The following is a 72089-nucleotide window of genomic DNA, read 5'->3' as shown; positions in this document are numbered from 1 at the left end:
TGTATATTGTTTCGTTTGAAATTGGAACAAAATGAAGACATACAACAGTGATCAAGGATTTTTAAGGAAGTGCTTTGTCACACAAAAATTACTTTTTTTGCACTTCTAGATGCAGTCAATTTCCCCTCATGTTCATCCAAAAATTTGTATTTGCATTTCAAAATGTCATTTCCTAATACGGCCTAAACTGACCTGATTTATCCCCCGTTATCAAATAATTGGAAAATAACACAATGTAATGTAAATGTAACATACGTTTGCTTTTATATTTCTGCTATCCCATTGTCAAGAACCAGAAGGACATTAGTAATACACTGTGATACAATGTACAATTTGTGCGCAAAACTTAATGCCCTTCTAAATATCAGCAGATGTTCTGTCGATGAGAAAGGTAGTGTCACAGACTTGGAAATTTTCTCTACGGCCTTTATTCTGCTAAAAGTCAAACCCGACCCTAGTCTAAAGGATTATTTTTGCTCAAATCGGGTTAACAAAAGAAGTTTGAGCTCTATTTTTTCTAATGCAATTCTTCTGTTTGAATGGGCAATGAACCGGTTTACCAACATTACAATTTACGCATACTTTTTAAGCAAAGGCTTTTCTTGAAAACATGGAATCTTGCTTGAATTTTGAATAATTGAAATTAACAGCAGAAAAACATCAAATCACTTTAAAAGAAGGCATTAAAATATCACCAAAAAGATTAGAAGAGAAAAAAAAATATAAGGAAATTGGTAGAAAGTAGAGAAGGAAAGAGAGAATGAAAGAAAGAGAAGGAGAGGGAAAGGGAGAAAGAGAAGGAGAGAGAGAGAGAGATAGAGAGAAATAAGCCATGTCAAGAGCAGTATATGAATCGGCATTGTATCACACAGGTTTAAACAAATTGTCCTTGTACATACGTTTAAAGACATCGATATATTTAGCATTTTGAAAAGCAAAAGGTAAACTATTCCAGATTTTTACCACCAGTGTATCTAAAACAATTCTAAAAACACTCAAGATTAGGCTTGGGTAAAACAACATTTAACCTATTGGCAAGTCTAGTGTTAAAACCATGTCTGTGAAAAGCCATTTCCACTTCATTGCACAATCGTACTGAGGCTTTTCCGTGAATACAGTTGCATATTATACATGCATAAAATAGTCCCGTCTAGTATCAATGAATTGCCATTTGAATGAATTCATTATATTCAAGCTATTAACATCATAATCAAAATTTCCTACGACAGTAAGGTAGCAGTGCAAGAAAAACAAATCTTACAAAGAGAGAGAAAAAAATCCTGATGGGTTTTAAGCAAAATTTAATTTTAAAAAGTCCGAAAAGACTTTCAAAAAGGAACATAACTATATTTACTATATCAAATAGTGATGCGAGCGAGCTATGGAAGAAAATTTACTAAAAGTCGCTTTAAATTAGGGGTGCATGTTATGGAGAAAGGAAAAGGGGGCAATAATCAAAAGGGAAAAGGACACCTTTTAGAAAACAAAAAAGCACGTGTCAAAGTAAAAAGGGGACTTATTAGAGGTGAAAATTTAGTAATCCTCGCACGGTGAAAGTGGCACTCATCAGAGATGAAAATATGGCACAGTTTAATAAAGGAAAGGGGGCTTTTGTTGAAGAAAAATGGGCATCTATCAGATATTAATAGGAACATTATTAGAAGTGAAAAGGGGAATGTATGAGGGGAATAGGCTCTTTATAAAACAACATGAGGGCACTTATCACAAGAAAAAGGGGGAACATGTCAAATAAAAGAGGCGATTATCAGAGATGAAAAGGGGAACTCAATAGAAGCCGAAAGGGCAATTCGTAAAAGGAAAAGGGCCATTTGTCAAAGTTAAATGGGCACCTCTCGGATTTAAATAGCGGCAATTATAAGAGACGGAGTGGACACTTATCGGATGTGGAGAGGAGCAATTCTCTGAAATAGGGCACTTATGAAAGTGGAAAAGGGACACTTGTCATAGTAAAATTTGACACTTTTCCTATGTAAAAGGGGGCACTTTTGGGGTACTTAAAAAATTGGGAAGGCACCGTACCCCTGCCCCTCCCTCCCGGAGCGCCGCCTCTTGAATGGATTTCAGATGACTATTACAGGAATAATGAAAGATTATCGTATTATGACAGGTTTTGTTATACGTTGAGATTAAGTTTCAACAGGATCGCGCAGACTTTATTTCAACCAAAACTTGAGGTTGGAATTCAAATTAAATAAAAATAGAAAAATATAGTAGAAATAATATACATAAGGTCAATGAGCTGTCGATGAATAAATAGATGAATTAGAATTGGCTACATTGGAATCAAATTAAGAAATTTACAAACTGAGCCTAGGCTATGGAACATGATTTCGGGTCTGTTATACAAAGCAAGTGGAAGCTTTAGGAAATGTTTCGACATCCAGTGAGGAAAAGGAGTATATAATATGAATATCACTTTATGAAAGTTGTATAAGCATGATAAGATTGATTAAAAGACTTTAAGATTTCAGCCTAAAGCCGAACGAACACTACACGATCGTCCAGCGATCCAATTTACGAAGACTTAGCAATCGTACGAGATGGGAAAGCTTTACAAACCTCATCTTACTCATGTTAAGCTTCTAAATAATGTTTAAAATACTAAAAACCGAAATTTAGAGGAATTTTAGTGCATTGAACTCTTCTACCCAGTGTTTTATATGATTACAGAGATTACGCCATCTAGCGTCCACAGTCTTAGTAGCAGCATTAGCATTATTATCGTTATTATTATTTGTATATTATTATAGGTTTGTTTTCCACTCAAATGCGCACCGTGTAAAAACATATCAATTTATTTGCGATAGCATAACATGACTTATCCATCATATTATCTAATAATTTTTTTCATTGAGTGGCAAGACATTATATATTACATGTTTAATCAAGCACAATTGTTTCAATGGACAGATTATTAAAGCAACCTTTACAATGTATATAATTATTTTTAATAACCCCATTTTCTAAGCAAATCACACGTTCATGTTTTATTGCGTCGACTTTAGTGTGTAATATATTTAACTTTCAAATGAATATTAAATAGGTACATTACATCAGACTCACACTTAAAATTATTTCATTTGAAAGGTCTATTTCAGATAATATATATTCGGTTAAAATATTAAAATCATGATCTTTTTAATTCTTTCTCAAATGATAAGCCAATGACATTTGTAGTAAAACAAAAACAAAATGCGTGTGGCATTCACCTTTATACTATTCTTTGGTATTTTCGCAAGAGTTTTAGTATTGATTGCCATGCATTACCACCAAAATGCCGTATACAATGTTTTGTTTTAATGGCTGGTCTACAGTAATAGGCCTATTAAAAATCCTTAAATGCGCATAGTCATAGAGCCGTATAGGCGCTATTATATTTGAGAACGGCATATGATTTTTCAACACTCAGGTGGGGGGGGGGGGGTCACATCAAGAGATTGTTGACAAATGTTACATCGAGAAGGTACATGTCAAACTTCTCCTAGACAGTGTGTATTTTCTAAACCATGTAATATGTAAATCTCTGAAACACCGTGGACAGCAGCTTCTCTCATATTACTAAACCACAACAGCACGGCCTAATCCTTGGTCAGTTCGTATTTAGCACGGGTATAAATATTCCATTCATTCCATATTCACATTTGAATAAAAAGAACAATCACAATGGCAATAAATGTACGTCTACACTAGAAGAGGAAATAGCCAGTATTATAGCACAAACAAATTCAAACATGGTGGGATTTCCAAAGGCCACATGACTATCAATAGTCAGGTCAATATACGGTAGAAAACAACCCGAACCCAAAAAATTGCAACAAAAGGTTTTTCAACGGTTTCTAGTAGTATTCGACCTCAGGAATAACATACTAAAAGTATACCAAAATAGAAGTTTCAGAAAGCTATTATTTTCAAAATGGCGTCCAAGATGGCCACCGATACCTAGAAATGGCCACAAATCACTTATTATCCTTCCTAGAGACATACTTTTGGTGTCTTTCCCATGGTTTCGGGGGTCAGAGAATCCATTGAAACAAGTAAGAATGTTTTGTGATGGTCTAGGAAACCCCCAAATCCAAGATGGCGTCCAAAATGGCCGCCATAACATGACAATGACCATAAGTCACTTATTATCCATCCGAGAGACATAATTGGGGGTGTCTATGCTATAGTTTTCGGGGTCATATAATCCATTAGGATAAGTTAGAACTTTAATCAGTGGTTCAGGAAACCACGAAATCAAATATGGCGTCCAAAGGGCCACAAAAACACTAATTTTTTTCAATTTATAACGCACTTTATAAACAGGAAATGAGCTTATGATGTTTTCTCTCTCACCCTTATGGTGTCACTGACCCCCCCCCCCCTAGAAAAAAGGGTACTTTCAACTATTGACAGGTCATTGTCAACACTGAGGGAGTGGCCGAGAGGGGGGGGGGGGGAGTGACAAAGACAAAAAGACAAAGTAACAACTTAATAATAATATTTAAACACACATTCATAATACCTACCATACAATTAAAAATGTTTTAAACCTCGTGTTGTTCATGTCATCTTATAGCGAATACACATGCAGATCTTCATTTTCCTTTATTTCGATGAAGAATGTATTTTAGTAAGGAAAAATCAAAAATCCGAAGGTGTATAACATTAAGCATTTGAAAGTGGACCTGGGTAAAGATCTATGCTCACAACTACTTTTTCGACATGCCTACACTGGTTGCGATTCGAATTCCAGGATATTCGGAATAGGAAAGAGAGCAGTCTTCCAGAAACTTGTGAAATGCAGCCCCACTTAAAAATCCAGTGCCAGTACTTTCCTTCTTTCAAGTCAGCCACAGGAACAATAGAGGAACTTGGTATCAAAGAAATGGCTTTCATATTTGGTTGCTGCTATAATGACTCAGTTGCATCATTACGATACAACTTGTTTGTCAAGAAAATTTCCAATGCGACTCCCTCCTACGCCAGCCTCCACCAAATTCCACTCCCTCAGAACATACTACCAAGTCATGGCATGGATGGAGAGTGAATTATATTAAAGACATGGACGTCACAGACTTGGGCTGGAAATTAGAGAACAATAATGTTGAATACGGCGGCTGTACCTAGTAATCTTCTCCAGTTAATTCATTGCAACTGCTGTACTGCTTATTGCATACCTTACTGTACCTGCAGATGTTACAGACTACCATGTAGCAGTGTGTGTTTGGACCTTACCAACTTGATGTATGCAACAATCCATATAACGAGTCACTTGATAGTGAAGCAGAAGATGATTTTTCCTTACTAAAGTACATTCCTCATCAAAATGAAGGAACATGAAGATCTGCATGTGTATTCGCTATAAGATGCTTGAACAACACGAGGTTTTAAAGCTTATCCGCCATAGTTTACAGGAGGGATTATACCTCCCTGCAAGGTCACTGGACAGGTGGTTATCCCATCAACTCAGCTCTCAGTTAACATAAGAAAAAGAGGATCATGGGGACCAATGGTCACCGATTAGGCATTGTTTGTTATATAGAGGGCGCAAGTAGGTACAAGTAATGCAGTGGGCCTGTAAACATTTTTAATTGTATGGTAGGTATTATGAATGTGTGTCTAGATATATTATTAAGTTGTTACTTTGTCTTTGTCACCCCTGCCCCCCCCCCCCCCCTCGGTCACTCCCTCAGTGTTGACAATGACCTGTCAAAAGTTGAATTTACCCTTTTTCCGGGGGGCGCATATTTTTTTTACACAACTGTTTAGCCATTTTCGCGAAAAAAATTCCAAGAAGTGCTCTGGTGAAAGAGTCTAAGTCGTCAGCGCACTTACAAGCACGTACACCCAGGGAAGGGAAGATGATAGAAAGGGGAAAACAAGGATATTGGATAGGATATGGAGAAGGGGAAAAAAGGAAATACATAAGGAAAGAGAAGAGGATAAGTCAAAGGAAGAACATAGAAATACATAATTAAAGAGCTAAGAGGATCATAGATCTAGACTATGGAAAAACAGGGAAATACATAAAGAAGGAGAAACTTAATCTATATCAGATTAAAACACAGAAATAGATGATCGACGAAGGAGAAGAGGATAGATTGAAGGAAAAACAAAGAAATACATAAAAAAAAAAGAGAAGAGGTTAGAATGAAGGCGAACAAAAGAAATACATAACGAAGGAGAACTGGGGGATAGATTGAAGGAAAAACAAATATAACGAAGGAGAAAAGGGATAGATTGAAGGAAAAAAAAGAAATACATGACAAAAGAGAAGAGGATAGATTGAAGGAGAACACAGAAATACATAATGAAAGAGAAGAGAGGATAGATTTAACCCGAAACAAAAAACGAGTAAAACTATGTAGACCCTATACACATGTACAGCTCCAGCAATTATCCAAAAAATTTCGAAGGGTAATGCTAGACCCTGTCTCTAGTCGTTTGCACAGTATATTTGACTGAAGTGGCTAAACAGTTGTGTAAACAAAATATGCGCTTCCGCGGGGGGGGGGGGGGGGGGGGGGGTCGGTGACACTATAAGGGTGAGAGAGAAACATCATAAGTTAATTTCCTGTTTATAAAGTGCGCCCTCTATTGAGAAATTTTAGTGGTTTTGTGGCCCTTTGGACGCCATATTGGATTTCGTGGTTTCCTGAACCACTGCTTAACGTTCTAACTTATCCTAATGGATTCGATGACCCCGAAAACCATAGCATAGACACCCAAATTATGTCTCTCGGATTAAGGCGGCCATTTTGGACGCCATCTTGGATTTGGGGGTTTCCTAGACCATCACAAACCATTCTTACTTTTTCGATGTATTCTCTGACCCCCTAAGCCATGAGATAGACACCAAAATTATGTCTCTAGGATGGATAATAAGTGATTTATGGCCACTTTTAGGTATCGGCGGCCATCTTGAACGCCATCTTGAAAATAACAGCTTTCTGATGCTTCGATTTTGGTATACTTTTAGTATGTTATTCCTGAGGTCGAATACTACTAGAAACCGTTGAAAAACCTTTTGTTGCAATTTTGTTGGGGTCAAACCATATCTTGACCTGACTACAATGGTAAACCCATTACAAGAAATATAAAGGCGTGAAGAAAATGGTCTAGGAGAAGAAACAAACAGAAATGACATTACAAATATGAATTAAGAGGCACAAGAAGTAGTTATCAAATGGGATTCAAACCGTATAAAGCAATATAAATCAGTTGAAAATGAAGTATTGATAAGGAACATTTCATATACTTTGTTTAAATGGCAGGTAAGTGACAAGATCCTATTTGTTATTGCTTGGGGAATTCCATAGAATGGGTCCATACAATAATCCCAAATATCCACAGTTCTTTTAAATACGGGAAATTCAAAATGTGAGCATTTTAGAATAGCCATTGCTAAAGTAATTGTAGTCGCTTTAATGGATGTTAATAGACCGGTTTACTAACATATTCAAATTGAAAGCATACTTTTAAACAAAGGTTGTTCTTGACGACCTGAATGATTGTTAGTGGCTTGCCCGATATAGCAACAAATAGTATATACGGACTAAATTATGGTAGTTAATTCATTGATAACATCTTAAAGGGACTTGTAGCATTGTTCAGATGAGAGAAAATGGTGCTAATGTCGTGACTTCAATGCTAGATGTACATTTAAAGATAATCTGAAAATTTGAGTGAAAATAGACCATTATTAATGATAACAAATGGAAACACTGATCTGATCGATTCCTTGATTCTCCCAACTATATCACTACACTTTGATTACATTTAAGATTAATGTAAATCGTCTCATAGCAATGAATTGGTTCTATATACCATTCCAGACATTTAAGTGTTGACAGATTTTTTAAAGCACGTCTTATGTCTTATTTTCATGAAAAAAAAACGGTTGGGAAAAATAGCTGGGAGAATTTACTGTTAGAGTGTGTCGCACAGTGACGCCTCCAAAGAAAACCATATATATCTTTGTTGTTTGAGAACTTTTCAGAATTTGCTGCATGTTAAAGAGGGTTAGTACAGTAGAAGGAATATAATAAGTAACATTTCATACAAAAATTACGCAGATTTTATCATCAACCTTCAACACTGTTACCGAGTCACTTTAATGGACAACTCGTCAATCGGTCCCCGAGAAAGATACATCCATACATTTGATGTTTAATAGTAAACCGGCCTGTTACCCAGCGTAGCCACATCAATGTTAATACTGATATTCCTGCATGTATCATTACCCCAGCAATTTCAGGTATCCATTTTACACCTGAGTCGAGAGAGACATGGGGACAAAACATCTTGTGCAATGATGTAAGCACCAAGCGGGGATCGGACCGGGGACCTCTCAAATGAGAGTCGAGAACCTTCACCAATATACATCTCGTTTACCTGCATAATATGGATAGAGTATTGCATAATAACTTGTAATTCTACACCGGGAGTCATCGATGAAAACAGCATTCATCTTGTTACTCGGGTATCTCAAACAGGTCATTTCTTTAAGCTGATCTATATACGTACGTTACTCTTTTGAATAATTCGTCCCTATTTTCACTAAGTGACGGTAGTGAATGAAAATCCCATACAATTTGCGTGCGGATTTTCCTCACTACCGTCACTTTGTGAAAACAGGAACGAATTGGTGGAGCTCTGTCTGAACAATCAACAACTTATGCATGCCATATATTGTTTAACAACCGAAACTGCTCACACAAATGTTCGAAATAGCTGTCCCAAAATAGAAAATCATTGATTTCAAGCTTTCTATTTGCAAATAAGAACATGAATAGCATACACTCCTTTTATTTCAATGAATACTGCGCATACTTCAATCGTTCCCACGTCCTTCGCGGACGGCAGATCGCTTGTTACAGTTCTGTCTCAGTAAACCTAATCATAACATGCCGTTCTCTGTCGAGAATGGCACCGATGGACCCCAATATTGTGACATTAACCGCGACAACAGAGATTATAGAAACTGAAAATTAACAAATTACCAACCTATCGGCCTCGCAACCCTGGTATCACGCTTTAAAAGGCCAGCGAGACCGTTATAGCGGGTCTCGTGTGCTATCCGTCTTGCAAAACCTGTGATAATACTTCAGAAGGCCCGTGAGACCGACATTCCGGGTCTCGTCTCAAGAACATTCACCAATATACCTCTCCTTCACCTGCATAACATGGATAGGGTGTTGCATAATGTGTGTAATTGGGTTTTTACAGACGTGTATCAATCAGATATGATTATTTACGTCTGGGGACTGCCTTTTAACATCACTATCCGAAAGACGTGAATCAGTTTCGAACCGAGGTCGCCTAAGCCGGTTTGAAGGCAAAGACAGAGAGCTGACCAAGTGACGTACCACTAGACCAAGTCACATAATGACTTTGAATTCTATACCGAGAGTTTCGATGCAAACAGCAGGGCCGTAGCCAGAGTTTAATGGGTTTTTTTTTTTTGGGGGGGGGGGGCACATACATGTAATCGATCGACGTCCTGGGGAGGGGTCTTAAAAAGTGCCTGGAAAACAGCACCCATCTTGTTACTAGGGCATGTCAAACAGATGATTTATTTGAGCTGATCTAAGTACGTCACTCTTTTGAATAATTGGTGGAGCTCTATCTGACCAAGCAACAACTTATGCATGCCAAATAATATTTGACAAAAGAAGGTGCTCATACAACTGTTATACGTGGCTGTCCCAAAATAGAACATCCTTTAATATAAGTTTTCTATTGGAAATAAGAACATGAATATCATACATTTATTTTATTTGCATTAATACTGCTCATATTTCAATCATCCCCACGTCCTTCGCGCACGGCAGAACGCTTGTATAGTTCTGCCTCAGTAGACCTAATCATAACATGCCTTTCTCTGTCGAGAACGGCTGCACTGATGGTGACGTAAATCGCGACAAAAGAGATTATATAAATTAAACAATTAACAAATTAAAAACCTATCGGTCTCATAACCCTGTGATTACACTTAAAGAGGCCAATGAGACCGTTACTGCCGGTCTCAAGGGCTATCGGTCTCGCAAAAAACTGCGATAATACTTCAGAAAGCCCGTGAAACCAACATTGCTGGTCCCATGGGCTGTCAGTATCGTGAACCCTCTTATAACTCGTCAGAAGGCAGATGAGACCGACTTTGCCGGTCTCATGAGCTATCAGTATCGTGAATCCTCTGATAAAATTACTCTTCAGAAGGCAGATGAGCAAACTTTGCCGGTCTCATGAGCTATCATTATCATGGACCCTGTCATGACTGTATGTAAATAAGCAAAATATTTTAAAGATGGTCCTGACCATATATTCTTTACACTTGCATATTATTTTGTAAAAGCATGCCGATAAATTCAGACAGTGGGGAAGTCTCGATCGTTGGCCTTTTTTCGAACTCTTTGATTATATCTCGTATTAAAAATTGTTCGTCGAGACGTTTGTTTTCATGGATTTCCTTTATGTTTTTTTCTTCTCACAAATGTAAACACGGCCCTTCAGGAAGTACTGATTGACTATTCACAAAAGATGGTGTAACCAAATAATTCAAAAGACCCAGTGGAACGAAGTAGCCCCGGGCTTAAAGAGAAGGTTGAGTTCTTGGCAGAGGTTAAACATAATTTGTGAGCGTTATCATTGATATTATGCAAGTGTGGAAGAGCATCGGAGAAAAAGTGCTCCCTGAAAAATATGGCTCTTCAAATGCCTTCATATTCTAAATATGACAAATTATTAACCGTCAGCCTAAAAATAAGGCCCGAATTTTATGTCGCATGTTTGTGTAGTCCCATATACATCTTTATGTGTAAAGTGCTTGTTACTTTACCAAGACTGGGCCAAATTTCTTATCATTTTCATGACTGCAGAACCTTGTAGTACACACCAATACTTATATGCTAGATGATCAACCTTTTCTGATCGATTCCACACCGTTCCTTTCACAATGCATTCGCATGACCAGAACTCAACTTTATCTTTAAGGTATAGAGCATGCGCACAACTTGTTACAAATATTTGTGTCAAAGTAGCAAGATATAAGAATGAGTCGCTAACACTACCGTTGAGACAACCGATTCAGATCCTTAAGAACACCGCACACCTCTAAGTCGGACAGAAGTTCTAAGCCTCAGGTCGAGTAACAGTTCAAGGTACTGTACACCCTCATTATATTTCATTTTTCATTTTTCTTTCGGGAATCGATATGATTTTGGGATGACCGCTACAAATAAAAACATAAAAAACCTCTGAAATATTGTGTGTTATGATAAAGAAATCTTTCGAATGAATAAGGTGTGCTTGGTTGGTGTGGTAGTGGCAGGCAGCTCAAAAACTAAGCACGATATTTGACTTTGGCCCTCCGCTTTTAAGTACAATTTAATATAGGATTTCCCGGCCAAATTCGCGAGTTTGTCATTCAAATTAATTTGTCTTGCTTTCAAATTCGACGGTTTTAGTGCAGTCAGGTATAACTCGGGTTAATATTCCCTTTTCTAGTTTTCAAATCTATGAAATTTTCGTTAGAATCTACGTATGTTTCATTCAAATTAATGAACAATGTGCTTCTTTCGCTATTTGATCATTCGATTTGGCGCAACACGATTTTCTGACAACACGACGATGTACTTTTAGCATTCTAATTCATTTGTTCATTAGCATTCAAATTAGCACTTTGTGCACTTAAATTGATGGTCAATATACATTTCTCGTTTATTACACACTTTTTATAGCTCATTTTTTTTTCTTTCAAGATTGTTTTTTTCATGTGTATTTTATCATATTTCATTTTCCTGCATTTATACACTTATACTAATTAGATTTATATTATATTCATCAGCATTTAAGTTTGATTGTAAAGAAGAAAAAACAACTTGCATCTACGGACCTAATGGTCTCAGTATATTTGTAAATGTTCATGTAAGAAGGTTTTTTGTCTTATGTTTCATCATAAATTTATCATAATTTCATCATAATTTCATTATGGAAGAATGGTACAATATTGTGACTGGGGTAGGGACAAAAGAGTCAACAATTTGAACATGATTAATTATTTAGCCATGTCTTTTGCCATCGATCTGCTTGCGGGCAAGTAGACTATGAAACTCTTTAAGAAAAACAGAAGGGTGTGCTGGGTATAAGAGACGATGTGAATTACTTTTGTAAAATTCCGAGTCTGTAGTAAAAAGGGGCGATTGAGGGTACCCCCACCTTTCCCGGGTATATGAACATGTCAAGGCAGAAATGCTATATCCCTTGATTTCGCCCCTTCTTTACTCTTTGTGTGAGTACACCCATCTGCATTGTCCTGAAAATAAATAAGTGGAATAACAGCTTAGACCCCAATGGCAAATCATGCATTTTAACTGCATTATTTAAAAACTGTAAAAGTTTGTTGCAATTTTCCCTAACTTTCCTAACTTGAATAAAAAAAAAATATCGAATACGAATGACAGGTGTTAATTTGAATGATAAAAATTACGCTTCGACAAGTGAATATTAATTTGAATGCTAGTTGAGCAGTTTCTAAATCGAATGACAGATCTATGAAACCCTTCGACCAAAATTTTAAATTAAACACAAAACTGGAAAATTGAAAGATAATTGGCATGGCAAAGCCGATCTGCGCTAACTTAAATGCAAAGTAAATGAATTCGAATGACAAACACGTGAATTTGGCCGGGAAATCCTATACTAAAAATGCGTATCCAGAAACCTACCCCCAGGACATCCACCCCGGATCACCACCCCTAGGATAACCACCCTCTTGGACAACTACCCCCTAGGAAAACTGCCACCTAGGGCAACCACCCTCTAGGACGACTACCCCCTAGGACAATTACCCCCGGACAAATACCCCCACACAACTTTCCTTTAGGATAGTTGTCCGGGAGAGTTGTCCTAGAAGATGGTGGTCGTAGGGGAAAGTTTTCTGGGGGTAGTTGTCCGGGGGTAGTTGTCCAGGGGAAAGTTGTCCTAGGGGTAGTTGTCAAGGGGGTAGTTGTCCGGGGGTGGTTGTCCTAGAGGGTTGTTGCCCAAGGGGTTAGTTGTCCGGGGGTAGTTGTCCTAGAGGGTGGTTATCCTAGGGGTGGTTATCGGGGTTGGGTGTTCAGGGGGTAGGTGTCCTAGAACCCTAAAAATCATGCCACCGACTAATTGTCAAATATTGGTGCCCACAGAGCCCAAAGGTTCAGGGGACCACCAAGGTTTTGGGGCATTTTCAGAACAAATACTTTGGCTTAGAACGTTTGGTTGGTGAAGAACCTAAAATGAACAATACAATGAAATATGATCTAGGTATAACGAGCAGACCATATGAGCCCTGACGTTGCCCCAAAAGGGCCCAAAGGATCAGCTACTCTAGACAGTCAAGATCAGAGGAATGATTTAACCATATCTGGTTTAATAGGATCACTGCAAATCTCTATTTCGGTATCAAAATGCGATGATACATATGGTTATGAAGCTTTGATAGCCAAATAATGTATATCAGGTACCCAAAATCAGATGTTAAGGGCATTAAAATAACATACGTAATTCAAGAGCATCAAACTATAGTTAGATGATGTACGTTATTTCTACATACAGTTGTTGTACTAAACGTGTTTGTTAATTCAACCAATGTCACATGATTTTAGATACACCAGGAGCCAAGAGGCTATTCATCACGACACAATAGGAAATGCGTAAACATCATGTATTTTACACACTAGAATATTAAAAAAATATGCTATATGTCGTGTTGAATACATTGATGAATAATAATCTATACATCACGGGCACCTACACCTTCCATCAGAGTGCTCAAGGTATATTTTTCTAGATTAAATTGTAAATATGGACAACCGGAGGGCTTATTGTCTCGTCTGAATAACGTAGTGATCATTGACAATATTGCACGTTTTTATTAATGTCATTATAACGACGTATATGATTATAAACTACACAATTTCGAAATTCCAGCTTTCTAGGAATAATTTTGGATGCTAACACCTATGTGATGAATGCGAAAGGCTTTATAAATCAGTTCCATGCGTAGCTTTTTGTGTACCCCCACACAGCCTTAAGATGAAAGAGGCAAGGAATTTGTGTTCAACGGAATTATTTTTCCCTCAACAATTAAATGTGCATGTTATACGTTTATTCCTAGGGTGGAATCCTTTCTAATGAGGAAATGGTTTGTGATGAAAAAAAAGGGCAGTTCGGATAGAGAGTAACATAACTTGATGTAACTTAGTACAGTGACATAACTTTCTTGTGTACTGGGCTGTACTGAGTAATATAACTTGATTTAACTCAGTACAGTGACATAACTTTCTTGTGCACTGTACTGGGCTGTGCTGTTCTCAATGTACAGTTAGCATTCAGACGTATAAAAGAAACAATTTATTGTATTTTAATGAATTATGTCGTAATGTATACGATAATATAGTAGGCTTTGGTTAAGCTTCACAACAAGCTCACAAGAGAATGTGTATACAAAGGCTCTTCTCATTCACCAGAGAGGTCTTCAAGTTAGAAGATTGTCCTCCACCCAAAAATTGTGAAATACGAAAATTTAGTGCACCCACAACAAAAAGTGAGTCATTTGACACATTTAAGCATAATTTTCGTGAGTCAGGTGTAAATTGACTCATTAGTAACAACCAATGAGTCTCTATTGACTCATTTATATTTCACCAGTGTGTCAATCATGAGCTGACGCATTTGCAAAATGCTTCGACTGACTCACATGCACTATGAACATGACAGACAATGAAAGCGGACAAAATATATAGTTCCTCGGGTAGACAAAGGAACATCAATTCACTGCTATTATGTAAAAATGTGTAGAACAGGTGAATATGCATGTGACACCTGTTCTACACATTTTTACATAATAGCAGTGAAGGGATGTCCCTTTGTCTACCTGAGGAACTGTATATTTTGTCCGCTTTCATTGTCTGTCATGTTCATAGTGATGGTCGTAAAAAATGAGTCAAGATCGACATAAGAGCATTTTAGAAGAAAAAAGTGAGTCAACTTGAAAGTGAGGCTGTATGCATGCGCGCGCATGCTTTCGTGACGTCATCCAAAATGCGCATTCTCGAGCCATATTTGAATTCCCGATCGACGACGCGACGTCGCCATCTTATATCTTGGATTCAGAAGAGTTTTGACTGCAGCTAGTGAAAAATTGGTACGCATAATTATTCATATGGTTTTAAACGATGATTTTTATGACTGGATTCGTGGGCTGAATCTTCTGATTATTATACAAATGATGCATGCGTTCATTTTACGATATCCGCACTCGAGTTGATGAGGCTGTGTGTAACTTAACTATATAGATTCTACTGTATCGCACGAAGCCGTGTCGAATGAAAACATGCATGATCTTGCATCATTGTTTTATACAACGAAACTCCTAGATCCTTGTTATTTGATGTAAAACGAATTAATTCAAGATTGTTTCGTGACAGTATGGGTGACAAATAAATCTTAAGTTAAGGCTTAATTTAGTGCGTACAAAGTAGATTTTTCAGATTCGGGTAGCGGGACCACCGATTACATCGCTAAAATGTGATATTTTAGGATATATTTTCCATTGCAAATGTGGACAGTGACTCTGGCATGGTATGGTATGTGTGTGATAGGCCTAGGGACTAGGGGGTCTATGTCATGATGCACCCACAACAAAAAGTGAGTCACCCTTACTCAAATTGATGAGTCACTGGTTTGTCCGTACAGCGAAACACTTGAAGGATCATGTGAGTCACTATGACTCGATACAAATGAGTCTCTTAGATAAATAAGACTCATTTGTATCCGCTGTACGGACAAACCAGTGACTCATCAATTTGAGTAAGGGTGACTCACTTTTTGTTGTGGGTGTGACATGAAAAGAAGACGTGAAATTACTCAATATGAAACGGTTTAACCGAGAAAAAAAGTGGACACAAATTTATGAAAGAAAACATGATGACACGGGATTAGGAGTACATCTCACCTTGTTCATATAGGATTTAAAGATAGTAGGAATGAGAAACAGGTCGATGCGACATGATAGTATTTTATAAAAAATACTGAAATTGCAACATGTGAGTCTCGTGACTTACAACACCAAAGAATACAGATACAGATTTATCAAATTTACAATTTTTTAACAGTGTGCTCATAGGCAATTGCTTCACGAAAAGGCACTAAAATTAACAGCTACGACCCATTTTCATTCCTTAAGGGCCTTTCTCACTGAGCGGCGAATGCTTGCGAACGTTGCGAATTTGGATTCGCCAACTTTTCTGACGAATGTTGGCGAAAATCAGCGACATTAAGTGACGTTTAGCGACAATTAGCAACATTTGAGCGAATGTCTCCGAAAGTGTTTGCGAAAGGCAGTTGGCGACTATTAGCGACTGTAAGCAAATGTTAGCGACAGTTTTTGCGAAGATTAGCAACTATTTGCCAATCCTTTGCCACTATTTGTGAACGTTTAAGACCTTTTGCTAACTACTGGTACTCAATGGGTCGATTTTATAAAGGAACCATATGGTAACGTGGTCGCTAGCTTTGGCGAAACACAGAGAACTGACGTAAACAAAGAGCAAAACCGTTTAACAACCGTTTGCAAAGGCTTGCAACTGTTTTGCAAACGCTTACAACTGTTTGCAAACGTTTGCGGAAAAATAAATTCGCAAAGAAATTTTGAACATGTTCAAAATTTCTTTGCGACAAGAAAAACTGTTTACAACAAAGAAAACTGTTTGCGATCTTTCTTGCAACCTTTTACAACATTTTACAAACTCTGGCGAAACCCCAAGTTCGCTACGTTCGCAAGCATTCGCCGCTCAGTGAGATAGGCCCTTAATTGAACGAAATCGAGAACGATAGTGCTTGAAATGTAAACAGGTGAGATATGCTAATTTAACCAATATTTTCCTTATAGCAGATGTAATAAGCTGATAAACCCTGCGCTCATACAAATACTATTTTCATCTTTCTAATTTGATTGCAGCCTTTTTGTAGGCGTATTTTCTAACAACAATGCAGAGAAAGCATCTGTTGCAACATTTGGTGATACAATATTTCTAAAAATAAACCCCATTATACCTGGCAAACGCGCAAACTTCTTATAGAAATATTTTGCAGCCAGATCCAATGCAGATTTCTGCTTATCGATTGCTTGCCTTCTCATGCATTGTAATCGTACACAAAGCGTTATAAACCTTTTCTTCTCTGAGAATTTGCTGGTGCTATAGGTAGAAAATTGAGGAAACGAAAATACCATTTCAGGATAGTATGTATTATGTATAGTAGGCTTTGGTTAAGCTTCACAACAAGCTCACAAGAGACTGTATATACAAAGGCTCTTCTCATTCACCAGAGAGGGTTTGAAGTTAGTATTTGAAATTTGTCCTCCACCCAAATATTGTGAAACATGGAAATTTACAGTGACATGAAAAGAAAACGTGAAATTACTCAATATGAAACGGTTTAACCGAGAAAAAAGTGGACACAAATTTATGAAAGAAAACAAATAAAGGGAAAATTAGGTGTCCACATGGTCCTACATATTTGCTGTGGCCTTATCAAGAAAAAACAATCAAGAAATACCTTTCACTAGGCCTAAGTGCCCACTGACTACATAATACCACTATAAGCCTTCATCATCAATGCAGTAAATCATAAACTTAAAGAGAAGGTTGAGTTCTGGGAAGAGGTGAAAAATAATCGATTCCACAACGTTTCTTTCACAATGCAATCGCATGACCAGAACTCAACTTTATCTTTAAAGAGATCATCCGATTGTATCCCTGGAAAACAGTAGCTAAAACAAGTATTAACTACATCATCCTTGCTTCCGCTTTCGTTTATACTTCTGCAAAGTATTATAAGTATCCACAACTGAGAAATTAAATCTTGAGAACTGTACTGTTTGACCCAAACAGTACAGTATGTTTTATTTTAAAGCCGGTCGGAACGCATGCACCTGGCAATCACACCATTATACTTTGATGTGTAATGGGTTTAACTATTTGGTATGACTTGTTATAGCGGAACCTCTCTCTCTCTCTCCTTATCTCTCTCTCTCTCTATCTATCTCTCCCCAGAGAGATATGGTAATAGGTTCACGTGGTGTGATTACGCATGATAACAAGAATAAATTGATATATATGATGACGGTATGTTAATTTAATGTGAGGTATTTTTATTTGAGAAAAGTTATATTCCAAATTATATTGTGTGAGTTTATGTTATTTTTCACAGCCTATCTGAACTCACCTGGCAATCACAACAATGCTTGGAGGTGTAATTATGTTAGCTTAAAGGTACTATGTCCCTTTTGCAGCCAACCTCACATTCTGTAGAACTTTGCAGGAATTATGAATATGTCATGTATGTCCTATATGTGAAATTTAAACGTTAGCAGTGTCCTAATATTCAAATTAAGCAAGGAAACCCGTTTACTTGCTAGACTTCACTGTCAGACACTATTGAGTGAGTGTCTGGCTTTTTTCTTCTTTGGTAATAACATACATCAAATGAGTTGCAAAGGGTCCATGAGCATTTGTCTACATCAATAACCCACTTCTTGTGATGGCCAAAATTAAACTGATTGAATCTTTGCGCAGCATAAAGCGTATGACCATTGTGTACAATATAGTCTGAAAATCAAGACTATTACTTATTGGCTGTATAGCTCCTAAGTCGATTTGACAACTAATAGTCGTTATTTTCCCACTTAAAGACATTTTCCAGCCCCCCTCTTTTTTAGGGAAGTTCTAAATTGGTATTATCTTTCAAATGCCGTTGGAATTTAACCTTTTCATTTTTTGGCCTGCAAATAGGACATAATACCTTTAACTGACATATTTAATGAGACACTGCATCCCTACATGGTAATGAGGTGTTTTGTCATAGCAACGCGTCATGTGACTATGTGACTTCGTTGTACGCGTTCATTATATCAATATGCAATCATTGCAATGACGAACCTTCGTCATTGCCTTGTTTTCGTTCACATTCTGCCCAATTAATATTCTCCTTTTCCTTTTCGTCCAGAAATCCCTTTCGTTTTGCACGTAGTGTTTGTTATTCCTAGTTAGGTGCTTTCCTCATGTCTTTTTCCTTTCAAATTTCATAGGCATAGTCTCTAACATCTCATCAAGGTCACTACATTCTTTGATTTTCGAAATCACTCATGCATATCCGTCCAGGCGCCATTTTGTCCGTTTCTGGTCCATTTTAAGGCCTTTCTTTCTTCCTTCCTATTTCCACTATCCTAGATCCTACGAATTTCTAACAAATTCCTCTAGATAGTCTGAGAGATGTTCTTTTATCTTCGACATATCACTTGACCTTCAAAATGCCATCTTCGTACTCAAAATTCAAATCTGAAACCGACTCCGTCAAAAATCTCTCAAATTCTTGGAAAATGGACCCCTAAAAATATAAAACTGCCATAGCTTTCTCATATGAATTCCGTTTTGTATTTAAATCTCACAGTATCCTTATCTCATAATTGCACATAGCCATGCCAAATTTCACGCTCCAATGGCTATGCAAAACATAAATAGCGCCCTCTAAAGTTATGGGACTTAGCTTTCTTTCTGTGGCCGTATCTCCATTATGGCTTGGCAAACCCGTACCCTTTTTTGGATTTAGATACTTGAACATATGCCCTTTCCAGCCATATACAAAATTATATACCCTAACACTGACCGACTTTGACATAAATGCCCTCCAAATTCGCCATTTTCAAGAAAATTCCAAAATAACTTTAACTTGCTCTAAATTGGCGATCGTTAAACCTACATCAATGAAACTTGGCACACATATGTATCCATATACGTGACAACTGTCAGCTAAGTTTGGTGAAATTCGAATATGTCAGCGCAAAGTTATCGCCAAAAATGATGAATTTACTATGCATTACGTAATAGCGCGTTTATGCGTGCAATACATTGCGCGCAGATAACACTGGTGTCAAACTGACTGCAATTAAGTGCCCTTTCGAATGAAACCAAGTATAGTATATGTTCAAAAAGAAAATTGTGAGTAAATCGCATTTGAACAAAGGTCACAACACGAATTCCGCCGAGTTTCTGCCCGAATCTAACACGTATCGGCTAAGACGTAGTTTTTCAGACTGCTTTTCGCCCCTTAAACGTCCTTTTTTTTTCCTTGAAAATTTGCAGTGACATGCCGAGTTCCAATACGCAGGGCACCTCATGGCCGGATTTTTGAAATTGGTCAAGGGGGCCATTTAAGACGCCATTTTGTCCTATAAATCTATTTTACATCACGTGTTTCGATAGGATTATAATAGAAAAAAAGAGAGTGGTTTACAATAACAACCATGAAAATTTCTTTCTAATGATACCAAATACGGCCCATAAAGAGACGTAAAGAGAGAGGGGAAAAACAATTTAACTCCGGTCATAATACAGATCCTGTACGTTTTCCGCCCATGCATTACACGCATTGTCTATTGGGCATATCGGGTTCACGCTTTTGGCCCCCAGAACGATCTTGATTGCAATGACGAACATGCACCTAATCCCCAAGGTTTTTGCACGCAGTGCTTGCGAGCCCTTTCTAGGTTCTTTCCCCTATCCCAATTTCTTTCAAACTTCGTAGGCATAGTCACTACCATCCCATCAAGGTCACTGTTGAGGCCTTTCTTTTACTCTATCTATCTCCAATATCACAGAAGTTACAGAATTCGTACAAAAATTGCTCTGGATAGTCCGAGAGAAGCTCTTTCGTTTGACACGTAGAAACATGGCGTCATTGCACGCACATCGTTGTGACACGATTGCATTTCTAGTTTGTTATTGTGGTTGTGCAAAGAAACAAAATCATTTGGAATTTTGATTGTATTAATTTATTTCTAAGTTTTTGAAGGGGATAATGTAAGCTAATTGCCCCGACCCAACAACTATTATGTTAATATATGCACATCTTGAATAAAGTTGAATAAACAAAGACATACTGTCTGGAATAAAATAAGTGACGTAGCTCCAAGGTAGGAGTGGGCAAAAGTGCACACACATTTCCCCGATCGTGTTGCGCGCGCGAGAGAGAGAGAGAGAGCATGGTCTGCGGTTTTACATTCAGTTTGCTTAAAATCATTAAACCTAGTAATAATGAATTTATCCGCTATTAAAATTGCCATGTGACGCTACAATGTTGTATATTGTTGAAAAGAATTTAGTTTGGCTTGCATCCAGTAAATTAAGATCGTGTGGTTAATCTTGTTATTGAAAGCAAGTCAAGCCTAACACATTAACAAAAAATGTTGTTTATTCAAATAGAATTTTAAAGACGATGAACAAATATGAATAAGTATACATTGTCGTTCATCGTGAGATTGTTTAATGCTTTCTTTTTCTGCTAATTGTATAACAAATTATAATGAGTCCCGAAAGAGTAAATTGCTACTCCATGTCATTGTTGTCTTAAAGAGCAGCAATGGCGACTTATTGTTGCTAAAGTTCAGCAACAATCATTGCTAAATTGCTTTTGGAACATAAGCTAGATACCACAATGAATGACAAAAGTGTAATTATTTTGACAAACATTCAGAAAACATTATAAAAAAGAATGAAGAATGCTTTTGGAACATAAGCTAGATACCACAATGAATGACAAAAGTGTAATTATTTTGACAAACATTCAGAAAACATTATAAAAAAGAATGAAGAATGCTTTTGGAACATAAAGCTAGATACCACAATGAATGACAAAAGTGTAATTATTTTTACAAACATTCAGAAAACATTATAAAAAAGAATGAAGATGACATAAATGTGATTATGGTAGCGGAGGATGACGAACTTGCTTTGAAGATGACGAAATTGGATGCGAAATGATGAAATTGATTGGACAAAGTAAAACAAAAAATGACCCAATACGAAGTTGACTATAAGATGTGCAAAATTAAGGAGTTTTGGGACGAAATTAAATGACGAAAGTGAGAAATTGACAAAAGTGTTAAAATGGACGGGAAACCTGAATATACACATTCGTTAATCGTGAGAATATTCACTTGTCTGTCCCTCTATGCTGAATCCTTTCATGAAGTAGTTTGGAGAGAATGTTCATAACTATAAGTTGAAAGCAATGTCAAAGAGTTATTTAAAAGCCATTGAATATCCAAATAACATTATAGAGCACTGTGGTATACTGGTGAGGACTCTTGACTCTCATACAAAAGATTTGTTCCTTGCTCAGTGCTACTGCTTACATCCTTGGGCAAGGTGTTTTGCCCACATATTTCCTCTCGACCCAGGACTACCTGGAAACGATGGTGGTAATAACAATTGCAAGGCCGGCGGGGGGAGAAGTAAATTAATGAAAATAAAATACTGTTATTTTAGATTATGACTCATCCAGTATTGTAGAAGTAATAATGCAAAGCTGGTTTAGTTTACTGATGGTTGTTCATGTCATTTACTTTCATTTCCAGTCCATTGTGTTAGTTTGATGGTAATGGCTTTGGTTACTGTGGGCCTTCTTCCACCGGTGGTGGCGTTGGTTACAATGGCATCACTTGCCATACCCATTTACGGTTCATGCGCGTCAGGGGACTCGTAAGTATTTAAAGGAATTATAATTGTGTATTTTGTAAATCCATCCCAGAACACATCTTGACAAAAAAGGGTTGTATTTGTAACTGTTTCTTTAACATTCTTTCTTTGAGATCGCAAAGGTATACCCGTAAATATCACAAGGAAAAAGCAATAAACAATTAATATCCACCTCACATCTTTTATAACTTAATAAGTTCCAGTTTAATTCAACAAAAGCGGGGGAGGGGGCATATAAATAAGAATATGATTATGATGTCGTGGTAGCTGAGCAAATTCTGTTGTTTGAGTAATATAGATTGAAGTTAGCTTTCATTTCTGGTATTGAATAATTATCATAAAATCACAGGAAGCATTTTGTAATAAAAGAAAAAAGATTAATAGTTGAGCTAAAGGCATATATATGAATATATATATTAAGCAAATAACTACCGTTGGTAAAGGTGATGGGACAAACTATCACTTCCGAGACGATCTCTGGATGTAGCTATCTTTCCTCAGCGAAGCTGAGGAAAGATAGCGTATACATTCAGATAGCCGAGGAAGTGATAGTTTGCCATCGCCTGAAACCAAAAGGTGATAATTTGCTTTATATTCCACATCGGAAACATTTAACTTCTTCCGTCATTTTAGATCAACAAGTCATCAATTAACAGCTAGCAAACGGTGTACGATACGTACAGTGCATGCAGTATGGTGGTGGTGTGACCATATAGTTCGCGCGTGGCCAAGGTTCGCGTATTAACATTAAAAGTGCTTAAAGAGGAGAGCAGTACGCAGCATATACAAATAAAGTGCGCCTTGAGGGCCTTGCAAGGTCGATACGTGCGCTATATAAGAATCATATATTTGTATTATTATTATTATAATTATTATCATGACAAATAGAGCACCTTTACATACATTGATTTAACCAAAAAAAAATCCCAATTAAGGGATTGTTTCCCATTTTCAATTATTCGATGCAGTTCCTATGAAACTACTGTGTCTTACAGTCAAGCCTACAATCAAAGATACGTAAGTCAGTGCGGCTGGTTTGACTGGGTTCCTTGTACGAAATACAGGCAAGTTACTTTCTATATTAACGTTTATTGATATTTACTTGTAGTTTTCTTGTTAATTCTCAAGAAAATCGCTGGTCCTGATATACTTCAAAAATATAAAATTTCCAATCAAAGAGTCATTTTATAGTAGGGATAGCGGTGGTGATGATGATGGTGGTAGTAGTAGCCTCTTTTCCACATTATTTTCATAGCTGTCCTTTATCTCTCGTAATTCAGCTCGTTTCAGTTTTCATTTCTTCAATCGCTTGGTCAAGTATATATATATATATATATATATATATATATATATTTACAAATGCACAGAAGACAATAGAGGAACGTGTCCGTTTAAGGTTTTACATCTTACTTTTTCTTACAGATATCTGTTCACTCTGCACAAGAATAATCTCCCCAGGCGGAAAACACACAGTTATACAATAGTTTTGTACTTCAATGAGGGGGTCTCAGTATATAACCAACCACTATCTCATTTGATTACTATTTCCATAATCCAGTCATCTTAATCTAGCATGGTTTCCGTACAAGCTTATCTCGAGGAATCCTAATCTTTTGTTGCAATTGTAAACATGATATTTCCTTCTTTTTTTGTTAGCCTGTTAGGTTTTGTACCCTACCACACAATACCACTATTTGACCTTCAAGAGAAAATGTTAAAAACATATAGCCATACGCATTCCAACTGAACGACCAGGACCCAATCATCTCCACCCCCCCCCCCCCACTTTTCTCTCTCTCTCTTCATCTCTCTCTCCCACTCTCTCTGCCACTCACCTACTCTCTCTCTCTCTCTCTCTCTCCTTTTCTCTATAATTACTACACTCTAACTCACTCATTTTCCATTACATCTCCTTTTCCCCCTTTTTCCCTACCCTCTCTCACTATCTTTATTGTTTTCAACACCGCATTTCATTGACTTTCTTATTTTTGTAGGGGGTGGATACAACATCCACCTAAACCCATCCCACATTTCTGACGTTTCGTATCACATTTTGTCCTCTTTCTTTGTCCGTCATGTTCATAGTGTGTTTTTCTTTCTATGACCCAATTACTGACTACATTAACTCTTATGTGGGGCATGTAATTTTCAATTCAAATGAAATGGTTTATTAAGAACAAAAAATTATCACGACCATGATCACGGTTTTCCACACAAAAATCACTTATCTTACCTACAAGTGAATACTAATTGTCAAGTTACTAATGTTCAATTAGTACGATTTTACGTAAAACATCATTGTTACCAGAAATGTATTTTTTCTTATATTCTTTATGTTATGCACTTTTATTTTTAAACAGTAAATAAGGAAAATTTACCTCAGACTTGAACTGTTCATATTTGATTATGGTTTTTACTTTATTAATTTGACTTTTATTCCATTACAATTAATATACACGTGTGTATTTATAATGTCCTTGAAAGAACGGTGGCATTATGTAAATGCTACTGAAATGGCCTATTTGCTATATTTCGACATATTTATGATAAATATGATCTAACGTTTGATTATTGCTATGGAAATAAACAAACAAACAAACAAACAAATCAAAATCGAATTCGAAACGAATCAAGGATGTTAAGGGGTATAGGAAGAGCTCGGTTCCAAAAGGTATTATCACATCCATAAATCCAAGTTCTGAGAGAAACACGATTATTTTAAAGTTTAAAATTATCATAGTTAGCAATGTCAGCTTGGAATGATATTTTGGCTGATTATGATACAAGTATAAAACCACGATTTAAAAAATCTAAGTCTGCACAAATAATTTTCATGAATTTTTTTAATTTTTATTTTAGTGGATGTAGTACCTTTTGGAACTGAAATTGGATGTAGTACTTTTTGGAACCGAAAATCTTGAATACTGTTTGCAAGTTACAGTGCATGATTTAAATGGATATAGTACCTTTTGGAACTGAACTAATTTTAAATGCCATGTTTACCCTTTTTTTTGGAAATTGGAAATTTAGCTTTTTGGAAGTGTCAGTGTATGAGGCTACTGGAATGTGTACATTAATGCAAAAATATCAATTTTAATAAAAATGGATGTTTTACCTTTTAGAACCGAGCTCTTCATACTGACACGATTCTTTGTACTGGTTTCTTGTAGAACACGTTACCGTGAGGCCTATAGGTCTCAGACTACATGTTGTCCGGGGTTCTCAGGTCCTTATTGTTTTGGTAAGTTATACATGAAGACTATTATAATGAAATATATCAGGTTGTATATCGAAAGGGAGGTGCATAAGATGAACTGGATGAACGGAGCCCTTTTATGAATTACTTTGAGTAGCACCTCCAGCCCTTTTAAATTAGTATTGGGCATTCTTCTTCCTCCTCTCCTCCTCCTTCTTCTTGTTCTTCCTTTATTCCTGTTCGTCTTCTTCTTCGTCTTCTTTTTCCTCTTCTTCCTCTTCTTTTTGTTCTTCTTGTTCTTTTGTATTCTTTTTTTCTTCTTCAGTTTTATCATTATGATTATGATTATTATTATTATCATTATTTACGTATAAAGTATTGCTCTTAACATGACATATCAACATCCCTTTTTTCATGCGGAAAATAAGATTATACAAATAACCGAACCTTATTGTGAAATGATAGTGAGAGTTTGCCAGCCGGTGAAGTCCTCCAATACAATATACAAATGCATTCCCTTTAATACTCATACATTATATTTATTATCCAAACCTACAGATACACTGTAATTCAGCATGAAAAATAATTATACATTTGGTAAATAGAGCTAACAAATAGCAAGAGCTGGTCAAGATTAGCCCATTACAATACCCCATTATGTATGACAATAAAATAATAATTGACATGAAAGCATCTTATATTCGCATCTAAAGGACCGGTCACACAGAGGGGACGCATGGGGAACGCACGGCCAGCGCATTGGAAATTTGCAATTTGGGCCAATGCGTTGTCGTTCGCTAGGCGTGCGTCATCATTCGTTACTCGTTCGTCGAGCGCGCTGGACCAACGCTGGACCAGCGCTATGCATTCGTCGTCATTCGCTGTGTGCGTCGGGTTTTTTTTTGAGCATGCTCAAAAGTGTGCGCGGAGCTTGACGCATGAATGAATGCGCTAGCTACACGCTGTGCATTTTTTGTCAGCTCGTTAGCTTTTCCAAAATCATGACAAAAGTAAAGGCCCGGTCACACAAAGGGGACGCATGGGGGACGCACGGCCGGCGCATGGAAAATTTGCAATTTTGGCCAGTGCGTTGTCGTTCGCTAGGCGTGCGTCATCACTCGTTACTCGTTCGTCGAGCGCGCTGGACCAACGCTGGACCAGCGCTATGCATTCGTCGTCATTCGCTGTATGCGTCGGGATTTTTTAAGCATGCTCAAAAGTGTGCGCGGAGCTCGACGCATGAATGTACACGCCAAAGGCACGCCAGACGTGCGTTGAGTGCGCTAGACCAGCGCCAGACATACGCGGAGCACACGCCCTGTATACGCACAGCGCGCTAGCCACACGCTGTGCATTTTGTGTCAGCTCGCTAGCTTTTCCAAAATCATGACAAAAGTTAGGCACACGGCCTTTTCCGATTTCCAATGCGGGGGCCGTGCGTCGTAGAACGCGGTGCATGCGTGGACCATTCGTCCAGCGCGCCAGCAACACGCTGTGCATTCGTGGAAGTTGTTATCATGTGCGCTCTGTGTACGGTCTGTATGCGCACTGTATGCGCCCTGTATGCGCTTAGCGCGCTAGCAACACGCTATGCATTTGATGTCAGCTCGCTGTAGCTTCGACAAAAGTTGGGCGCATGACAACGCACTAGCCAAAATTGCAAATTTCCCATGCGCTGGCCGTGCGTTCCCCATGCGTCCTCCCTGTGTGACCGGGCCTTTAAGGCCCGGTCACATAGAGGGGGTAAGAGGACATTTTTTTTTTGGTCTCGAAATTTGAAAATTTGATATTTTGCTCCGTTGGGGGGGGGGGGTGTAAGGTCAACTTGTTTAGGTCAGCCATTGGTATAATTTTTATTATTATTATTTTTCTTTTTCTTTTTATTTAAAAAAAAATACCAAAGGGGGGGGGGAGGGGTTAACCCCTCCCCCCCCCCCCCCCCTGCGTACGCGCCTGTTCAAATTGTATGCATTTTGCAACATTTTGTTTTTGACTCGTTCCGTGCAGTGCCCTCTTTACCCAAACTCAACTATCTCTCTCTAAATGAATTCAACACAGTACTAGTAGTTAATTTTCAAAGGACATTTAGGTTTACTTTATTTATTAAAAATATATCATTCAATCAGTCTCTGTATCCTTTAATATCCTTCCAAACTGCGGAGGTGGGGTGGTCTAGATCATCCTGTCTTGCCATGGAACTGAGCCGGCTTCGGAGTTGGCCCAATGTTTGATGAGGTTCCTCTGCTTTTTTCCTTCCTTGCTGGAGGTGTTGTTGCCAGAGACTACTTGGGTGTCCTGCATGTTAAAGCCAGATCTCCACGCTCCTGGGACGTAGTCGCGAACCAGGTTCTAGGCACGGTCAAGCTGCTGGTTTTGCATTCCTGGATACTGAGTCCTCAAAAGATTGTGGAGGATCATGCATGCTGTGACAATGAGCTTGACGGTCTCGGGCTGCTGCTGCATCGTGCTCAGGAGAACTTGGAATCGGTTGGCCAGGATGCCGAAGGCATTTTCGACGACCCTCCTGGCTCGGGAAAGCGGGTGGTTGTAAATGCGCTCCGGTCTCGTCAAACCCCGGAGGCTGTACGGCTTCATCATGGTGGGTCGTAGAGCGAAGGCATCATCGCCAACGAAAAAAGTAGGGCATATCCTGGTTATCGTTAGGAAGAGGATCGGGATCAGGGAAGCCTAGACTGCCACCTTCAACGCATGCCTTCAGCTCAGAGGCATTGTAGATCTGAGCGTCTGATGCTGATCCCATACCACCGATGTCCGCCCAGATGAAACGGTAATCAGCATCAACGAGAGCCATGAGGACAATGGAGTAAAACCCTTTATAGCTGTAGTATAGGGAACCACTGTTTGAAGGACACTTGCAGTTGACGTGCTTTCCATCAAGTGCACCACAGAAATGAGGGAAGTTCCACTTCTCCATGAACTTGTCAGATATGGCACGCCATTCCTCAGGAGTGGTGGGACACTTCATCATCTCATCCCTGTACTCTTTGATGATGGCTTGGCACACTTCTGGGATGAGAAGGGATATAGTGTTGTGAGGCACTCTCCTACCATAGGACATTGAACGATACTTGGTTCCAGAGGCAAGATGCCGAAGAGTGAGGGCAAGCTTCAGGCCCGGATCAAGGGCATCTCTGTAGTTTGTTTTCTGCTTGGTGATTCTCGGGCCCACTCTGGTTAGCAGTTCGTCGAACATCTCTTGGGGCACCCGCATGAAATTCTTGAAGGCTGCCTGGTCTTCGTTACGGAGTTCCACAAGAAGCTGATCATACAGGCCGAACTGTCGTCGCCTACCGATCCACGGTCGAACCCAGAATCTCCGTTGATTTCTTCTCTTTATCCTTCTCCTGATGACATGGACTTGGTGAATTGCCAGCTCCATGAGGTTCTGCTGATGTTGGAGAACCGCAATTTCGTATTGTAGGCGTAGCCTGTCGTGACCATCCATCTTCTGAGGTGTTTCTTCTAGACAAGATCAGCAATAACCTCTGTCATCACACATGAGGGTCTGTGGAGAAGTGATGACGAGGTTGTTGTTGTTGTTTATTTGGTATTATCGGCGTTTCATTCTTTTTTTAAGAATATTTACGTAATAGGTGGGGCGGAACCCGTTTAAATTCCCTTTGGATACTCGCTAAGTACACGCCAGGTATACGCTTAGAACACGCCAGGTATACGCTAGGAACACGCAGGAAGGAAGTCAGGTGCGCTAGAGACGCGTTCAGCACGCGTTCAGCACGCTAATGTTCGCTGAACATGCGTTTGAAACGCGCGAGGTATGCGCTAGGTGTGCGCTAGGCATTCGCTAGACGTCGGCCGGCGAACTCAGAACGTATACACAGCGTGTGCTCCGCGCATGTCTGGCGCTAGTCTAGCGCGCTCAACGCATGTCTGGCGTGCCTTTGGCGTGTATATTCATGCGTCGAGCTCGGCGCACGTTTTTGAGCATGCTCAAAAAATCTCGACGCACACAGCGAATGACGACGCATGCATAGCGCTGGTCCAGCGTTGGTCCAGCGCGCTCGACGAACGAGTAACGACTGATGACGCACGCCTAGCGAACGACAACGCACTGGCCCAAATTGCAAATTTTCTATGCGCTGGCCGTGCGATCTCCATGCGTCCTCCCTGTGTGACCGGGCCTTAAAGGACATCAATAACATATATAATATTAATATTACGATTTATATTTGCTATGATATACTTGGAACATATTTTTGTTTTGTATTTTGTATTTTTTTCTTTTGAGGGACAAACACAAATATTCTGGTAGCATCATTTTTTGTAATGATTTTATCTATATTCCCTTTTCCCAAGATATAGACGAATGCTCATCTTACCCGTGTATGAATGGAGGAGCATGCTCAAATCAACCGAATCGTTTCTCATGTTATTGCACTAGTGGGTGGTCGGGATCAAGGTGTCAGTATGGTAAGTAAACTAAATATTTTCCCGCCTAACAAATCATATTGGAGATAATGAATGATTAATAATATAGGTTTTCCCGGCCGAATTCGTCGTCACATCAGTCAATTTCATCAACGTTCATTAAAGCTCCCGCAATTGACCGCTTATTAGTTCCTGCCATGCTGCAAAGGGAATTGAGATCGATACGTACGATGACGTCCGAAATCAACATGATCATGGACTAACTAACAACCTCCTGTGAAGTCTTCCATTACTTATAACAATGCATTCCCTTTAATATTCATACATTATATTTATTACCCAAACCTTCGGATACACTGTAATTCAGCATAAAAAATAACTATACATTTGGTAAATAAAGCCGTAAAAAAAAGAGCTGGTCAAGATTAGCTCATTTCAATATCCCATTATGTATGACAATAAAATAATAATTGACATGAAAGCATCTTATATTCGCATCAAAAAGACATCAATAACATATATAATATTAATATTACGAAGTAATCGATTTATATTTGCTGTGATATACATGGAATGTAGTTTGATTTTGTTTGTTCTATTCTTTTGAGGGACAAACACAACCTTTCGGGTAGCATCAATTTTTTACTGATTTCATTTCTATTCCCTTTTTTCCAAGATATAAACGAATGCTCACCTAACCCATGTATGAATGGAGGAGCATGCTCAAATCAACAGAATCGTTTCTCATGTACTTGCGCTAGAGGGCTGACGGGAGATAGGTGTCAGTATGGTAAGTAAACTAAATACTTTCCCGCCTAACAAATCATATTGGAGATAATGAATGATTAATAATATAGGTTTTCCCGGCCGAATTTGTCGTCACATCAGTCAATTTCATCAACGTTCATTCAAGCTCCCGCAATTGACCGCTTATTTAATCCTGCCATGGTGTAAAACAAGGTGTAGCATGCAAACTTATTTTATTCACGTGGGAGGCAATCCATGGATTTCCCCGGTGTATATTTTAGACATGCTAACCCCCGCCCCCCCCCCTTTCCCTCCCCTGTAATCCTGGAGCTTGCCATCATCGGGTAAATATACTTAAGAGCACTCGAACACCGTACTTTCTCTGCTTGGTGATGAATCGTTTGCTGCTTCTGAACCTAGCTTGTAGAACAGTATTCCTCAGTATTCCTCTGGAACTTGTGACCGGCTATCTACTAACGATATGACTAGTCCACATTGCTTGCAACTGGCCACTACCCCCAGTCTTTCTCAGGTGAATTATGGAAGGTTTATTCAGTATTTTTTTCCAACTCATCAGTGCCTTTGATTAGGTAATAACATATTGGCGCTCTACAAATTCCCGGATAAGACGGGATACCATACCGATCTTAAACTACTGGAATCAATGAAAACTGTTCCTTGTATCTTTTGAAAAATGCAACATAATTCTGTGCAGATATGCGTTGATAGATTAAAGAAATTTTTATGTGTATTTCATCATATTTCATTTTTTTTTGTTTTTGGTATTTATACACTTATACCTGATATAGATTTATCTGATATTCATGAGCATTTAAGTTTGATTGTTAAGAAGAAAAAAACGACTTGCATCTACGGACCTGATGGTCTCAGTATATTTGTAAATGTTCATGTAAGGAAGTTGTTTGTCTTATGTTTCATCATAAATTTATCATAATTTCATTATGAAAGAAGGATACAATATTGTGACTGGGGTGGGGACTAGAGGCACAAATGTGAACATGATTCATTATGTAGCCATGTCTGTAGCCATCGATCTGCTGGCGGGCAAGTAAACAATGAAACTCTTCAAGAAAAACAGTGGGGAGTGCTGGGTATAAGAGATGATGTGAATTACTTTTGTGAAATTCCTAGTCTGTAGTAAAAAGGGGCGATTGGGGGTATCCCCACCTTTCCCGGTATATGAACATGTCCGTGCAGAAATGCCATATCCCTTGATTTCGCCCCTTCTTTACTTTATGTCTGACTACACCCATCTGCATTGTCCTGAAAATATGGAATAACATCTTAGACCCCAATGGCAAATCATGCATTTTAACTGCATTATTTAAAAACTGTAAAAGTTTGTTGCAATTCTTTCCCGTAACATTCCTAACTTGAATAAGAATATTACGAATACGAATGACAGGTGTTAATTTTAATGATAACAATTACGCTTCGACAAGTGAATATTAATTTGAATGCTAGTTGAGTAGTTTCTAAATTGAATGACAAATCTTTGAAATCCTTCAACCAAAATTCTAAATTGAATACAAAAACTGGAAAATTGAATGATAATTGGCATGGCAAAGCCGATCTGCGCTAACTTAAATGCAAAGTAAATGAATTCGAATGACAAACACGCGAATTTGGCCGGGAAATCCTATATTTATAAAAATGAAGTTGAGTTCTGGTCATGCGATTGCATTGTGAAAGAAACGGTGTGGAATCGACCTGAAAAGGTTGATCATCTAGCATATAAGAATGTGTGTGTATTGCAAGGTTCTGGAATCATCAAAATGATAAGAAATTTGGTCAAGTGTTGGTAAAGTTACAAACACTGTACACGGAAAGATGTATATGGGACTACACGAGCACGTGGCGTAAAAATCCTTCCCGGATTGGGAAGAGCCATGCTTTTCAGGGAACATGTCTTATCTTATGTTCTTCCACACTTGCATAATAAGAATGATAACGCTCAAAAATAATTTTTCACCTCTTCCCAGAACTCAACCTTCTCTTTAAGTTATGCAAGTAAACCCATTCACTTTGTAGACTTCACTGTCAGACACTATTGAGTGACTGACGGACTTTTTTAATCTTTGGTAATAACATACATAAAATGAGCTGTAAAATGATATAAGCTTTTGTTCACATCAAGGAATTTATTCCATGAAATGCTAGAGCGTCGTATGGCAGCCGTGCTAAATCCAGGGTAATAATCGGGAGCGCGAGGAGGGTCAAATATGACTGACATGAGCGCTATACAAGAACCCACTATTATTATTATTTTTTATTATTTTTATTATTATTATTATTACTATTATTATTATTATCATTATTATTATTATTATTAGTATTATTATTATTATTATTACTATTATTATTATTATTATAATCCGCTTCTTGCAATGGTTAAAATTAAGCTGCTTGAATCTTTGCGCAGCACAAAATGTACGACCACACGGTAGAAGGGTCTGAAAATCAGACTATTTTCTACCATAATTTTAGGAGCGCGTTTCCAAAATGTCCTAATGGTCGATATAAATCCACATATTTTAGAGGCAATTACCAGTTCTAATCTTTTAAATATTTAGTTGATATTATCTCCTGTTTACCAAAGGATTTACACAAGTTTATATTTACAGCCTGCAAAAGGGACACACCATCTTTAAGGGAAAATCTAGCCCTTGTGCGAACTTCATTATTTTGTAAGAAAGCAAAAAAATAAGAGACACAGAATGGCGATATTTTAAAATAGATCGGACCAGTAATAAAATAGTTATGATTGTTTGAAATACGAGATCGCTAAATCTATCCAAAACTTAAATTGGCAATTTGGTCAGTGAATTATGACGCAGTTATGAACACCTCTCCCTTTTGTCGTGTTCAAAATATCATTAATTTTCAGTTTTTCTCATAAGCGCCTACTCTTTCGGGGCATTACTAAAAAAATAATATATAATGGATAGCATACTATTATAGGTCCTCTGAAAAGAAGAGGGACTTTCGAGACATACGTCTTGTGCGCTGAAAAATGGGAATGTTGCCCGGCAGTATGTCACGGAGTACCAATTCAGGCAATTTAAGTGCTCATATCTAAAGTGATAACGACGTTTAGAAATTCATAATTTTCTTTATTTGTTATCTAATTTTATTCATAACTTTTTTTATTTGTTATCCACTGAATTTTATTCAAACCTTCACCAGTCTGCTTCTCTGATATTTCAGCTTTCTGTAAGAGAAATTGTCTATTAAGTTTGGATTTAACTTTAACATTTGCTCCTGCGACAAGTGCGCCGGGATTTGTGTCATCAAAAGTATAAGGTTAGACTAAGGGTTGCAGTTGGGTTTTAGGATTAGGGTTAGGATTAGAGTTAAGGTTAGACTGAGGGTTGCAATTGTTTTTAGGTGGAGGGTGAGGACTAGGCCGGGTTAGTGTTAGGCTGAGGGTTGCAGTTGGGTTTTAGGTTAAGGGTAAGTTGTGCATTGCAAAATATATAATTTTCCGGCCAAATTCGCGAGTTTATCATTTAAATTGATTTGTCTTGCGTTCAAATTCGACGGTTTTAGTGCTGTTATGTATACCTTGGGTTTTTATTCCTTTTTTTAGTTTTCAATTCTTTGAAGTTTTCGTTAAAATCTATGTATGCTTCATTCAAATTAATGAATAATGTGCTTCTTTCGCTATTTGGTCATTCAATTTGGCGGAACACGATTTCTGACATCGCGAAGGTGTGCTTTTAGCATTCGAATTCATTTGTAGCATTCAAATTAGCACTTTGTGCACTTAAATTGATGGTCAATATACATTTCTCGTTTATTACACACTTTTTATAGCTCATTCTTCTCTTTCAAAATTGTTTTTTTCCATGTGTATTTCATCATATTTTATTTTCTTGCATTTATACACTTTATATACTTTTAGATTTATCTGATATTCATTATCCTTTAAGTTTGATTGTTAAGAAAGAACAAAAAAGACTTACATCTATGGACTAGAGGGTCTCAATATTTTTGCAAATTCTCATGTAAGGAAGTTGTTTGTCTTGTGTTTCATCATCAATTTATCACAATTTCATTATGGAGGAAGGGTACACTATTGTGACTGGGATAGGTGTTTTTGTATCCCCACTTTTTCGGGTTATAGGTTCTTTACCTAATGTCTAACCACATCATGCATTGTCCTCAAAATTAATAAATGGAATAACAGAGAACACCCGAATGGCAAATCATGCATTTTATTGTATTTTTTTTCAAAATGTAAACGTGTGTTGCATTTCTTCCCCGTAACATTCCTAATTTGAATAAACATAATTCGAATACGAATGACAGGTGCTAATTTGAATGATAAAAATGACGCTTCGACAAGTGACGATTAATTTGAATGCTAGTTGAGCAGTTTCTAAATAGAAGGACAGATCTATCAAACCCTTCGACCAAAATTCTAAATTAAATACCAAAACGGGAAAATTGAATGATAATTGGCATGTCAAAGCCGATCTGCGCTAACTTAAATGCAAAGTAAATGAATTCAAATGACAAGCTCGCGAATTTCGCCGGGAAATCCTATACCATAAGAAAAAGATTTGTGCGCCCTCTACTTGATGGTGGAATTAGACAATTTGGAACTTGGTTATTAGACCATTCCTGGGATGATGTATATAGCACCAACGACCCTTCTACAAAATGTGATATATTTGTTAGTACTCTCCAAAATAGTGTTGATCAATACTTACCAGTAAAATCAATTTACATGCATGTAAAAGATAAACCATGGATCAACTGTAATGTTAAATCTCTGATTGTACAAAGACGACAAGCTTGGCACGTACATAACCAAGTCATTTGGCGTCACCTAAGAAACAAGGTAATCTTTGATATAAGAGCCGTAAAGATTACTTAACAAAAGAGTTCGAAAATTGAAAACTCATAATCCTGCGAGCTGGTATCGTCAGATTAAAGTACTTGCAAATGGCCCTCAAGACCAAGCACCGATTAGCATTCCTGGCCTCTCTACAGATGAGTGCTAATCGCGTAAATGATAATTTTTTATCAGATAGCATCAGACTTACCTAAGCTTGATAAGGACAAGCTACCTTTTGATTTACCATCACCCACCAAGTGTCCAATTGTTTAACCATATGAAATTTACAAATTGTTGTTTAAACTAAAGTTACAAAAAGAAGTACCTCGAATGATTTACCAGTTCGCATAAATTCGTGAGTTTGCAGTTGAATTGAGTACACCTCTAACTAATACTGAATTCATCTTTTGACTTAGGTATTTTCCTCAATTGTGGAAATATGCAGAGATCATACTTGTTCCAAAGTCTTATCCGTCTACAATCAATGAGTTAAGACCAATTTGACTTACTTCATATTTTGCGAAAATTGCAGAGTCATTTATTGCAAAATGGCTGTGGGAAGATATTTCAGCCCAAATTGATCCAAATCCATTTGAAAATAGAAAGAACATGTCTACATATCACTAAATGATTGGGCTGTTGCATGCCTTGTATAGTAATGCTGACAAACCTAAGTCACTGTCAACACTCATTCTGACTGATTTTTCCAAAGCATTCGATCGGATTAATCATAATATCATCATTGCTAAATTATGTGAAATGTATGTTCGTCCTTGTGTAATTTCATTGGTAATAGATTTTCTGAGTAATCGTCAACAAACAGTCAAGTATAGAGGTCAGTTATCAGAATCAAAATACAATGGTGTAGGCGTGCCTCAAGGTACCAAACTTGGCCCAATTTTATTTTTTAATAATGATTAATGATGCCTGCAGAGATAATTCGTTGTCATATTATAAATATGTAGATGATTTAACAATAGTAGAATACAGAATGAATAATAACCAAATTTCTCAATTACAACACTAAATTGTACTACTTGAATCGTGGACTTCTAGGCGCCTTGAGCATCTCTTGAGGTGGATATGTGCGCATTATAAATGTTGTTATTATTATTATTATTAATGATATGGAGTTGAATGCATCAAAATGTTCTACGATGTCCGTCTCATTTTCCAAGCCGCTCCTACAACCACCTTTGTTATGTATTAATGATACACCACTACCTTGTGTAAACACTGTGAACATCCTTGGTGTTATAATTCAAAACGATCTCAAATGGAATGCTCATGTTACTGAATTGATGACGAAAAGTAATACAAAATTATTTATGCTACGCAGATTGAAAGCTTATAAGATACCCGAGAGTGATTTGTTGACAGTGTATATAGGGTATATAAGACCATTAACGGAATACTGTGTACCTCTATTTTCCGGTAGTTTGACTCGTAAACAGATTGATGTTATAGAAAGTATACAAAAAGAGCCTGTAAGATAATATTAGGATCAAATTATACTCCATATGACAATGCTCTTGAAAGACTGAAATTGCCAACCCTTATGACTCGAAGAGAAAAACTCACCAAAGATCTGGCTATCGCACTAGAAACAAATTTATTGTGCAAATCATGGTTACCGCAACATAAAACCATCAAATACAATTTACGAAGCGTCAATAAGTATCAAGGATTTTCTTGTACTTACTTACTTGGGTATACTTGGGTGTAGAGACTGGAAGCTTAGCTTATTTGTCCCTCTTTTCTGATGCATCCCGTCTCAAGTATGGTTCAAACTAAATTGGATTGTTTCTCCAATGCCTTTCTAGGGATGACTTGAATTAGTTAATGGTGGTAGCATTGACTACTTCCTTCGGCAGGGCGTTCCAATTATTTACACTCCTTATTGAGAAACTATACTGCCTAAGTCTTGTATTGAAACGTTGTTTGACAATCTTGAAATCATGGCCTCTTGTTGTTGATCCGGTGGCTAGTTGGAAGAATTTTAAAAGATTCACTCTGTCAAAGCCTCCCAAGATTTCGAATATCTGTATCTGGTCTGCTCTTTGTCTTCTGTAAGCCAAAGTAGGAAGTTGTAGTTCTCTCAGTCTGTCTGGGTATGCTTTTTGTTTAAGCTCAGGAAGAAGTCTTGTGGCCCTCTGCTGGACTTTTTCTAGTATGTCTTCATCTCTCTTGAATATTGGGCACCATACAGAGTTGCAGTATTCTAGTGTGGGTCGAATAATAGTTGAAGGATGGATGAATGGTATTTATTGATTCATTTCCATGTATCGCAGTTACAAGTAACTGAATTGTGCATGAATAAAACATTGATGGTGAAGACAATTATACATTTCAAGAGATATCACAGTAAAAAGTAACTGAATTGCACATGAGTAAATTGCTGGAAAAAGCAAGTATACATTTCAAGATGTCACACTACAATCAACATAATTATGAAGAGCGTGTATATACCATTAATCTTATACAATATTTCAATTTAAAAATTTGAGTTAAAAAAGAAAGAGAGATAGGAAAGCAGGAGAGAGAGAAAGAAAGAGAGATAAAGAGAGAGAGAGAGAGAGAGAAAGAGAGAGAGAGAGAGAGAGAGAGAGAGGGGAGAAAGGGGACAGATGGACAGAGAGGGAAAACAATTATGTACATGCTGATAAAATACAAAGATACATTGCAAGACAAATATGAATATTATTAGGTGAACATTAGAGATATTAAAATATAAATATTGATATGCATCGCATTCTTCATGTCATAAAAATTACATTGACAAACTTGGTAAAAAATCAGACCTCAAATTTATGAATTAATTATATACTATTTGTTTCAAAGTATATTAAATACAATCATAAAAAACTTTTGTTATACAAGCGTATCAAATCTGGGATTGGGCTATTCTGCATACGTTTAGTTTTGCACCTGGGTTCAGGGATCTTGTTAGTTCTTCGCAAAGTTCTATTGTGTGCTCTTTGGGGTATAAATTGTTTAAACTGGTTTGTGCATGATAGAGTTTTTTTAAAGAAGGTAACACATAAGTCATTTCGACGACTTTCCAATGTTTGTAATTTCGATTTAGTAAGAGCGTTTGCGTAACTATGGTAATCCTTTCTAAAGATAATCCTCAATGCACGTTTTTGTATTCTTTCTATGCGTTGTTTTTGTGCACTAGTGAGGCCTCCGCTCCAAACTTGAGTAGCATATTCAAGGATTGGGCGAATATAGCCAATAAAAATAGTAATCAGATCTTCATGTGAAAAACCGAACTTACCTAAAGAACGGAGCATATATAGTTTCGCATTCGCTCTTTTTTCAATATCTCTGACATGGGCTTCCCACTTCAAATCGTTTTGTATCGTGACACCAAGTAATTTCACCTGTGAAACAGTTGAAAGAACACAATTTTCGAGAATGATGGAAGACTGATTGACTGGTACTCTTGAAAAGCAAATGTCCATTTTGATACACTTCGCAGGATTCAATTGCATTTTATTAGTATCAGCCCACAAAGATAAACATTCTACAGCTTCTTGCATGTTTGAAATTTGGTTCGTTTTACGACACTCAACTAGGGTTAGATCATCGACATATTTAAACATATGTATGCTTTCAAAAGATTTGAAATCATTTATCATCACAAGAAAAATTAGGGGCCCAAGTTTCGTACCCTGGGGCACACCTGCATTTATTTGACACCATTCTGAGAGATCACTGTGATAGCGAACTAGTTTTGTAGAGACTAAGGAACCCCTTCTTTTAGCAAGGCTGAGAAAGACCTTTTTATCATTCTTAACTTAATGTTGGCTCTCTTGGCAGCATCTGCTGCATGGGTGCTGAAAGACAGGTCTTGTTGAAACAGCACTCCCAAATCTCTTTCTTTATCACCAGATGGAACTGAAAATATGTTTGTACCAGTGTGTAGTCAAATCCTTGGTTCTTTTTTCCATTCTGAAGTACTTTACATTTACTTTCATTAAAGGGCAGTTGCCATACATTGGACCAGTTTGTTACGGTGTTGACATCCATCTGTAGCAAATCTGAGTCGGCTTTAGAGTCCACTGTCCTGTATAACTTGTCATCGGCAAAAAACTTCACGGGGGAGTCAACAGTTGATGGCAGGTCATTGATGAAGATATTGAACAAAGTTGGTCCGAGCCCACTTCCCTGCGGAATAGAGCTTGTCACAGGAATGGATCTCGACTCTTTCCCATTTACTGCAACTTTTTGAGTCATGTCTGAAAGGTAGTCTTTAATCCAGCCAAGTAAGGGATCTTCTATTCCGTAAGACTGAAGTTTACATATGAGGCGTTGATGTGGTACGCTGTTGAATGCTTTCCGATAATTCAGATAGACGCAGTCTACATTATGACCCTGGTCAATGCCATCTGCCCACTCCTCGCAAACTTCTAATATAGCTGAGTTGAACAAGATTTTCCAGCCCGAAATCCATGTTGTTCATCACACATTAACTTGTTCTGCTCTAAATGATGTATGACATGCTTTCTTACTAGTTTCTCCATAGACTTGCATATAATGGATGTCAGACTCACAGGTCGGTAGTTGGCTGGGTCATTAGTCTTGCCCTTTTTGAAGATTGGAACCACTGTTGCTTGTTTCCATACTGATGGATTTTTCCCTTCGTTCAATAGCTTTGTAAATATTGTTTGCAGTGGTTTGACAATCTCAGTATTAGTTTCTTTCAGCACACGCGAATGAATACCACCAGGACCTGGAGATTTGTGATGTCTAGATGCATTAACAGGTCATCTATTTCTTCAGGTGTAAATTCAATGAAAGTGAGAAGATTACTGCATTTCCTGTCAAGTATTGGAACTGTATGAATATCCTCCACTGAAAAAACACTACCAAAGTACTCATTAAGGGTCTCAGCTTTCTCTTGGTCCTCTTTAGCCCATGTTCCGTCAGATTTTTGTAGATCAGGCAATGGTGGTTTTGATCTTGTCTGTTTCTTTACATAATTCCAGAAGCTTTTGACGTTTAGCTTAATTTCAGCTGCTAGTTAGTTTTCAAATTCAGATTTTGATTTTCTGATCACAGAGGTGGATATGTCTCTTATTTTGGTGTACTCCGTCCAGTGCAAATCCACATCAGGATATTGTTTGCTTTTGCTCTTTCGATATTTATTCCAAGCTTTTTTTGAGTGACTGACTGACATCTTTTTTTTCTTTGGTAATAACATAAATAACATGAGCTGTAACAGGTACGTGAGCATTTGTCTACATCAATAACCCACTACATGTGATGGCCAAAGATAAATTGATTAAATCTTTGTGCAGCACAAAACGTACGACCATTCTGTAAAAGAGTCGTTCAGACTATTACTTAAGTGATTGCAATCACTTAAGTTGATTCGACAAGCAATGGTCGTTATTTACCCACTAACAGCCATTTTCAAGTCCTTTCGTTTCGAGGGAAGTTCTGAATAAGTATTGTCTTTCAAATAACGTTGTAATTTAACCTTTTCATCTTGTTGGCCTGCAAATGGGACATAGTACCTTTAGGAAGCGCCGTAACCATGCAATAGAGCGGTTCAAGGCCGCCTTATGGTCCCCATGTGGCCGTCTTGCGGGAGCTAGCTTGCGGCTCGTCTTGTGACTGCCTTGGGAATTGTCAAAGACCTACGGCCGCAGCAGGGACACCCTGCCACCGTGTGTAATCACTTCAAAGGCCGTACGGCAGCCGCAGGTTTTCTGTCTCGAGAAGTTCTAAATACATCTAGCGGCTACCCTAATATAATTATGTGACCGCTACAGTATGACACCGTGGGATTGCTATTGGCCGTAAATATTTAGACCCCACGGGCCCAGGGGTGGCGGAAGTGGGGTGGGGGACAGGAGGGGGGCGGTTGCACCCTCAAAACAAAACAAAGTAAGGGGGACAAAACGCTTTATAAAGCCCCCCCCCCCCCCCGAAACGAACTCGGCAGTAAAAGAGTAACAAAATGTACTTTTTTTAAACCAACAAGAAGATTTGTAATAAAAAAATGAAATGAATATAAAATAATAAAAAATATATTCCATTCAAAGAAAAGAAATTTCCTTTACATTCCGCATGCTCCTATTTTTATCAATGGAGGATTTGATAATTGCGATACGCGCATTTAGTGGACATATTGTACGATGATGGGAAAGCGTGTGTGTTTTTTTTATTATAGGGTGAGAAGATACGCCCCTGAACTCTGGCGTACTGATGGGGAGGGGATGTTGGGACAGTTACCCCCCCCCCCCCCCGGCGGGAGCCAAGAGGCGGAGCCTCCGAACATGAAGGCTTTTAATTATTAAGCATATTTCCTGCCTGACTGTATATTGGGAAATTTGTATTTTTTTCAAAAAACGCATCAAAAATAATAATTTACGAAATAAATGAGAAAAAATCCCGGAAAATGATGTCATTTCAGCAACATTTGTAAATTACTGGTATCGAATTAGACATAAACCACGTTTGAATTGTATTTATCGTTAATACTACACTTTGAAAAAAGTTCCGCGGGGCCTGCATGTAACATGTAAGAATGGTGGTGATGCCCCCCCCCCTCCCCCCTCCCCCCCCCAAAAAAAAAAAAACGTTTTTGCTCATTACACCACTGCCTCTGAAAGGTGAGCCCCCTGGAATTGTTCCCCCCCCCCACCCACAATCCGAAACTGCTGCCGGCGCTCCTGCTCACGGCCGCTGCGGCAAATGTGAGTGAGGCATTAGTGTTAGGCTGAGGATTGCAATTGGGTTTCATATTTAGGGTAAGGATTACGGTTAAGGTTAGGCTGAGGGTTGCAGTCGGGTTTTAGGTTCAGGGTTAGGATTAGGATTTAGGTTATTAGACTGATATTATATAGGAACATGACAAGCGGAAGAAAGCGAATGTTTAGAATGAAGAATTCATTGCCATTATTATGGTAACTTTAACAAGAAGACTTGGAATCTTACTATAATGATATTAAACATACCTCTACTTATTAATATTCCAGCCTAAGATTTTTTCATAAAATCTCTATTTTGAGCAAAAAATGATAATGCTCATCCATTATTCACAGATATCATGCTTGTTGAGCTCCACCCCTCGAAAACAGGTAAATAAAGTCACGTGGCTTGATGATGCATTTGACGTCATTGCAGACACTTCCTTATATTTGTCCTACAACTAAGGATCTTACAATCTCGATCACCTGTTCCATTGCCAACAACGGGATTTTTATCCTGTCGAATCAACATGACATCATTATCTTGTACAGGATCCATTATTCTGCAGTGATTTTCTTTTATTCCAGTCTCATTTGTACGGTAAGAAACCAAAGTCTGTGATTATGTATTTTCCTGACGATCGCGAGCAGACAATTTTTGCTCAGACTCATACCACAGTCCTGTCATTATTATGAGTGGGCGTTCTTTTCAGCCTGGCGTCAGTTTCCTTTAGAACACAAACTATCAAACGAGTGGGCAGAGAGTTCACGGTATTTGTATCATTATTGTTTTGCATTCGTGCTATATGCCTAGGTCACATTTGTCGCGGCGGCCGGGGGTCTAACATAATTATCTACGGTCAAAAGCAATTATAGGGCCGCCGCAGCGTTGCCACGGTCACATACGGTATCAGTCACATATGTTAGGGTAGCCGCACGGCGTCTTTTCAATTTGCGGAGACAGAAAACCTGCGGATGACGTACGGCCTTTGAAGTGATGACGCACGGTCGCCTTAGGGCGTCCCTGCGGCAGCCGTAGACTCTGAGCTAGAGTACCACGGCTACCCCAACGACCTGTAAAAGTTAGGGATACACCCTAGGCACGTACGTTCCCTTTTACTGTGACGTCACTCGTATACAATTAAGAATCAAAGCTGATCCAAAAATTCTGCTAATAAAATTACCTCCTTTATAACCATCCAGCCAATCAAATACAAGTATAAAAAATATATAAAAGAAGGTCTTCAACCCCAACATGAATATTCATATCGCGATTTTAATACATAGTTTTCAATCTAACATTGAAGATAGCTTGACGGACGTAGATTCAAATTTTAGTGGACCATAATTTCAGTAAAACCCACGAAAATTGCCATTTTGTTGTGAGGTTGTACAAAAATGATTATAAAATCTTTCTCTCAATTTAGTTATGTCACGATATTTTTTAAAGCATATGAATGCATATGAATGCAAATGAATTTCCTTTCCATTTATTACTTTTTGTGCATCATGGCCTAAGTTTAAATGCAATAGACTTTGAGGTATTTTTCTTATTCATCGGCGCTACCTACATTTCGAGGCCGTACGCGTCGGGTTGGAGATTTTGTTCCACATCGTACCAATATTGCGTTGATTTGCGTGCGTTTGATATGATTGTTTTCTAATCATCTAATAATCGTATTTACAGATATAGATGAATGCCAAGAAGGATCGCCCTGTCACCAAATTTGCACCAACTTACCGGGTAACTTCATTTGTTCCTGTGACCCAGGATACTATCTTGATGTAGATGGAGTTTCGTGCCATGGTAAGCTTCATTAGTCCAACAGAGCAAATTGGTCAATGGCATAGTGAATATATATATGTATACCAATTACCTTCTTTCTTTTCCCTTTTCTTTATCTATTTTATTTACTATCTCTCTCTCTCTCTCTTCTGACGTATTTTGATAATTCAATTCTGGAAGTTGTTTGTGCCAGACTTATTTTTATCATCCTGATACAACCTTTTGTAAATTGCAATGTCACTACATCAACATAAGCATTGTAGGTAGCCAAAACATCATGTTGTACTTCAGTAATTGTATTTACTAAAATCCATCGCTTTTCGGATAAAGGAATTACCTTAAACAAAATAACCAACCCATTGGGAAAAAATCTTTAGGTAACGAACAAGATGGGGATGTTCTCATTCACTACCCTCTGTAGGAACGGCGCACAGTGGGCCAGGGAGGAACCAAAGTGCGCCAAAACTCATGTGTGGGGATTTATTTTTTATAAATCCAGAGGTGAATGTTTGAATTTCCAGGGATTTTCGCTTAAATTTTATTACCAACATTTTCTCTGATGTCTAAGCTTTAAGTTGATACGAGATTTGGCTGCCCGATTCTGCCCGTTATTATGTTAGAGCCGTTTTCCTTGCAACACTGCCCCGTAAAAAATGTGTTTATTTTGGTCCGCGGTGTCAGAACAAGTGTCACGCACCCCCCCCCCCCCCCCGCGCGCCGTGATATATGACCACGAATCCTTCATGATTCAGCCGCGGACCCCCAAAACCCACATTGTGGCAAGGGAAATCGGCTCTAACATAACAACTGGCAAGATCGGGCAGCCAAATTTGGTATCACCTTGAAGCTTAGACACCAGAGAAAATGGTGGTATTAAAATTTAAGCGATACACCGCAGAGATTTAAACATTTCTTCTGGATTAAAAAAAAAACATGGATAATTAGTCCATTTTTCAGTGAACTACCCTATAATATATCATGAAGATTGTGTTTCTATTAATTTTAACCCATTCATTCAACGAAATGAACTCTCAGGAATATGTGAGAGAAATTTCATATCAGTAACTTAAAAACTTCATGTTGAATTGAAAGTTTTATAAAATAAGTCACTTTTGCACTAAAACTGTGAATATGTAGGAATTTGCTGTTTGAAGTAGTACATTTATACCCTTATTGTGCATACCGGAATTAAATATTTCACTGAGGTATTCCTCTATGTATTACCTTTCAACTGGGCAAGAAAAACATTGAAAAAATAAATCATCCAAACTTAGTTTTGGCGCACTTTGGTTCCTCCCTTGCCCACTGTGCGGCGCGCATTCATCAGCTGTCTTGGCGTGGTGTCACAAAACTGCTAGAAACACAAGTTCGCCGACAAACGCGTGTTAAATTTGTTACAATATCAGCAGTATTTGTACTTCTACTTATAACAGTTTTCGGAAGTTATGATCCTGTACAGATAAGTGCTAATATATAAAAACCCATCAACAGGATGTTGGTATCATTGAAATGCTTGTTTATTTATGGACCAAGTCAAGTGAAATGTTGCTAAAAATGCATTGTTTTCATCAACAACGACCGCCTCAACATCGTTCAAAACACAATCCACCCTCCAAACAAATGGAGAATTCACTTTTGGCAATAACACTGCATTTTACAGCATTTTTCTTTTGAATTAGCCCCATATTCAGGAGTACTACACATTTGATGATTACATAATAATTACAAATGAGGCATCATTGTAAAGGATTATAAACAGACTTTTAAATAAAAACATCGTCAAGTATGATAATATAGTAACAAGAGAGATATCAACGCTCAGACATGAATTGCTGAACTTTGTTTGAGGAGTTCACATGTACTTGATTGAATTACTTCACAGATGTTGATGAATGTTCTTCAAACCCATGCCTAAACGGTGCAGAGTGTAACAACCTTGTGAACGCCTTCTCTTGTGATTGCCCTCCAGGATGGGAGGGCCACACCTGTGAAATAGGTATTTTTTGTTTGTTTGTTTGGTCTTGTTTTTTTGTATTTATTTATTCTGTATTTCTGTAATTAGGAACATAAAATTAAGAATACGTAGAGTAATCTTATGTACAAATACGCCCGGTAGTCCATATATATGTGAGGCCCTTTAAAATACACATTTGTGTATATACATGTAGTTACTTGAATATATGTACTGTTAACCTCTGCAGTAGAATCATCCATCCCTTAGTTTGTAATGGACTAACCACAAAACTCCCCAGTGCAGCTTGATCAGCACATGCGGATATGTGAATTCGTAATTTATGTTTTGACTATGTGTTGTTACAAAAAGGAACTGTTATCCGCTAAATGTAATCATTCAATAGAAATTCAATATTGAGTAATTGCTATTTTATCCTTACTTAAATCATTAATTTACAGGTGTATAAATAATTGTTTGAGACACTGTATATTTATATATATATATAATATGTCAAGTTATAAGTACATGTATGTTTGTCTGCATGCCACTATCTAGATGCTTTTCATGACATATTATGTAAGATATCGTTGGTTTCTCTTGTGGAGCTAGAAAGGTCTATTATGCCAATGTAACCATTTCCCTTTTTCTCTGTAATGGATTGATTTTGTGCTATTGATTTATCTATTCTTTTATCAAAACACATTTGAAAGAAGAGTAGCTGAATGTTATGGCACCTATTGTGAGAGTGGTAGGTTTTGCAGACCTTGAACGACAGTTTGGCGGAAGCCATGTTTCGAACAATGATTACACTGTTTTTTTTCAAAAAAAATTATCAAATGATAAACACTGAAAGGATTGTTTCGGATAATGAAGGAGGTAACCAATTGTAATCCGGAATCAGAATCAGAATGGCATGAAAGTAATCATAAAAAAGGAAATACCTCCATCACGTAGGCAGTGATTATTCTAAAATGCACATGTGTAAACGACCTGGAGATATTTGGGAGTCATTTGTACAAGTGCTCCAAAGTGACTAATTGTAGCGACCAGTAGACCTTAGATCCTAAGTCATATTCGAGGGACTTGGGAATTGAGGCTTATTATTCATTCATAGGGCAATAGCACATTTACATGGCTTTGAACCCAAAATCTTCTGGTTTGGAGATCACTGCTCTTCCACTAACCAATGTTTTTTGTCAATAGGCTACTGTACGTCAAATCTTTGTCTCAATGGAGGTACCTGTATACCAGCTGAACGACGGTGTGCGTGCTCATCGCTCTACGCGGGAACAACATGCAGCATTAACCAAACACAAGATGGTATGAGCTCCACGTGTTCTAAACTAAATAATGCCTGTTTGCCAAATATAAATCATATTAGATTTCAACCATTTCTTGCCTGTTATTGAACTTATCTGTCGGATACGTTGGGGCAATTGTGGGTCCATTCGCGTCTACAATATCAGAACAGGTGTTTAAGTCAAAACTACCACTTGCATGAAATGATTGTTGTCATGACTGTTACGTGTCATGCCTCAGCCATATATCAAATTTGTCTATATTTAAAGAGCTGAGAAATTGCAGCAGTGTCTATTATTACAATTCCAATATCCAACGTATTTCTTTTTTCTTTGAGGATTAGAAAAAATGCTGAGATAAAGGGTTTTATATTGTTTTTTAGAAAAATTTCATATTTTTACAATGATACAGAGCATAGAAAAAAAGATAATCAGCATTGACAAAAATAACTCATAGTTATCAATGAACATTCTCTTTGTATCGTATTATCTCAATGTGTTTTTGTATAAATTATTGTGATTATTTATTTGATATTATACATGATAATTTAAAAACAAAATCTTTAAGCAAGTACATAGTCTATTTTTGTATTCATAGTTCTGTTATAGGAATTTGAATTTTGATTGAGCGTACATTGTATCTATCTCAAGTTCATGACCTCCGGGAAACTCTCATCTTATTCATGTCTAAAACACCAAAGTTCCAAAACGATTATAGAATATGTAAGCATTGTTTATTTTTCAACTGATTGCAAGCAACATACTGACCACAAAATTAAAATTCAGAACATTTGATTAATTTGAGCACATGTTATTGTAGTTACAGATGAATGAAAAATATGAAAAAAACATTTGAAGTAGAACACAGTCCTTACAATTTGGGATTGTTGGAACAAATCACTAAAGTCATCTTTAGATTTTAGATTTTTATAAGGCCTTATGTCACAATAAATGGCAGTGAATTTGTTGTCTTCATCCTTACCAGGAGTGCCTTCCGTTACCACTCACCCCATAAATAGAACTGTAGGTATATCAGAGATGGTAGTATTGAACTGTGAATTCAAAGATGTTCAGCACTTTGACTGGTGGAGAGATGGGAAAGAGGTGCCTGACACCCGTGATATATCTAACTATATCATCGATGAGATGAGCCCCCCTGATCAGGCGTACTATAGCTGTGTCGGTATCCCAGAAAATGGACCTCGTATTGAAAGCAACCAAGCACTGCTTAGAATCAGAGGTAATTATTATTATTTTTGTTTGATGGGAAGGGTATTGTTTAACACAAAAACAGTTTCATCCGAAATTTTACTTTTAGACGACGACCCAAGACAGCAAACTCTTTTTCTACTCATACACACTTACGAAACTGACCCCAAATGCTATTACACCTATAATAAAAAAAATAATTATCCGTGACTATTTTTCAGTTAATTTCATAGAGAATATGTACTTTTAGTCCAAAGAGTACTTGCACTAGAATACATTATTTTATTTGCGTTTATAATAGTAATGATAATAATAATAATTAACAGCTATATCTTTATTGCGCACGCATCCATATCCGGGGTGCTCAGGGTGCATACAGAGTAGTATTGTTACCCTGGATTTAACCCAGCAGCCCTAAGGCGCTTAAAGCGTCCAACGGATAAATTATCACTAGGTATCCATTTACTACACCAGGGTGACGAGTGGAAAATTTAGATTAATGTCTTGCCAAAGGACATTAGGGCCCCCGGTGGGACTCGAATCGCGAACCTCATTTATGTATGTCAAGCAGCACATATCCGTTGAAACTATGCAACATCGTATCACAGTAATATGCCATCTGCATATTGCAACACTACTTTTTTTTTGGGGGGGGGGGGGGAGGGGATATTGAAGGTAGCCTAAAAAGAATGTAAATTATTTTCCCAAATCATGTTTCAAGTGAATTTTGTGTAATAACTTTTGTGAAATATCATATATTTTAATCAATGATTTTTTTGTTTATAAATACAGATATGTCTATTTTTCATCTGAAGTTCAAGCTTGTAAGAAATTTCACGACATTTCACGCTGATCAAGAATCTTCAGATTACAAGGCCCTTGTACGTGCTATAACAGAAAATGTAAGGGGTTGGACATTTTTAAGTCATTTGTAATATCTCTAAACTAGATTGCCATACATTCTTCTTCACTGTTACCAGTTTGTCGGAGGGTACATTCTTGATAAGTTGTGAAGTAATGTTGTCCAGCTTCTTAAAATGAGAAGCCTATTCAAGTTTACGGGTAGCCAAGACAGAAACAAAACAAGTAAGAAAATAATAGATGTTCACCTTTTTCTTTGATTCACATATTCATTCCTTCGTTCATTACATTGCCTTATATGAATTTGAAATGGAAATTTGCTTCACTCACAGAGATATTAATTACCATTGTATAATGATGTCATGTATAGTTCATAAACTTTGGTCAGAATAAATAAAACTAGCAAAACAAATTTGTTGCCACTTTTTTTTCCCAGTGTCTATGTAAAGGAACAAACAGAGCTTATAGCAAAAACGTTTGCTACGTAATTTTCAATCTTATGTAAAAATACTCGACTGGATTAAACATCCATGATAATGTTGGCATCATTCGATATCTAGTTCGAGGTCGTGTTTGAGGCGCTTGAAACCGAGAAGGACACCAATGGCACTATTTACATTCACGTGAATCAACTTCTACCAGATGACGGTGTGTTGGTTGATATGAGAGCCTACATAGCCAACAGTAGCATGAGTGCACAAGAAGAAATGGACCTGCTGTGGAGCGGATTGTTCTCTGTGGCGAACATTTCGGATGGTTACTTTGACCCTTCCATCCTTCTGGTATTAAGTACAGGTGAATCTTGCTCAATTTAAATCATATTTAACCTATTGAAGTTCAGTTTTTTTCTTATTTCTTAATTTTCTAAATTAATAAATTTTCCTCTTCAAAATGGCAAGAATTAATATTGTTTTCCACGCCTTCAAGGTTTGAAGAAGAAAACAAAATATTAGATGAACCTATGTGAAAGACAAAAGCAAAATTTAATTTAAAAAAGCCGGTTTGTACAGCAAAATTTCTTTTTTTTTCATTTCATAAGTGCCCTTTTTAATCTCTAGTAAGTGCTCCTTTTCAGGTATGAGTAGTGCATCTTTTCAATTTTGATAAGTGCCCCTCCATCTCTGATTATTGCCCTCTTCAAATCTGATCGGTGCTCCCTTTTCCATCAGTGCCCCTTTTTCATTCTCAGCAGTGCCACTTTTAATATCTGATCAGTACCCCTTTCAAGGTGCGGTAAGTGCCCCTTTTCACCTCTGATAATTTCCTTTATAACAATGATACGTGCCCCTTTTCCTTTCCAATAAGGGACCTATCCCCTTTTCATAAATGCCACTTTTCACCTCGCATAAATGCCCCTATCAAAATTTGATGGGTGCCCCTTTTCCGTCGACAAATGCCAATATGTCCCATTCTCATAAGTGCCTTTTTTCATCCCTGGTGAGTGCCTCTTTTCAGGTAAGAAGTGCTTCATTTTAACCTCAGATAATTACCCTTTGTACTTTGACACGTGCTTCCTTTCTTTTCTAATAAGAGTGTCTTATCCCTTTCATTTTCCTCTCATAATTAAACGTGCCCCTAATTTAAAGTGACAGCAAGCAACTTCCCCAAAAGCTTGCTCGCATTTATAGATGATATAATTATGTTACTTATGGAAGGTCTTTTCAGTCTTCCGTTATGAGAATGTGCTTATGACCCCATCAGGATTGGGTTTTTTCCTCTTTATAAGATGTCATTTTTCGCACTACGACCTCACAAATCTTAATTTTTCCCTCGCTCGCAAATGAATATTCAGACCGTCACTCCCAACTCAGAGTATAATGCTTAAGCAATATATTGTATGATGTAGAAAGACACACAAATATTGAAATCATCCCTGATAATGTAATCACAATTTAATAGTATATACAAAAGTCTAAAAACATATATATTTTTGCTTTGAGTTTTCCCTTTTAGGTGCCCTTTTTTCATAAAGCGCACTCTTTTGTTGGTACTCCCTCACTTTTGAAGTCCCTCCGCCACCCCAGATCTAGCAACGTTCGATATTGGAAATATGTGCTATTGCATTAGGTATAAATATTGGAACACGTTAAGTTTAAAGAAAAGTAGGATTTTTTCAGACCAGGAGTTATTTGCGATCTCAAGCTGAGCATACTTTTTAGCCGACTACAAAGCACAAAGGTACTAACATTTCAGTCATTATTATTCATTATTGAGAACACAGATCAGGATGATGATGTTTGTTTAACTTTCCATATCTAAAGTAATTGCGTTTTCTTCAAAAATCGGATGCCAGTAGGATTTTCTGGTGTGCAGTAAATTTAACACGATTGCACAGACATCCAAGAAAGCAAACTAAGAGCAATTTAGATATCCCATTGTATCACTTCTTAAAATGCTCAAAAACTGCAATGACAGAATATGAAATCCAAATTCTCTTTCTCTCTCCTCTCTTAGTTCTATGTCCAAACACCTCTTGGTCTTCTCCGTATGGTATCGTTCAGTTTTCGTCAGGAGACCTTCATTCGTGGAGTGAATCGAGTGGAGAATGTCCATGGTTCACTGACAATGGTACAATGAAACAAATATTTCTGATATTATAGTTATAGGAATATTTTTTTGTTTCGACTTTACAAAGTTAAGCTTACATGACACGGCAAACCAATGAATGTTAAGATTAGTACCGACTAGAAAATTCTTTGATAAAACATGACAATCATAATAACAATAGTAGAATTAGTAGTAGTAATAATAATGATAGCAATAGTAATATAATAGTGATAAGAAGATGAAGAAAATAAAGATGATGATGAAGAAGAAGAAGAAGAAGAAGAAAAATTGATAATAATAATGCTAATAATAACAATAATGTTTTACCCGGGAAGCCTCGTCAGCACCATGTTGTTCTTCCTAGGGCCCCTGCAATCATTAATACCCCAGGAACTGCCAGGCACCCATTTACACCTGGGTGGTGGAAGATTGCAACTGTGGATTAATATCTTGCCAAAGGCGTTAGTGTCGGAATTGGGATTCGAACCCTCAACCCTGATATTGAGAGTCAAAAGAACGAACCACTTTACCCCGATATCTGCACATAATATACTGTGGTAATATACGACCAATAATAAATTACATCTGAACTTTTGTTTTGCATAAATCAAGATGGAGAGCCAATAGCACGAGCCGTCTGCTACGGTGATTATATCTCTCCTTGTGCATGGGTACCTTCAGATAACTGCGGTGGCAATAAAACAGCCGATCAACTCTTAATCTACTTACGAGAGGTAAACTTGATCTTATTCTAGTCTGTTATTGAGTTCCTCGTATTGTGCGTAGTAAATACATGATCAGCTGGCTCTGTGCAGCTAAGGTGCATACGAATCTTACTGCGGAATGTCCTCAACCCTTAAACGCTTGAAAATTATATTTTATTCGCACAATTATGTAACAAACTTAATATTGGAAATGAAATTTAAAAAAAACTAGACTAATTCATTCTAGAAGAAAAAAATTTTATAATATTATAATTATAATAATGTTATTATTTGGTAATTAATAGTAGTGGTAGTAGTAGTAGTAGTAGTAGTAGAAATAGTAGTGGTAGTAATAGTAGTAGCAGTAGTAGTAGTAGTAGTAGTAGTAGTAGTAGGAGCAGTAGTAGTACTATTTTATGTATTATTGTTATTATTATTATTATTATTATTATTATCATTATAATTAAATTTAATTTATTATCGTTAAAAAGTGATCTAATCATAATCTAGTACTTTTTTATATCAGTATCGCACCTTTAATTACAATCGTTGTAATAAATATGCGAGTCCTATGCTGTGTCATAGTGCTAGCTCGAATTCAAATTTCCTTCACAAAAAATATAGGCTGATTCATTTGTAGTTATATCAAATTACAATTGTTTGAAGAAAATATCTTAATTACACAAGAATAAAAACCGATAACCTATCATTTCAAACTGTCGGTTGTGTTGATAGAATCTGATGTCTGCTGATGTCCAGGACGTTCTGTCCGACTTGACTGTTATATCCCAGGGCACGAATATTACTTCTGCTGGGGTCAATGCTGCATTTGACATCATTCACCGGACAGGGTCAATTTCTCAACCAACACAAGAGGTGATTTTATTGATTTTTTATTTTTGAACAATAAGCATTCATTGATATGATGAAAGATCACCCGTATCAATACATCGACGATGTCTTTAAACGCTTTACAGATATATTATTACCCCAGTCATCGGATTAAGGCCTGCCCGCACAAAACGTATGCGCATTCTCTACTCGCTGGGGAGCATTTAATTCTATTCAATTTAATTTATTTATTTTTCCTCTTTCAATCGTTCATATTTACAATGATGGTACATTTTAACATATTCACATATTCATATACATATACATATAGATCAGTTTGCACGATACAATACATTACAAAAAAACAACATGAAATTGAGAGGGAAGGAGGGCCGACTAAAAAGCAGAGCTTGTAGGTGTAAGCCCCCCCCCCCCCCCCTGTAAAAGTAGTTATTATGAATTATTATTTTATGAGTAAAAAAACAAGAACAATAATAATAACTGATTCAGTAATACGAAAATCACTTTCAAACGCAAACATTGATAAATATATACATGTTTATAAAAAGAAACAATGAAAGTTGCATAAAGTCACGCTACAAATTATATTTGATTGGGGAATGCAATAGCCTAGTTACTATTCAGAAGAAAGCTTTTAAGTCTCCTTTTGAAAATTTGTATCGAATTACACTGTATAATATCATTTGAAATGTCTTTTATGCAAAAGATGTTCTATTTAATGGTAGATGAAAAGAGCTCGCCTGGCGAGTGAAGTAACTATGAATCGAATTATTTCTTACGAACATATCATTAAAAGGCAAAGGTAATTGTTTAGTGTTGAGCTTGTACATTAACTGTCTAAGCTGAAAAATACACAAGTCTTCAATTTTCAAAATTGTATTATTCAGAAAAAGATTATTCGTGTGTACCTGGAAATCTGCATTATTTATAATACGAATCGCTCTTTTTTGTAATATAAAAAGTCTATTAATTTGGTAGTTGGTGCACTGCCCCAGGCGATAAGTCCGTAATTCAAGTAAGGAAGAATAAGCGTAGAATACAAGGATAACATAATGGGGTAGGAAGTGTCTTAATTTGCTAAGGATACCAGTGTTGCGAGCAATGATTTTGCGGATATTGTCAATGTGCGCTTTCCAAGATAGTTTTTCATCAATGACTAGCCCGGCAAATTTACTTGATCTGGCCCTTTGAATGACAGTACTATCAATAATTATACAATTAGGCAAAGTTGCAACCTTATTACTAAATAGCATGCAACTAGTTTTGTCTAAGTTAAGTAACAGTTTGTTTGCTTTAATCCAATAAGCCACACTTTAAATAGGGTGAACACACCCCCTGTGCACACAGTCTGCCCCGCGAATACACACACACAACAGCAGTCAGTTGGTAGAAATAGCAATTTTTGTAAATTTATTTTTTAAAAATATATATATATTTTAAAATTTCTATTTCCCCTTTTTTTTAAGGATACCTTTAATTACAATTCTGTGTAGTTTCATTGTTATAGGCATGTGGGAAATATGTTAAATGATTTAGTTATAATATTGTCTTTTCAGCCATTGTGTGACATGGCCCGCTGATCGCCCATTGACTCGCGCTGCTATTCTGCGTGGTGAAAATGCACCTCAATGTATAAAACTTCCCTACAAAAAATGCAATATCCTCATATGTTTCACTCATTGAATCAATTTGTTGTTTACACTCAAAGTAGCCACAACTGTACTGGAGTCACCAAATTTTTTTTCACTCTGAAATTCAGTCCTTGTGGAATGTTATGGCCTGTTGAATGGCTTCTCGGAAAATCCTCAAATCTGACATTTTTTTTAAGAAAAATATACTGTGACGTAGCTGAAAGTCGGCAAATTCTTATTATTTGATCGGTTTTTCTGAATAATTTGTGACACACATGAGGAGATAGCTGTGACGGTGATCCAAGTAATTTCCATCGCCATATTTTATTGGCATTGCAAAAATATTTGAAATTTAATGTTAATATTTGGTGTAAAATATGATCTATAAAATATATGATTTATAAAATGCCATAAAAATGAACAGTTCGACATTCCTATATATATATATATATATATATAACATTAGCTGAAATGCCCTAATTTGCATATTTGATGAATATTCATGATTTTTTTCTTCCAATAAAATATATTTCCATACCTGTCTGTGATATACATAGGTTTCACTGATGTATCATATTCGGTTTCGATTTGATTACATATGCGCTTATTAATTAGGCGGACTTATTTTCACAACTTTTTCATATCTGCAGATTCGCAAAAATGGCAAAAATTACTTATTTTGTTGGCTTCTGTTTTCAAAACGGTAATAGATTTTTTTTTCCCGTATTTTTTATCACAAAGATGATATTTTAGTGTCTGATAATTTAATTTATTATTTGTGTCCGGCGAGAAAGTGATAAATTAAGTTTGCCATTTTTGCCAATTTGACCATTTCTGGCAGGTTTTTCGGTAATTTTGCGATTTCAAAAACATGGTATAAAATCACAACGCATTGACCGATTTCAATTCTGTTCTTTGTTTTTTAAGCTTTCATAAGGCTTGATCATTTGCAATCATCAAATAACATTTGTTTGTTGTACTTATTTGTGGTGTGCTATACCTACTTTTAAGTTCGTTATTTAATATTTGCGTCAATTGCTCTGGATCGCGATCTGACAAAAAAATATTCGAGTCGTCAGCAAAAAGTATAAATTGAAGCAGAAAAGATGACTTGTCAATGTCGTTTATTTAAATAATAAACAAAAGTTGGCCAAGAATACTGACTTGCGGAACGGACAGGTTTACTCGCAGAGAAATTACCATTCAGCGAAACAAACTGGGAGCGCCATTTAAGATAATTCTTGAACCACGTCAACGGTTTTCCCCTAATTCCATGGTATCAAATGCTTTAGAAAAATCTATGAACAAACCAACCGTATTAGAAGACTAGTCGATAGCTTTTACTATTTTACTAGCTATTATCACCATCATCAACATCATTATCATCATCATCTCTGTAATCGTTTGTTCTTGGTTTATGCTAGAATATTGCCTCAGTCGTTGACATCGTAAGCAACCTGGCCACATTAGACAAAGGCCTCACTGTGGATGCTGAGAAGATGAATGGCGCTGTCAGCAGAGCCACCATGGCCGTAGAGAACATCCTTCTAGCCATTGACGTGCCTTCCAACCAAACCTTCCAACACGTGGCATCGAACCTAGTGGTACAGGTATGACGATAAACAAAAAATAAACCATAAATCTGGATTTAAATACACTACCGAAGTGTGACCTCATACTGGCTTATTTGTCAAGGTTGCTTGTTCTAAACAGTTGTATGATAAACAATGGTGTGGTGATTACACCAGCCCCAAACACTGAATTTACCCTGCTCCAGGCCGTTACTTAATTGATTTTGCAGCTAACATCATGTGCAGGCTCTGTTGTTTAAAACCAGTAACCTGGCCGACGAGCAAATATGACGTTAGCACCTCGGTACTCTTAATAGTGCTTAATGTGGAATACCGTCTCTAAATGCTTTCCATTTATGATTATTACTCTAGTCATCGGATTCATGCACGCACACAGTGTGCACCATTTCCACTCCCTGTGGAGTACACCTACCATACAGTCACCATGATGGAATGTGGCAATTTCTATCACAAAGGCTCTCTTTATTCTACCATGTCCTAATTCATCTCTTGGGTAGGGAGTGGCAAGTGTACTGTGTGAGTGAACAACAAGTTTACACTCCGAAAATTATCATTTATTTTAAAAGTTAGCTATGAACGAAAGGTAATCATATATTTTTTGAAAGAGTGTTATATTCCGAATCGTTTGGTATCATGTTTGTGTGTTATGTGTTCACGCCTGGATGAACAGGATGCATTGTTTGTGAGGGTGCAAAAATCGACTTGCGCAAAGGTATTGAAGCCCACTGCACTACTTGTAGCTACTTGCTCCCTCTATATAGAAAACAATGCCTACGCGGTGCCCGTTGGTCCCCTATGATCCTCTTTTTCTTATTTTAATTGAGAGTTGATGAGATAATCACCTGTCAGTGACCAAGCTAGTCCCTCCTGGCCAAACTAGTGCAGACAGGCTTGAAAGTGAGATAATAAATTAAATGTATCAAATGAGATGTATTGCATATGTTTTTTTAAAGAAGCAAAGTCACACACACACACACACTCACGCACACACACCACCACACGCACACACACGCGCACCTACACACAGTTACGCTTTCGCGCTTTGCTTCCGCGCACTCGCTCACTCAGATGAATGAAAAATACACGCAGCAAAGGCATTATTACGAAACGTAATTAACATTTCAGTAAAATCGCAGATTTACCATTTAATATCAAAATGGAATTTAAATTCAATCATAATGCCATATTGAAAGTTTCTTGCATTAACATCACAATGATTTTTTCTCCGAAAGGACTCGGTCAGTCTGCATCTAATTGTTCTATGTGATGGTGTGTGTGTTTGTGTGTGTGTGTGTGCGTGTGCGTGTGTGAGTGTGACTGACTGAGTGTGACTCAGTGTGACTTTGATATGTGTGGCATGATTAATTTCGTTAGGGATATTATTTGGATCTGCAAAGTCCGAAATTAGTACCCAAATCCCAATTGTTTTATTCTAACATCACATAAGCATTATTTGGCGCATGTCGATTTTTGCACTCTCTTAAAAAACGTCTTCTGTTCATACAAGCGTGAACACATACCAAAAAAAAAAAAAAAATGCCAACTGATTAGGGGTAAAACACTCTTTCATAAGATGTTTAATACTTTACTGTTCATAAATGATTTTTACGAAAAAATTCTTGGTGTAAATTCTTTTTTTAAAACTCATACTGTATATTAATGTCTTGCCAAAGGACACTAGTGCTTTGCCGGGGACCGAACCCACGACCTTAGCATTTCCAGTCAAGTTCTTAAACCACTCAACTAAGTCACCTCTATAGGTATGCTCAGACAGCTCTCCTATCATTTAGAGGTGTCGTGGTGTAGTGGTTCATCCACTACTCTCAGTCCAAGGGTTGAGGGTTCGACTCCCAGCCTGGAACTAACGTCCTTTTGAAAGACTTTAATCCACACTTGCCACGCTCCATACGAGTGTAAATGAGTACCTGGCAAGGTTCCGGTAATAAACATCACAGGACCTGCAGGAAGAGCAGTATTGATACTGATGTGGCTACCCTGGGTAAATAAAATCAATACACCAGTTTACAGTTGTGTGCGCCATTTTAAACAAGGCCAATGACCTAGAGGTCATGTATTTATGCGTAAATTAAGATTGCGCCCATGCAAATTATGATGATATCACTGCCTGCGCGCTGCGTTGTGCGCGCATATCATCATTTGCATGGGCGCAATCTTAATTTACGCATAAATACCAGAGGTCAGAGGTTATTGGCCCCAATTTTTGGGCCAATAACCTCTGACCTCTGTCTGCGCATGCGCACTGATACAACTGTAAACTGGTGTATTAACTTATTTATTATTATCATACTTTTACCCACTACATTTGTATTGAAGACATATCAACACGTGGTCAACTAAGACTTGTTCAGATATGCCGTTGCATAAAACTAAGTGAACATGCGAAAGTCCTTTGTTGTGCGCAGTCCCACTCATTTACACGGTGTTTTCTTGCGGCGGTTTTATACCGCGCCATATTTGACCAAGCCTGTAATCTTATAATGCATTTCTTTAGGTAATCAACTCTGACTCGGATGGTGTCCGCGATGGGATTGTCTTCTCCATCATCGGCGACGAAAGCCAATCCTTTGATGAAAGTGACATCCAGGTATCCACCAACAATCTTGGCAAGGGTAACCTAGGTGGTGCTGTCCAAGCAGCCATCGTCATGGGACCAGAGACCATTGATGAAGGCACCATGGGGAATATAGCATTTACTGTGTACCGAGACGATGCATTGTTTGTAATGGACGATGGTCAAGACGTTCAGGTGGGAAGCAATGACGGGCGTCGCAATATCACGGTCAATACCAATATCATCGGAGCGAGCCTCGGTACGAATGCAACAAAAGCTCTGAATGATCTGGTCACCATAACACTGGCACACAAACAGGTAAAGAAACAAAATCTCTTCATAAACTAATTTGTAAATACTACCTGCACAATGGGCAGACTTCAAGTTATTTGTACAAAATTTGTAAAATTGTAAAAACCCACCGAGACCGATATTGAATATGTATTCATCAAGGTTATGTAATCATTATTTATTTATGCACAATACATTTCATGTTACATGAGTTAAAGTAGTATTTTCAAGAGGGCAAAAATGTGCACCTCAGTGACTTTTGCAGTGATTATTCTAAATTTCACAAATTGGGGACATCACCATGAATAAAACGTTTTTCTTTTATTGATTGATTTTTAGTCATATTACATGCAAAATTAAAAATGTATAATACATTTTGCAAAACGTAACATTCGTTTAATGTTCAAGTCAATAATCCCGAATCAAAGTCATCAATGGCATGAAAGAATGTTCTGTAAATCATTAAATACAGAAATTAAAAGTAGACTTACTTTATAAAAACCTGTCTTTATTTGTATAGTCACAAGAAACGTACACGTCTTTTTCTCTAAAAAAAACAATTTTATATACTTCCAGCAAAATGCAACGAATCCGCAGTGTGTGTATTGGGAATATTCCACTAATGCTTGGTCAAGCGATGGCTGTGATATGACAATCACTTCCGAGACACATACCGAATGCCAGTGTAATCATTTGACCAGTTTCGCTGTCCTTATGGTAAGAACATGAAATAATAATGATGATAAAACAAAGATAATGATAATAATAACAAAAACGATAATAATGATAATAACAATAATACTAATGATAGTAATAATAATATTGAAATTAATAATGATGATAAAAATGATAATACTAATGATAATATTAATAATAATTTCAAAGATCATCAGAATGTTAGTAATACAAATGATGATAATAAAGATAGTTATGATAATAATGATGATAATAATGATATTAGCAATAATGATAATATTTCTAATAATAATAATGATACAAATAATAGTGATAATAACAGTTAATACTGTTGATAATGATAATTATAATAATAATGATAATAATGATAATGATACTAATAATGAAAACAAAGGCACCAGCCTCAGATATTTGTAATATTCACAATGAATACCTATTACATTCAACGTTATTCTCCCAAGAAATCAACAGTGTCCCACTTCTACTATGTTAGTGACGTCATGACATAATTTCGATTTTCCCAAAAAGGTAGGGAATATGAGACAGTGGAGTTACAACTTCTTTCTCAATCAAGAAACAATGAACACACTAACATAAGAAAAATAATTATGTTGTAACACTTTCTTCACTTATTATGTTTTTATGGGGGAGGGTGGGGGAGGAGGCTGTTGAAATGAATCCCTTCTCAACCCCCCCCCCCCCCCGCCCCATGCCACGAGTGCCATGTACTAAACCCGGAAGCGGACGACGCAGCGTCTATTGTTGGTGTCCGTCTTGTATTCCTTACACAAATTTTTGAACAAACCTGTCCATTCCAATGCAAAACAATGTCAGCCACACACACACAGCGGTTTAACCAAACCTGAAACAAGCTAATAAAACGATAATTTCTGCACACCCCTTTAATTCCAATTTAAACCAACATGTTTACTGAAATGTCGGTTTTTATATCGATCACCTTTTCATTGATTAATAATCTTACCTTATCAGATTTAAGATGTTTTTCCGGAAGAATTCTCACTCAATCTCATATCCGAAGCACTGACAGATTTTCTGATAGTCGCTTGACCCGTATATATTTTACAATTTTACAAAAGACCCTGTGCATTAGTGTTTTCGAATGCTGTCTCGTATCTACCCTAATAATGATAATGATAATAACGATAATGATAATAGCGATAATAATGAAAGAATGATAATCATGATGATAATGACAATAATGATAATAATGATGATAATAATTGTAATAATAATAATAATCATAATGATGATAAAAATGAAGATAATGATGATGATAATGATAATAATAATAATGATAATATAATGATAATGATAATAATAATAAAAATAATAATGATAATGATAATAATGGTAATGATTCCGTACATGGACGCCGTTGTGTAAACACGTGTTTTCTGACAGCTCCGGGCTGGTGCCAACTAATTTCACACTTTTCTACATACAACTGATACATACAAATCGAACACTTCACCTGCACACACCCACTTGCACATACTTGCACATTTTTTCTTTCATAATTTCTTTCGACTTTTTATTCAGATACTTTCTGAACAAAATCTTTATACGTGACTCTCTATTCACCCACATACTCCTATAATAGCGCCATCCCCCCCCCCCCTTTCCCGGCTGCTATCGACTCAAGCATCTTTGCTTCTGATAGTTGGCCTCTGCATTTATCTTGATTATTTTTACTTACCCCCATACTTTCAAGCTTTCAATTATGCATTTTTATTTGTGTGTATTAAGTTGTCACTCTTTATGTAAATCAATTGTATTATATACTATTATTGTTATTTGAATGTTTTATATTTGATTTATCAATAAATGCAGAAACATCTGCTAAAAAATGATGATAACGATAATAATGCAATGATAATAACGGTAATAATCATAATAAGAATGATTATAATGATAATATTAACAATAATAATAATGATAATAATGATTATAATTCTGATAATTATGATAATATTAAAAATTCAATAATACTGTTTATAATGATCATAATATTAAATATATTAAAAGTGCTGATAATAATGGTAGTAATAAGAATGATTATGATGATAATTATGATAATAATATAATAACAATGATGATAACAATGATAATAATAATAATTATGATAGTAATAATTATAATGATGATAATAATAATAATAAAAACAGTCATATTTATCTAACGCTTAATAATAAGTTTCTAAGTGCGTCATATTTTAATCATTATTAACTCGGTCATCGGATTAAATTGCTAATCTGCACATAGTATCGGGATTATTCTGGGCCAGGCGCCATTTCACAAGCGCACACGTGCCAATCCAATCAGATTACCCTTTTTTTATTCTACCGGGTATCGATTTAACACCTGGGTGAAGAGTGGAGAAATAATGTAATTGCCTCGGCACGAACAGAAAACCATGTAATCCACAGCAGGCGCGCCGTAAACAGTTTGGGATTGGTGGGGGGGGGGAGCCAAACATACCAGTGTGCTCACCTCTCAGGGGCATTTACGTAACGCGCAAAAACGTTTGGTAGGGGGGGGGCAGAAGAAAAATCTGCATCACCACGCCTATGATCCACTAGCTTACCCACTAGACCACGACACCTCTAGAGATTACGACAAAGCAAGTATACCATGTAGATGCATACTCTCCTAATGCAGGAGAGTAAAAATCCTTATTTCTAAGGAGTCATATTAGGGGTCACTTCCAAGAACTTTAACCTACTGCAAATTGCACATATTTCATACAATATCATACACAAAAGAATTCCTTGCATCAATCGGTCAAGGAAGGCTCACATGATGTTGACTACGAAGGGAAAATGGATATGCAAAATTTCCATTCTTATAATATTTTGTATGATATTTACTAATGATAAGATCGTGATTGGCACATTGTCTAATGCTAATAACATATACTGTTGATACTTGGTGAGAAAATGAATTTGTCAAAGTCTACAGATAAATCATGAAGACGTTTAAAGACAACGGTATACATCCATCTTCAATTTGGCCGATTCTATTTCCACATTTTGTTGCTTTCTGTTTCTCATCAGGATGTGAGTGGGATCCCCAGAAGATCAGAGAGAGTTGAACGACTGTTGAGGATTCTCAGCTACATAGGATGTTCTCTCTCCATCGTAGGCCTCCTGGTGACCCTGGCTGTCTACATCACTGATAGGTAAGACTTTAATACTTTGAGGAAAATCCAACTTCAATACACTTTTACTCTAAACAAATCAGAGAAGCAGGCTGGTGAAAAATCTGACCGAAATTGGACCCCCCCCCCCCCCCAAAAAAAAAAAAAAAAAAAAAAAAAAAATCACTATTAAGGCACTTCGATTTGACTGAATCGGTAATGTCACTGTGTTGGAATGCTCGAAACTTTCCCCATTTGTTTCTGTAAAAAAATGACTAAGCTCCCATTTTGTCTTCAAAATGTAGGAATCAAGAGATTTTTTTTCTTTTAAAGACCGTCAACACTAATGGGTCAGAATGGATTAGACCACACAGCGAGGTCACTGACAGGTGCCTATCTTATTAACTCAGCTCTCAACTAACATAAGAAAAAGAGGATCATGGGGGACCAACAGGCACCGATTGGGCAATTTTTCTATATAGAGGGAGAAGTAGCTACAAGTAGGACAGTGGGGCTTTAAAGAACCTTTTATAATATGCTATCCATCTTATATGTTGAGTAGTGCTCTAAGAGAGAATGCAGTAAATTATGATACTTTGTTTACAACAAACGTCCCTGACTACGTCAAAATCCACTGAACGAATTGTCAATATGAGATTCACATAGATCGATCTAGGGATCTCATATTTTAAACATTCAAAACTCTCTTTTTATTGATCCGATATATTTCAAACTTCACTATTCTGTTTTTCTAATTGTTCTGCTTTAGTGCTAATGAACTTGTACAAAGATTGGATTGCCTTTAAACTTCCATGTTCCTACCCTTCTTCTTTCAACCATGCTCTCAACCCATATGGAGACTACAATGGTCTCCCTAGTTTAGTCAATCTAGCGTTTAACCTCATTTTGGTTTATCCGTGGAAGCAATCTTACTTTCTTTACAACCACTTTAACTCTTAACGATTTGTATTGCATCGAATACACAAGACGTATTGTGCTTTCTTAGTTGTTATGGATTTTTAGCCCTAGCTAGGTCTTGGTAACAAAAAAATGGGGATTTCCTCTTAATGTTTGTTCAAACGTTTGTATAGTTAAAAGCTATACAAATATCTAAACTAGCCTTATAAAGGGTACATAAGCTTATTAGAGGAGTAGGGTCTACAAAAGGGGATGCTTCTGTCGTCGATTTTTACGTGCAATTGCAATGTACTTAGTAGGTCAACATGATCAACTCACCTACTCCACTCTGAACATATTTTAATTTCTTCATACTTTATCTTGACTCTGTTTCTCTTTGCCCCAGGAAACTTCGTTGCTTGCAGCCCATCCGGATCTTAATGTGCCTCTGCATTACGCTCCTCTTCCTGTACGTCTTCTTCATCATCATGACAGCACTCGACCGATATCCTGGAGAACCTGAGGTCGGTCCAGGTCTGTGTGGGGTCATCGCCGCCGTCCTCCACTTCACCACGCTCTCATCGATATCATGGATGGGCGTTGAAGGGATAAACATGTTCCTAATGGTTGTCCGTGTCATGGACTCGTATATCCCACTCTTCATGATGAAAGCCTCCATAATTGCATGGGGTAAACTGCTGTTATAACTTGTTTGACCAAAACTCTTGATGCCTATTGTCACGCAACTAAGTCTTAGGGCCTTGCACCATAGAAGCATCGCTTCTTCAGCGTGCCTCTCAGTCCAATGTTTACATCCAGGTCACCAACGTTTTGTAATCATATTCGGTTCTTCATTATTTCCATTTTGTCTATCATTCAATTCTATTAAGTTTTTCAATTATTAAATTTATATGTACTTTGTACTTACTCAGTTGGCACTCACTTGATCAAGGATTATCTTGTCTTAGACTGTTGTTTCTATCCATATTTTCCTTTGAATGGGGTTGTCATCATATTTATCTGGGGCATCTTTCCACCAGTTCTAAAGTCCAGATTTCAAACGATTGATAGTGGTATTCTCCACAGCATCGCCTGTAAGACCATTCCACACATTGATTATTCTTTCGGTGAATGAGTTTTTCCTTAGTGTCTTCCGGCATTTTAGCTTGCTTCTATTGTTCAATCAAACAATCAGTCAAACCTTGCTTAACTTTGATCATAGTAGGCCTTTACATACAGTGTACATATTTAGTCTATTTGCATTTATTTGCTTATCGGAACATAATATCTCCTTCTTTTTCTTTGTTTTTGTTCCTAAGTTTATCGTTCTTCTCTTTTTCTTTCTTCTTCTTCTTTTTTTAGAGAGTATTGATTAAACATGTGATATTAATGTATTTGTTTGACAGGAATACCTGCTGCGATAGTGCTGCTTACTGGTGCTATCTCGAGTCAGAATTATTCCAACTCCGACTAGTAAGTACTATCTACATTATGCTCATGCTATCCAACAAACATTCATAAGTATGATCAAATTATCATTCTTTGTTGAACATGTTAAAAGTCACCGGAATGTTGGAGAATGTGTCGTTGTAAAATTTCTTGTTAAGACCATCGCGTTTCCGTCATCTCCTGATATGCAGTCGTTTATTGAGTTGAAGCAAATTTAGCTCATCTTGAGCTACTGCGGTAACAGAAACCAAACATATTTCAGATAAAAACCAAACCTCAGTGAAAACTACAACTATTAAAATTAGTGTGAATGTACGAAAACAAGGAAAGCCAAGGGAATCGAGGTAATCGTCCAAACCGAGACTGTCTTTGTGGTACGAATATGTCACTTGTATTTTTAAGATAGTTTTTGATAGTTTGATAACATTTTTTTAGTATAAACAACCATCCATTAGTAATGATCAAAAATGTTTCAATCCGAAGATGTGATTGGTAATTAGAAGAAAATCGAAGTGTAGCAGGGAATAAAGGGATATAGTAAATCTTGTCGTCTGGCACTCATCAGAGTAAATTGGAAGATTAATGTCCGATTCCGGTTACTTCGCATCATTGCGGTTTATTCTGACTAGCGCAAGTTAAACATCCTTCGTATGTCTTTATTCAGTGCTATTTATTTTTTTCTGCATCCTTTTTCATTCATGCACATTACCAGAATATTGAGTTAGCATTTGTCTATCTGTATTTTAGAATGATTATTTCCCTTTTCAATTGTACAGCTGTTTTCTTCAGAAATGGCCACTCGTTGGCGGTTTGCTCATCCCAATGGCCTTTATTCTCGCTCTTAATCTGATCATCTTCGCTCTCGTTATGCGTCGTCTTGTGCGAATCAAATCGGGTGGCGGGAAAGCTAGCGAGTTAAAATCAGAAGCCCGCCGCGAGATCATGCGCCGTCTCACAAACGGGATCGGCATCCTCCTCCTACTTGGTTTGACCTGGCTCGTTGGATACTTAACGGTGATCGAACAACTCAACCTCGCAGTCCATGTCATCTTTATCCTACTCAACTCTCTCCAAGGATTCTTCATCTTTGTTTTCTACGTTCTCCGACAACCACAAAGCCGTGCGCGCTTGCGGGAGCACCTGGTTTGCTTTTTCCACGATTCATTTTCGGTGACAAGGTCAAGTTCTATGGGTATGAAACAGAGGACGATGACCGCAACATATGATCCGATCCCGGGTAACAAGTCTGTGGTGAGCAAATCTGATATCGATCAACATGTCTATAAAGAACATTAATGCATTACCCTGCATTTCTTACATCTCCTTTCAACATCCCATTTTGGTAAATTTGAAAATTGAAAATTGTGTTGATACACACCTGTAAAGGCCGTACAATCTATTTTGTTAAACACTGACGCAATAAAACTTGAAATTGAAATTGAAATTAGCTGACATTATATCTGAAGCTACAATATTTAGATATTCAAAATGGTTGCCATAGATAACATTAAACAAGAAGACAATCTAAGGTGTACTGCAAACATTAACAGTCTTGTAGTAATAAGCACCTGCCATTGAAATAATAATCTTTTGTGTATATGGTGGATGTTAAGAATATGTAGCTCATCGATTCACATCTTCTGGTCTTGTTATTTTGTTTCCCAAATGTAACTACAATATTTGGATTTTAAAATTTCGGTCATTCATTTTATTTCATGTTGTTTATGAACCTAAACATAGGTGTTCATTTTCGCTTACTCAGATGTATCATATATTTAGATTCATATGGCATTTTTCCATTATTCGTTGTCTTTTTTCATATGTTTTTCATCTGCATGATTCTCCATGAGATTTGTTATGTTGGGTGATCAATACTATATTGTATCATACTTTTTTACAGAATACTTATTATGCATATCGTTAAAATTAGTTTTACCTCCGCTTATCCAGATAGATCTCTTTACAGTTGGGTAAAATTGAGTAAATTAAAAACTTGATTGTTTGTTGGATAACACATTACTAGATAAATATGAACACAATTTGGTAACATCATACTTAATATTAGTTTTACCCAACAATCATGATGTTCGCATTTTACCAAATACAATGCATATACAAAAAAGTGTCCCAATTTTGGTAGCCCCTAATTAAAAATTATGTTCAATTATATCCTAATCATAATATTTCTGCCATGGCTGACTGAGTACCAGAGTTTTAAAAGGTGTTGTCATAAATCTGTGAATCTTGATGTACACCCCCTCCTTCTTTCGTTTCTTCTTTTTTTTCTCCCTCTCTCTTTTTTTTCCTTTTTACCAATATTTTGTTCTCCATATTTGAATTATTATGTATCCATTGAGGGTAGTCATGCTATCAAGCTTTGCTTTCTTTGTCAACCCTCCTGTTTGATGTTTTCGATTATTTTCAGCCAACCTTACTATGTTTTACATATACTCTGTTGTCAGGTATAAAATGTTCAATGATTTGTTTGTTATATATTTGTAAAACTGCAAAAGAAAAAGAAAATCAAAAAGAAATGAATAAATCAAATCAAATCAAATCAAAATGACAAAATCGCCTTGTACCAAGTTTGGGCTGATGGAACAAATGAGGGCCACAGGGTCAGGCCATATGCATGTGCTTCTTGGTCTTAATTCCATTACATTATGTCCCCTGCTTCAGTGCTTCAGTGTTGAAAATAATGCAATGTATTTAGGCTTTCACAGAACTTCTTTCGATCCATAGGTTAACCTTTGATTATTTAAAACAGCCTACTAACTTCTTGTCTCACGATATCTAAGTTCTCTCTGCTCACTTGTCAGCTGCGCCATTTCACACTCGGAATGAGCGTAATAGCGAATGAAACTCGAATGTTACTAAACCCAAATACAAAAAGTAAGCATATGATGATAAGTATCAAAGATTCTGACAGTAGACTTTCATAAAAAAAGATAACATCCCAAATAAACTTAATCCATTTTGTATCACTCAATGAGAAGGATCACCTTAAACAAGGGATGCGAATGAAATCAAGATTGTAATCATCATAATAAAGAGAACATCATAAAATTTGCTTGTAATAAGCATTTACTTGAGTTTGAGCTTATACTAAAACACCTCTTCTTTACAACTGCTTAATAGTCAATGTAAATAAGTGAGCAATTATTTTTGCACACACACACACACACACACATAATGGCCTTTTACACAATTCATTGCTTCAGCCAAAACTTGGTAAAAGAGGATTTTCACATTACCTTTTGAAAAGCCTGTCGCTCTGTATATAATCTATGGCAGCACAATTATAAATATGGTACCATTTGGAAGGGTATTCGTTGTTAACTCTTACCATGAAATATGATTCAAGGTCACATAGGTTATAACTTTTTAATTAGAAGCTACCAAAGTTGGGTACACTTTTGTGCACGCACTGTATAGGCTTGTTCAGCGTGGGGCGCAGTGAACCGCCACAAAAAAGCCATCACATTTGTTTCTCTTGTGTAAATTAATGGCATCTACGCACAACAAAGATCTTGCCTGTATTCACTAAGCTCTGTGTTATAAGATACAGAAATTTGAAGCGTATTACACTTTAAATCATTACATCATTATAAAAAAACAGCTGTAGTTTTGCCACATCGTATCTGAACGAGATTTTATCCAACTGTTTTTAGACTGTAAATGATCATGGTAAGATTTTTAAAGTCAAACTTGTGTTTTTCGGTTCAGATGTAATATGGTCGTATGTAAATCATTGATTTGTTGCGTAAGGGCCTAATGTTTGGTACAAAATTCTATTTTGTTAAAGGGATAGTTAAGTTCTGTTGCAGAGGGCGCTACACAAAATAATTTTTGTGAGATAATGAAAAACTGAGTGTCAAATTCGAAGAAAAAAAATAATTAAATGACAAAATCCTCTTTGTTTATCAAAATAGGTTCAGACACGGCTGAATTATCCATGAATATAACGATTTATAATACTTGTCTACCACCACAAATATTGGATAACTTGAAAAAGCCGTTGAAAAAACGAAATAGCGCCTTTTACGTCGTATTTCAGCCAATGCCGATGTTGGCTCTTTTGTTGACATTTTCGTGTTGGTTATATTACGCACAACCAGCCGGCCCATGTATTGTTATTTTTAATTAAATAATTAATTAACAGTCACCATATTTTTTTTTAAAGTGGAGCTGAATTGATATGAACGTATTGGATAAAATTCTCATATTTTGGGGTCTAAAATTACCTTCATAGCAATTTTAGGTTCTAAAAGGGCACTAGAAATGTCATAGATAAGAATGAGAGCAATAACCATGCACTTTGAAGGCATTTGCGGTCTGAAAACAGAACTCAACTATTCCTTTAATAGATATAATTGTTTACTGACAATGACATATTATAATCACTATATAACATTGGCAATTTTTTTTTTAAAGGGCTATATATATATATATATATTGTGTTAACTTGCGCTAATACTCAGACATGTCAGATGTATATGAATAATAAATGTCATTAGTAAAAGCTAATCTACTGCTAATTTGAATAGCGTTTTATTGTAATCTCTTGAATATTCTGTTCATTTAAAAGTTTATTCCTATTTTCTTGTGGTGGTATGTAGATAAATGTTTTACATGTTTATGTTACTTAATATCACTCAGTTTACGCAGAGTAATTTATAATCATTAATTGATGCATTGTTAATGCTGGTTTGTCAATAGGCATGCATGTACATGGGTCAATCCATAAAGTTGGGGTAAAAAATATTACGGTGTCCATGTAACGTAAGTATAAGGTCTTCTAATACACATGGAATATGAAATTATCTGTTCAAGATTTGTATGCAATAATTAAATATAGCAGTGCCCTGCCAGAATCGTTCTTGTTTCAGTTCCCTTTTTTCAAAATCTTTGCGGCTTACCGGTAATACACATTTCTCCTTTTACCAGCATTCTGAAGATAGTTGACTATGCTTTTATGCGAAATTCAATTTGAGCAAACATTGTTACAGTTGATAGGACACATAGTTTCTCACTTCTGGTATGTCAAAAAAAGTGCCCCAATTTTCTGAACGGACCCATATATATGATCTTATATTTTCTTTTATATCTTTCTGAATGCTTAATCTAATGTTATTCTTTATATTCTAAAAAGTAAGTTTGAGAAAATGTCATCAAAATCCAAACAAGAACAATGTGATTTTGCTAGAACAGGCGGCTGTGTCATTCTGACGTTACAAGGTAGAAAGACCTGCGCACATATTCATTTTACATTCAGTTGTGGAATTTTGATGTTAAAGAAAGCATGTCTTGGGTTGTGAATAAAATTAGACTATTCTCACTATGTTTTATTCTATTTATGTGTATGATTTGTTTGTTTTGTTGTATGAATATGTTTAGTTTAATTGAATCGAAACTTGTATCTCCGTTAGTGTTGAGTTTCACTAGATTCGTGCAATTGCGCATATGTGTGGACGGGGCGCTGCACAGACTTGGGCGCTGTAGAGTCCACACCGATGTACATTATTTCCTACACGACCTTTCAGAGAATCAACTATGACTGTTTCCTTTTTCTGAAATTATATAAGGACTTTAGGAGGCTACGAGGAGCTTGCAATATGATTTTTTATAGCCATAAAAGTTGGGGATGTATATTGTTTCGTTTGAAAGTGGAACAAAATGAAGACAAACAACAGTGATCGTGGATTTTTAAAGAAGTGCTTCGCCACACATTTATTACTTTTTTTGCACTTCTAGATGCAGTCAATTTCCCCTCATGATTCATCCACAAATTTGTATGTGCATTTCAAAGTGTCGCTTCCAAATACGGCCTAAACTGACCTGATTTATCCCTCGTTATCAAAAAATTTGAAAATATCACAATGAAATGTAAATGTAACATACTTTTGCTTTTATATTTCTGCTATTCCATTGTCAAGAACCAGAAGGATATTAGTAATACACTGTGATACAATGTACAGTTTGTACACAAGCCTTAATGCCCTTCTAAATCTCAGCAGATGTTTTGACGATGAGAAAGGTAGCGTCACAGACTTAAAAATGTTGTCCTTGGACTTTATTCTGCTAAAAGTCAAACCCAA

At 36.9% G+C, this 72089-nt stretch overlaps 2 protein-coding genes across 2 annotated transcripts; both read left to right on the top strand.

The window, feature by feature from the left end:
• Positions 1 to 31967: 31967 nt before the first annotated feature.
• Positions 31968 to 59849, top strand: LOC115927967. Its single transcript, XM_030994387.1, has 12 exons — positions 31968 to 31995; positions 44183 to 44302; positions 46164 to 46277; positions 47439 to 47555; positions 48519 to 48773; positions 49535 to 49644; positions 50164 to 50385; positions 52058 to 52157; positions 52763 to 52884; positions 53590 to 53730; positions 56762 to 56947; positions 59442 to 59849. The coding sequence occupies exons 1-12, from the start codon at positions 31968 to 31970 to the stop codon at positions 59847 to 59849; spliced, it is 1923 nt and encodes a 640-aa protein (XP_030850247.1).
• Positions 59850 to 63533: 3684 nt separating this feature from the next.
• Positions 63534 to 65366, top strand: LOC105444567 (adhesion G-protein coupled receptor G5-like). Its single transcript, XM_030995526.1, has 2 exons — positions 63534 to 63687; positions 64949 to 65366. Exon 2 carries the CDS (start codon positions 64983 to 64985, stop codon positions 65247 to 65249), a length of 267 nt encoding a protein of 88 aa, XP_030851386.1. The 5' UTR covers positions 63534 to 63687; positions 64949 to 64982; the 3' UTR covers positions 65250 to 65366.
• Positions 65367 to 72089: the final 6723 nt, after the last annotated feature.

This window comes from Strongylocentrotus purpuratus, unplaced genomic scaffold (genome assembly GCF_000002235.5).
Source record: "Strongylocentrotus purpuratus isolate Spur 01 unplaced genomic scaffold, Spur_5.0 spur5_scaffold_21, whole genome shotgun sequence".
In the NCBI taxonomy this organism is placed as follows: domain Eukaryota; kingdom Metazoa; phylum Echinodermata; class Echinoidea; order Camarodonta; family Strongylocentrotidae; genus Strongylocentrotus; species Strongylocentrotus purpuratus.
This window is presented reverse-complemented; position numbering and strand designations above follow the sequence as displayed.

Coding starts and splice junctions, on each gene's coding strand:
- LOC115927967 (XM_030994387.1), top strand. CDS start 31,968: ATGTCTGTAGCCATCGATCTGCTGGCGG. Junction 31,996..44,182: donor AGCCATCGATCTGCTGGCGG/GCAAGTAAACAA, acceptor TCGTATTTACAG/ATATAGATGAATGCCAAGAA. Junction 52,158..52,762: donor TCGAGTGGAGAATGTCCATG/GTTCACTGACAA, acceptor GCATAAATCAAG/ATGGAGAGCCAATAGCACGA.
- LOC105444567 (XM_030995526.1), top strand. CDS start 64,983: ATGTGCCTCTGCATTACGCTCCTCTTCCTGTACGTCTTCTTCATCATC.